General features: G+C 44.4%; 1 protein-coding gene across 1 annotated transcript; it reads right to left on the bottom strand.

The window, feature by feature from the left end:
* Positions 1-286: 286 nt before the first annotated feature.
* Positions 287-22,062, bottom strand: LOC126534906 (uncharacterized). Its single transcript, XM_055071981.2, has 5 exons — positions 21,931-22,062; positions 18,115-18,300; positions 6,423-6,632; positions 5,855-6,037; positions 287-494 (listed from the first exon to the last, which is right to left on the bottom strand). The coding sequence occupies exons 1-5, from the start codon at positions 21,989-21,991 to the stop codon at positions 460-462; spliced, it is 675 nt and encodes a 224-aa protein (XP_054927956.1). The 5' UTR covers positions 21,992-22,062; the 3' UTR covers positions 287-459.
* Between the last annotated feature and the right edge of the window lie 38,886 nt (positions 22,063-60,948).

Below are 60,948 nucleotides of genomic sequence, written 5' to 3'. Positions count from 1 at the left end.
TCGATGCAGGGCTGCTCGTTTCCAGAGCCGCACTTCAGTCACTCAATTGCTGTTGCAAAATAAAGCAAAATATAAATCGCCACTATAAATATCTTGTCAGTATCGAAGAGTCACCGCACTGTCATCTCACACAGGAGAACACGGGGAACATTTTCGGAAAATATTTGTTTGAATATTTGCCTCATACAAATATTCATTACATTAAGAATGCATAAATTTATTGTTTATTATGATAAGCGATATGGGCAGTCAGTTATAATAAAATATTTCAATAAATATTATAAAGGCACGGATAATTTATTTATTTCAGCGAGCTTGTGGTATCCTCAACGCGGAAATAAAAAAAAAGTCTTTTCTGTTCGGTCATTAGGTGCAGTACATTGGTTTAACACTTGGTACAAATCACGGTACCCTTCAAGTGAAGAGTGTACATTATAACTGCTTCCTTGTTGTGGATGTTCAGCTCTTAAAGTCGCATTGCTTTATCCTGGTTTCTGAAAAAAAACAACCGTAGGAGAGAGAGAACACTTGTTAGAGACGATAGACAAATTGACGCAGAAATCATCAAATATTATTGTCAAAGTGAGTGATAGCCATATTGAGTAACCTGCTGCATATCTCTATGCCGTCATTGAATTTCGAAACCTGAGGGGTACGTAACCAGACCCAATAACTGACAATATCGCTGCCAAAACCATCGTCGAATGATAGGAAGACACAGTACATCTTGTTATATGCACTGCATCATGTTGAAACTCCGTAGCAAAGCCTCCTAACCCTAATATTCTGGCTGCAACTTCGTTGAAGCGGCTACCCATCAAGCGGCTGTGCTATACTAGGAGATGTCTCTTGCGGGAGAGGCCCCATGCATCGCTTTCACGTATTTAAGGCTACATATAATTTTGTAGGGTCGGCAAATCAGTTCTGGGGCACATACCAATATCTTTCAACTTTAACTTTCACTTTACTGTGTGTTTCTCTCTTCTTCTTTTACATAGAAGAAAACAAAATGCAAGGAAAGGAACAAAAAGCTGCAGAACAGCTTCACAGGAGCACTTCGTCCTTCTTTAGCAATCGAATACAGTGAATACAACATAGATGAATGAATTACAGTGATAGAAACATTATCCAACATACCGACATATATAGTTAAGAAATACATTTAGCTGCCCATAATATAGGCTCTTCATGCACAATCTATGAACAATTATAGATATATGCGTCATCATTTGCGCTAACAAGTGTTTAATGTGGAATATTGACAATACCCAGTCGTGCAACCAAAATGCGTAACCAGAATTTGTTACCAGAAACCAGAATTGATAACCAGAAACGTTGTTACCGGAATTTCGATCATGTATAAGAATTTACCATGATTTTTTTACAATTGCTTTCAGTGCCCTATAATTGTGTTCAGCTATGTATGAGAAATATATAACAAGTGTATTATTTTCGCTATTTTTAATAGAATCGCCTCAAATGGTAATTAGTTCGTGAGGAAAGCACCACCCGCTAATTTTCCATCCTAAATTCGTATAACACTTCCGTTGATTCAATTACGCTGCACGAATATGTGAAAGCCGCAGGGCTAGACCAAAAAATATTTTCTTACTTTCGAAGACCAGGTTATATTCCTAAAAGTGTTCTACGGGCAACTGATTAAGAACGCGAAATATTTTGGGTGTGTCTGCATCAAAGCAAGTGTTAATAATATGTCGGACGGCTTTCTTTTTTACGTGCCATCCAGATCGAAAGAGAGAATTTATTGGAACGGCAGAAATGTTTGTCTGAGCTTGCAGGCTCTGTGTATTTGGAAAAGCAAAACCACGCTGCTGTGCAGTCGTGTCACCGCAAAGCTTGATGTAGGAACTCCACCTCCTTCTCCAACTGACGGGATGCTGTTGCATATACTTCCTTCTACCCTTATGCAGAATGCTTCGTATAAGAGCTTACTTGTTTCTTTTTTCCGCTGACGGAAGTGACGTTTCACTCCGAAACGGGGGCGTCGCTAGCACCTACGACAATGATCTGCCAAATGTCCAATACCCGCAATCGCTTCTTTGTTTCACTTGTGCTCTCTCAGCCTATCGTGGAAGCACAGGCCAGTCTCACCGACGTAGTATTTTCGCCAGGAAAGTGGAACACTATAAACCATGTAGTTTCGTAGAGCGGAAACACGGCCGGGAAGAAACGGAGTCAACAGGACAGACGCTCACTTACAACTGAAGTTTTATGAAAGGTTTCCATGAGAACGGAGGGGCACAGATGCGCAGTCAGAAGGCTGATACAAAGCTCGTGCATAATCACATGCAAAAACGGTAAAAAAATGCTGACGTGAAAAGAGATACCTAATTTCTTTATCGGTTAGGGCAACTCACGGGGCAATGACACACGTGGCAGGTTGTCGCTAGTCTCCATAATTTCTCCCGGCAGTCTGTAAGTAGACTTGTTTAAAATTGTCGCATTTCTGAATAGCGGAGTACAGCCGCAGACTTTGTTGTGTGAAGTTCGGTTCATACCACACGCAACAGTCTTTAAAGACGTTGAGTGCTCCCTGAGTCTGTTGTTTATACGTTGATCCGTTTGGCCGATGTAAGCTCCATTTTTTCTCATGCGTATTTCCGCTCAACGACACTACACAATTCCCCACTTGGCCCGACAGTCTACGCAACTATAAACCGCTTGAGCTCTTGAAGCGATGAAACGCGCAGCGTGCTTCTTGGAGCAAATGGCTCTAAGGTGCCTGTTATTTACGGCAGTCGCACATCTCTCTGAAATCTGCAAAATCAATATACACATTACTACAATAACTTTACAGATTACATATACAAGTACACAGAAAGCGCGTCCATGGGAAAATGTGAGAGAGAAGTCCGACTTAAGCGCAAGCCTAATAGATGACGCGTTCCAACAGTGAGAATAAAGTTTGTCAGTTGATTGCTTCAATGCTAATCGCAGTATTGTCGACAGTCTTGCTGGGGTGGATTCAAACGGAAGTTTTTTTTTCCACAGTGAGGCGGTTAAGTGAAGTTCTACAAAGCTTTCGTGCCGCGTTGTTTTTTTCACTAATAATTCCAAATCAAACAAGAATCCCTGAGCTCACATGAAAGCGTAATTATAAATAATTTTCAAATAATATTTGCCTTGTGTGCAAGTTAATCAAATAGACGCCAACTTATTCGCGCGGTTTTAGGCTGCAATCTACAATTTTCCTTTCTCATGCCAGGCTCTACCAGCCTTACGTAGGAAGTCAGCTAGGAGCTGCAGCGGTAAAAGCTGACGTGATGCTGCAACGCAGCTCTCGTGGAAGCCATCCTTAAGAAGACCCTGCAAACAGACGCCTAGTACTTTCATAAAGAGTGAGCACTTGTTTCCACTTAGTTAGTGAGCACTTATTTACGTCAACCCTCGCACACGACCAGAGGATCTCCCATATTGCAGGCAGTACAGTCAGCCTTGAAAACACCGCAACACTACGCAAAGTATCAGCCGCAATATCTACTGCAGCTATATAAAGTGAACACGGAATTGGTGGAGGCCGAGAAAGCTTTGGCTGGCCCGCCAACACTCTCGGGTGCTTTATTTTATTCATGCTTCTTGCTACAAGCCTGCTGGAGTAGCATAATATTGAGGTGCGTGTCCCCGGACACCCTGGTGACGCTGAAAACGGCAGGAGTGTGCGTCCATAACAGTGTGGACCCTTAATGGCTGGATGCACCCTGCTAGCGACACACGCGGCGCTCTCATTGCGTGGTGGAACGTTTGTCGAATAGGCTAGCCTGCAGGGTGAATAAGAGTTTGGTACAGCCATTCCTACCTTTTGTTGCACTCTGCCAAGGCATCGGGTACGCTTGTGCAAATAAAGAGGAATTTATCCAAGCATTTACTTCCTATTGTTATCCATGCGCGGGAAATATATTTTGCCTCTTTGGGTAATACTTGTCGCAGTGCCCGTGTGCCGACACGCCAAGGACGACGAAGTCCAAGAAGGCGCGAGCAGAGTAAGCTCGTGAGGAGACAAAATATAGAGTTGGTCTTAGCATTTTAACGTAGTAGCATCGGTTTCCAGCTCCGCCGCAGTGGTGACACCGGTCCACAGAACAACGCCTTGGAGAAGATTACACCGGGTACCCATACAGCACCGAGTAAGCCGAGACCCTGGCCCCCTCTTTCACTATGGTGCCCCGACGGGAAGAAACCTTCATGCGCTGCATCCTGGAACAACCGCAGTTCCCCGAATTCTGGCGTGGTAGACCTAGCATCTGATTTTTCAGACTGCAAGGGCGCTTCTAGCTCAATAGCATCACGCTGAAGCAAGACAAGAGCCAAATAAAGGTAGCTATGCTGCCGCCAGTTCTGCGCCGTAATGTGTCACCTCTAGGTCCACAGGCTTAACACTGCGGGCCTTCGGGCTAGCCCTACCAGAACCGCCAGCACCACGACACATTCCCACTGCCAACGAGCCACAACTCCAGATACTCTCGTTCACCACAGCGCGTGCTTAGTTGAGTACTACCCTAACGGCAACTACTCTCGGTCTGTCATTTGTACAACGCTTCGCACAAGCCTGTGGTCCTTCAACCGATTTTTGTTCAGCTACCCGTGTCTCCCCGACACCGTCTTCCAAAAACGCGAGTCAGCCAAAACTGCGCCCAGGCCACATCCTTACTCACCCCGCACTTCCAAAGTCTGCTGAGCTGCCGCAGTCAACCACGCTTCACCAGGGTGACATGCTTCGTAATCAGCCCATCACAGTTAAAGCCGACATTCATGGTGTTCCGCTTCAGCGCACAGAACTTGCAACACCAAAACGCAAGCCCTTTCAAGGTTGGGGCCCGGTCACACATGGCTTCGGTGACACTGAGACTCACTCGCTGTACATTGGCATGAGCGGCACAGCAGTAGTGGCCGCCCGCGATTCGTCGTGCCTGTCTTGTCATGTGAACGACTCACCGTCAAATCACGATGTCCACCCTGACAGTTGTAAAGACGACAACTAACAGACCCGAACCAATGTCCGCAGAGTGACTACGCTGACCATGATGTGAGACCCAAGGCTCGCCGGTCATGAGGGTCAGGCACGCTTCCCCACCATTGCCGTCTTTTCTTGTGTCTAGTTAATTACTCATTCTCAAGCCGAGTTTTCCACACCACCTCAGCAACAACATGGTGCCCGGTAATGTTTTAATGAACGTATCACGGTGACCATAGACCAAAAGTCAACTCCAGCACGGCGGAGTACGCCTCAAGTAGTCTCCAGCGTGCGCTTTCAGGACCCCTCTGCGGTCGTGTCCAGCAACCAGGTCAGCTACCATACTACGCGCATTGCGACTCAGTGACGCCGACGGTACCAGCGGTGCGCGAGCTACGTACCGGGCGCATTTAGCTCACGTCGCAATACTCGACCGCATTTCGAACGCATCTTTGGTTCCAGGCGTCTCTGTCACGGTGAGGTAAGCATTGGCGACGCAACAACTGCACTGACGGCACATCTCGAGAATATGCGTTCACCTGTTTCGCATACTTCGTCCCACGAGGCCGTACAACACCCATCCGCAGCGCCATTCTCAGCCATGACCACCAGAGTGCATTGTTTAAGCATCAGTAGATTTTCGCCGTTCATTCATGCTTCGACAGAAACAACTTGTAGTCGGATAATTATTGCTTTTGTCCATCGTAGCTGTACGAGTTCACTTAACACAACACTTCTCTAGTACCCAAAGACCACAACCTTGGTAAGCCGTATTGAAGCTCGTTTAATTTCTAATATACATAGCCTATGACATGCCGTTTTCTAATGACGAGAAATAAAATCGTCGGGCAAGCTGGATAAAAATGCTTCGCATAAACTTACTTTGGCAATTCTCCATGCACTCTTCACAGGATTCAAAGAATGAACTGCGCGTTGGGCACCACCCTTCTGGCACACGGCTACAGGTGTAGAAGCCGGGATTGTTATACCACATGTCGCTGTAATCATCGCATGAACCTTTTTTTGCTCTCACTACGCACTTTGCTCTTAATGAACCTTGCTTCGCTGGAATAAGGAAAAAAAAGTGTTATAGTGTCATTCTGCTGCGCCACAACACCAAGAATCATGATTTTCTTAAATATATGGGCCACTAAAAATGCCGATAAAATATCACCTCATATGTTCGCTCTACACGAATCACATATACATTTTGGATGCCGAGTATCAGAAGGTGAAGGCGAATTTGTTCCTTACTTGGCGCCTACGCTAATGTCTTGACAATCGTAATGAATGAGCAGGAAGGCTTTTCATTGGCCGTCCAAGTATATAACCTCTTTCCTAGCAGGGAATCATGCAAGCCTGCCTGACATGTTTGTGCTACGCTGACACTACGCTTAAGCATAATTTCAAATCGCACCAGTCAAAACAGGAAATACAGGTTCGCACTTACATTTAGATCCACTGACGGGTCTTTTATTTGGTTTCTTGGGTTTTTTCGTTTTCGACGTGTAGCTTCCCTTTGAACCAATTGTCTTCGCTGGCGATTCATCACCTCTGCCTCCTTTGACAGTGCCAATTGTCTTCGCTGGCGATTCACCACCTCTGCCTCCTTTGACAGTGCCGGTGCCCGTCTCGTTCTCTTCTGGTCCTGTGATTGCGTCTAGTACACCAATAGCAAACAATTTATTTATTTTTATGTTACAATACTGCCGCTCTCAGCCGAGAGCCTAACAGACGGGCACGAACACTGTCTTTTGCGTACACAAATACACGTGTGAGCTACACAAAGAATGAAAAAGCAACGATATTCAACAAAATACAAAATATAAGGTAGATAAGCTATACAAATAGAACACTAAACAACGCAGAATAAAATGAACAACAACCGGGGCACATCATAGACAAAACGAAAACATTAAATATTTGGGAACAAGCAAGTGTATATAATATATTTTCTAAGTACTGTCAGTTTAACATAAAAAGAATAGGGAACAAGCATTAGAAGTCGTTAATAAAATCTTGTGATGAGCTCCAGCTGTGAAACGAACAGGGATAAAGAGTTTGCCGCGGTTAATGACGAGTTAAGTTCATTCCATTCTCTGATTAACCGAGGAAAGAATGAGCACCTGAATGTGTCATTAGAAAAGGAATACTCGGTTAGCGTATGCTCGTGTTGATGCCGTGTTATTCTAGATTGCGAATATGAAATGTACTGGGTGATATCAATCTTATACTGGAATTTTAGTCGACCTTGTGCTCTCGTGGATAATGTGTTGAGGCTTGAGGAAGCTAAGAGACGTGAAGGTGAGTCAGTAGAACGATATTCGCTAAGAATGAACCTTGCGGCTTTTCTTTGTACGGCTTTAAGTTTAGTTATGTTAGTTGCTGTGTAAAGAAACCCCATTCTGTTAGCATATTCTAAAATAGGTCTCACAAATGTTTTGCAGGCCAGAAGCTTAATGTTCGTTGGAGTGATCGTTAGGCATCTTTTTAGATAAAATAGCTTTCGTAGTGCAGTAGTTGTAGTATTAGTTATGTGTGTTTCCCAATTGAGGTTTGATGTCAGCGTTATCCTTAAATATTTCTGTTGCTCAACCATCGAAAGAGGCGTGCCATTAACGATATAGGTGAAATGAGAGGGTTGCTTTTTTCTTGTTAATGCCATTGCCACTGATTTATTGACGTTAATAGACATTTGCCACTGGGAGCACCGCTCGGCTAGCATTGAAAGGGAACCAGAAAGATTGAGATGGTCGTTATGGCTGTTAATTTCTTTATATATTGCGCAATCATGCGCGAAGAGTTTGATTTTGTACGCTATATTATTGGTTATATCGTTAATAAAGATCACAAATAACAGCGGCCCGAGTACCGAGCCTTGTGGTACTCCAGATGTTACAGGAACAACATCAGATGGCATATGGTCAAACGTAACAAATTGTGAGCGGTGTGTTAGAAAAGCTGTTGTCCAAGCATAAACTCCTCCCTTCCCGATGGCTTGCTCCACTTTTGCAATTGGCTTAGTGTGACTCACGCAGTCAAAAGCTTTAGATAAGTCAAGTTAAATCATGTGAATTTGAGAAAGATTAGTAATACTAAGAGCAAGGTCATGAACTACCTCTTTTAGTTGAGTGATGGTTGATAAGCTAGATGGAAAACCGTGCTGGTGAGGCGATAGGATATTTTCGCATTCTAAAAACACTGTCATGTGGTTTGGAATGATGTGTTCTAGTATTTTGCATGAAGTGCTGGTGAGAGATATGGGTCTGAGATTGGCAACATTATTTTGCCTCCTTTCTTGTGGATCGGTATTATTTTAGCCTTTTTCCAGTCGTGTAGTAGATTAGTAGATGCTAGTGACTTAAGAAACATCTGTCCCAGATATCTACTGCACCACTCAGCATATTTTTTTAAGAATTCGTTTGGAATTTCGGCAGGGCCGTTTGCTTTCTTAGGGTCAATGTTGAGGAGAAGATTGTGGATTCCGGCGTCCGGTATTATTAAGGGATGAAGTACTGAGGTACAGGATAGTGGAAGAGGGGCAAGTGTACCATTAGTCTTCCGTGAAGACTGACTTGAAGAAATCGTTGTATTTAATTGCCGTTACACTTCCTTCTTCTTCAGTTAGTTTGGTGGTTGTCGGCTCGGTGCTGCGCAGATGCTTCCAGAATTTTTGTGGGCTATTTTCTCAATGCATGAACTACATTTGTGGGCTATTTATTTTCAGTGAATGAACTACAGTGTGAGCAAAGCTATGCCGCTCTCATACGTACCATGAGCAGCCAATCACTTAGTTTGCATAACAACGAGTGAAATGGACTGCTATCAGCTGCGTCCGTATACAGCCATAATCTGGAATGTGACAGCGGTATGGGCCAAGTGTAATAATATATTTGGCTACTAAAATCTAAATCAAGACACCCTCTTCGAAATTTGGGAGGTTGCATGTTATACGTATAGTGCTATCAAAATTAGGTGCAATTGATGTTTAATGAAACAGTTCAATATAATACAGACTTTGGTGTGTTTGTGGGGCGACTGTCTCTACTGAATAAAAATATGGTATTGGAAGCTTTATTATATGTGCTGTGCAAACCTTCGCATAAACAGCAGAGAAAGAAGAGCTTTCTTTCGCTACGTTTAGCAGCCAAGACCTAACATTCATAAATTCACTTTTTATTTAGCAACGTTAGAGCACGCCAATGTTAATCGGAAATGTGTACATTCTGGAGGGAGCTCACAGAAAATTAGCTGTAAAACTCATGGAAAAATTCGTATATAAAGCTTGCAGGCTCGTATAGTTTCTGGCCATTTCCACGGTGAAACCGAAATCGAACATACCAGCGATGCGCATTACCACGCCTTACAGTTGTCACGGGGTATACAGATGATCCCAATAAAGAATGGCGCCAGGCACGGAGACACAATCTCTCCAATGCTATTCACAGTGTGTTTACAGAAGATATTCAGAGACATGGATTGGGAAGAATTGGGGATAAGAGTTAATGGAGAATACCAGGCACGTACGCAGGATTTTGTTTCGGGGGGGGGGGGGGGGGCAACCCAAGGTAACTTTTGTATGCAAATGAGGTGGAGGGCACTTTTACTAGTACAAATGTGAATAATGCTCACCATTTGCCATAAAGCCGCGTAAAGCCGCGTAAAGCCGCCAAAGAGAATTGAAATAACTTGTATCTCACAGGTACGCCTGTGAGATACACTTCCTTACTTGGCAAACAAAGAACCACATCAAATGGACTCGCAAATGAAAGGTGCGCGGGACGAACCTTGCTCAGAACAAGTTAACGAGCGAGAGTGCAAAATAAAGATTTCTAGTAACGCTTTTTGAATTAGCCCTGGAAGAACTTCAGCTAAATGTATATTTGCGCAACAGTCACAGTTCTTTTGCAACCCTTGTTTACTGCTCTACCAAGTAGCAAGACCGAGTCGAGTCGTTATTTGGGAAGTTGTGTAACGAGGCGTGGTCACCAGTCCCGTACAGCCGCGTAGAGCGCAGGACGCTGCGGTTCTAGACGTACTGCGCCCACCGCGGAAGGTTATAACCTCCCCCCCCCCGCCTTTAGCACAGCAGGGAAGTGGCTACGTTAGGCGGCTCGATTGATAACTGATAGAAGCGTAATTCAAAACACACGGAATTATTCTCCAGTTCCGGCGGCGTTTTCTCTACTTCCTTTTTAAATAAGAAGATGTTGATCCATAAATATTTTCACAAACAATTTTCGCTTTCCCTCCCTGTTTGGCTGTTGCCTTGGCTTTCTCGCTCAGTAGGTCGCTTAATTTCTCATCTCCTTGCGACTCTTGCTTCCAGTTGCCAATTTTGCCCGAAACGTGCCGTACAAAAAGGGAATAACCACACCGGGTAACGGGTGACCGTTATATTGCTTATGGGTTTAAGGGTCATTGCAGGCTCTGCTAATGAACGCTTTTTCGCAACATTTTATTTTCCACCTTATCTAACTCATGTCGTGGATATATGGTTCCGAGGATCTGCCAGTGTCGCGGCGAGATGTCACTCGAGGAAATAATGAAGCAAAAGGTAAACGCAACTGGCGTTTTCTCCGGCCACAACTCATTCCACGAGCATACAGACCAGCTGACTAGGAACCGGATCCCTTTCCTGGCCCCTGGATTAGTATAAACAAAGAACATTGAACTAACGTAGCAACAGGGATCCGCGTGATCGCGGAATCGATGGTGACAGAAAAATTGTCATAAAAATTGTTACAGCGCAATCACATGCAACCACAAGTGAGAAGGACGGGACACAAGCGCTGCTTTCTCGCTGGCTTTGTGTCCAACGCTTGTGTCCCGTCCTTCTTACTTGTGGTTGCATGTGATTGCGCTGTAACAATTTTTATATCAAGTATGCACCAACTCGCCCAGAAAGAAGTTTTAAAGAAAAATTGTGTTGGGCATTATAAATAAATAAAAATATTTTAATTAAAACAATAAATAGATGGTGCAATAGATCGTGACAACTGAATTCATCTTGAGTTCATCGTGCAGGCACCGAATCGATGACAAAACTGGCCTCCACACCCCAGGAGATGCTGATAACTACCGCCCTCCAAAAGGAGTGAAAAAATTGACAAATATTCCACTCCGTGAAGATGGAATGGCAGCGAAAGCTGACGACAGTCAATGCTCTCAAACGAAAAGCAAATCCGCTGCCGGTCGAATCACATCCGCTGCCGGTGGGCCTGAATATAGTGATATATCGGGCCGACCCGCGGCGGAGTGAAGCAAGCGTTAAGCACGCCGCATACGTGGCTCCATCCCGAAGGTAGTGCAGGTAAAGCAGGCATCAAGAACTCCCCATACGTAGGCCGACCCCGAAGATATTCAAATACCGGGCTCAGCCGCGGCGGGGATGAAGCAGGCGTTAAGCGCTCTCCCCACGTGACTCCATCCCGAAGGTAGTGCAATGCGGGGCCGAGACGCGGTGCAGGTAAAGCAGGCATTAAGAAGTCCCCATACGTGGGCCGATCCCGAAGATATTGCAATACCGGGCCCACCCGCGGCGGGGGGTGAAGCAGGCGTTAAGCGCTCCCCACATGTGGATCCATCCCGAAGGTAGTGAAATCCCGGCCCGACCCGCGGTGGAGGTGAATAAGAACTCCCCATACGTAGGCCGATCCCGAAGATATTGCAATACCGGGCCCACCCGCGGCGGGGGTGAAGCAGGCGTTAAGCGCTCCCCACACGTGGGTCCATCCCGAAGTGCAATGCCTAGCCGACCCGCGGTGGAGGTGAAGCAGGCATTAAGAACTCTCCATACGTAGGCCGATGCCGGTGATATTGCAATACCGGGCCCACCCGTGGCGGGGGTGAAGCAGGCGTTAAGCGCTCCCCACAGGTGGATCCATCCCGAAGGTTGTGCAATGCCGGGCCGACCCGCGGTGGAGCTGAAGCAGGCATTAAGAACTCCCCATATGTCCCCATAACCCGAAGATACCGAAGGGCGCGTTATAGGTTCCCGAGTCCACAGGGGTATGTGCCATTGATCTTGGACCCTTTTGCACTATCACCAGGATCGGTCCACATCATGATTTTTTCTGTTAACGGATGCCGAAAAAAAACTACGGAACTTAGTCATACACTGCTTTCGCTGTAAAAGGCAGCAGTGTTGACCGCCGAGTAGATTGATTTGTGAAAGCTTTAGGAATATGCGTGAGGAGTGGTGCCTTGGGCGGATAAGGGGGGGGGGGGGAGGTATGCCGCTTAATTTCGGGGGGGGGGGGGGCGGGCCCCCCCGGCCCCCCCCCCCCCTTGGGTACGTGCCTGGAGAATACCTTAGTAACTTGTGATTCGCTGATGATATTGCGTTGCTCAGCAACTCAGGGGACCAATTGCAATGCATTCTCATTGACCTGGAGAGGGAAAGCAGAAGGATAGGTCTAAAAATTAATTTGCAGAAAACTAAAGTAATGCTTAACAGTCTCGGAAGAGAGCAGCAGTTTACTATAGGTAGCGAGGCACTGGAAGTGGTAAGGGAATACATCTACTTAGGGTAGGTAGTGACCGCGAATCCGGATCATGAGACTGAAATAATCAGAAGAATAAGAATGGGCAGGGGTGCGTTAGGCAGGCATTCTCAGATCATGAACAGCAGGTTGCCATTTTCCCTGAAGATAAAAGTGTATAACAGCTGTGTCTTCCCAGTACTCACCTACGGGGCAGGTACCTGGAGGCTTACGAAAAGGGTTCTACTTAAATTGAGGACGACGCAACGTGCTATGGAAACAAGAATGATGGGTGTAACGTTAACGGATAAGAAAAGAGCAGATTCGGTGAGGGAACGCGCTAATGACATCTTAGTTGAAATGAAAAAAAAAAAGAAAAAGAAATGGGCATAGGCAGGACATGTAATGAGAAGGGAAGATAACCGATGGTCTTTGAGGATTACGAAATGGATTCCCAGAAAAGGCAAGCGTAGCAGGGAGCGGCGGAATGTTAGGTTGGCGGATGAGATTAAGAGATTTGCAGGAACAAAATGGCCACAATTAGCACATGACTGGTGTAGTTGGAGAAGTATGGGAGAGCCTTTGCCCTGCAGTGAGCCTAACCAGGCTGATGATGATGATGATTATAATGATGATGATGACGATGACGATGATGAATATGATACACATAAGTCATGTGGTTGTGCCATGCGCTTGAGTCATGTAGTGGAGTCATGTGAAGGTTAGTCAGGTGATATGTTATATTCTGCGCAGCGGCGGTTGCAGCACCCTGTTGATCTACGTGAGGTGATTTTGGATAATGTTCAGTGCTTTGTTAGCGTTGTCGTCCAAAAAGTGAAAACGAAAATGATTTGTGGTGGTCGATAACTTAGTCACGTATGACTGTGCATCGTGGGCTCCTATTTTTTTTCGTCGAGGGCTGTTCGTCACGCCAAGGTTACACAGAATTGTGAGTATCCATGACGTGGATTTTACTGGGGAAATCACTTTAAGGCAAAGTAACGTACGCCCCTGAAGAACTGAGTTTAGGCATCTCATCCAAACTGAGCCGCAACCTTTTGCATGAGTGGGCCTTCGATAAGTTTTAACATCCGCTTTCTCATATTCTTTCTATTAGGTACAAACGTTAAATGAACTTTGGAGGCCTTATGCTGATAAATAAGATTTTCATTCAGAATTCCAGAGGAAGTTGCCTGCTGCGCGCAGTTGTTGCGGATCTTGTACAAAAAAAAAGACATTTCTAATCGTATCGGATCCTGTATTTTTATTCCTTAGAGGGAGTCGTCCCTGAAACATCCGCTATTACCATATCTTTGTACGTCATATGTACGAGCCTTTCTCGATGTACTGTATCTAAGGATATTGCGTCGTGATATGTAGCCTGATTATCAAGAACGAACTTACGCTAACGAAGACAGTTTTGTATATTCCACAATTTTGCTATATGAACCGAGCTAGCGATACAGATTGAGTGATTCTTGGGCAAGGTGTTTTTTTATTCTGTGTGCGCTGCCATGTGGACGTTAAGCGGGCGACACACATGCTGTCCCTATGTGAAAAAGCTGGCAAACAGCTGTGTGCGCGTCCTATAAATAGTGCACAAAAACACACGTAGTTGAACTGGCATGGTGATTTTTTTTTATGATTTTGCGTCATCGCCTTCCACCATCATTTTATGTCTGCGAGAAAAGTCGATCGCCGGCGGGTTCACAAGACAATGTTGTTTTCTACACGAAGAATGTAGCCGCGAGCTTTCGTGAGAAGGATGAGTAATATATTTTTGTCCAGCTGTTCCGCAAAAGCAAGTGCAGATATATTCAGGGGGACATTGCAGTCCGACGACTGTTGCAAATGTGCATTATTCTCTTCACGTCTTGCCGACAAAACTTGGGAAGACATTTCCAAGAGATATAGGAAACAGCGGGTTTGTGGCGTTCTAGTGCTGCTGCCGAAGAGAGACAACGCACGTTAGAGACATTCCACGCGGTTTGCAGTTTGCAGCCACCGTCTCTGTAGCAGACGACTGCAGAAGAATGCTGTATTTTTGTCAGTGATATACGCTTATGAAATAAAATGGTATGCAAGCGCCCATGTGCTCAATGCTTTCATTTAAATGCCAGTCACACCTCCTCAATGCCAGACTCCTCATACTTTATATGAAAATATGACTGTCTACACTACATTGCTAACATGACCCTACTACGGAGTTCCCATGATGCTATCCCTGGTAGCTATGGCGTGTACAGATGAAGCACCATCTTGCTTATGTTCGTATATGTCATTTGGAGCAAAACACGCCGAAACACGATCGCTTCTTTTTATCGCGTCCGTACTACAGCGTCGGATATTAAGTTCGTTATCCGCAGATGCACATCACGCTGGCCAATCATCGCAAGCTGCCAGAGGCTGACGATGTTTGTAAATGCATGGTCTAATAGGTCGCGCGTGTCAGCTTTAATCGCAGCACGAACCTAAACGCAAAAAAGTGGGCACAGCAAACGTAAATGTGGTATTCGCGATGGCTATACTAGTCAGGATTTGTCTTTTTACGAATGTTTGAGAAACAAGTTTTATATTCAAGTCAGGAAGAATGTTCAGCGACATACAGTGTAGGGCGAGATTTCGATTGTCCACCAATTGAATAGTCCCCTGCGCATTCGGGGCAGACGACAGTGACCTGCTTAGCAAGTCCGTGACCACGCGATTAGAGAAAATTAACAGCCGAACAATATTTATGTGCAACCCCTAATGAAGCTCAAGCTATTATCTGAACGTCAGGGAAACCTGATCAATTTGGCTGAACTCGTGGAGACGAGAAAACTACCTAGATAAATCGTATTTGGCCTCAGAATATTATCCCCTTAAGTCTTGAAGTCGATTTCACATCAAAGCAACTTAAGATCACTTGTTACCATTTATCTCTGACCACGATGACCATATACTGGTATGAATAAAACAGTGAAATAATAATTCATAAAAATTGAGAAGTATAATAAATAATTAATTAGTAATTCATTCGGTGAACTATCGACAGGTGAAAACTTGTTCCAGCGTATTAAAAACGCTGCTATGGGCTCTACATTAGGCTTGCTACTTTTCAGTGACAGTTTTAGCATCAAATTCAGCGTTTCAAAAATGATACGCTGGGCCTTGTGGGGTTTCTGATTGCCTGAAGTAAGTACGCCCCTTTCACAGTCGCAGATAATCGTACCTCGGGGTAGCTCCGTGGCTGTGGTGTTACAATGCTCAGGACGACGTTGCAAGGGTGATCACAGCGGCGGCGGCTGCATGCTAAGGAGGGTGCAGCAATGCAAACAAAGCTCACGTACCGTGCGCATTGTTTGCACGTTAACCGACTACCGATGGTCGAAAGGATCGGCGAGCTCCCACTACGGCATGCTTTATAATCTGTTCGTCGTGTTCCAAGGTAAATTGCAACAATTCTGCTAGTGATTTTTCATATTAATTAAGGGGTTTTACGTGGCAAAACCACTTTATGATTATGAGGCATGCCGTAGTGAAGGACTCCGGAAATTTCGACCACCTGGGGCTCTTTAACGTGCACTTAAGTCTCAGTACACGGGTGTTTTCGCCCCCATGAAAATACGGCTGCCGTCGCCGGGATTCGACCCCGCGCCCTCGTGCTCAGCAGCCCGACACCATAGCCACTGAGCAACCACGGCGGGTATTTCTGCTACTCCTACAATTCCTGCTTTTTAAACAAAATATTGCACGCTACACACACATTGTCAATTCCTCAAAAATATCAAAACGGTTTAGTGGTTTTTAAGATATGATCACCGCCCTTAATTTGTAAGTCTGTAACATTGACTTACGCCTGTCCCAGCTATCATTAACTAAATGCTTGGAATATGTTTTAGTGCAACCTTTTGGAGATATTTGTGATACTATATTTCAGTTTTCAACAACACATATCACCATTTATTGGAGTTATGAAAGCAATATGAGGACCTTGTTCGTATACATACAAGCACCGGGTAAAACAACAATATTGGGACCGAAAATAGCAACATGTAGGACCATGTAGCAGTATACCAATGTAACAATTGAGTTATGAATCATTTCAGCAATGTAATGGGAATTGGTGGTTAAATGTGCTCAAAAAGCTTGCTAAACAGATCTGCCTTTCTACTTGGGTCACATCAATTGTAATTTGCAATATTAGTTCTTTGATAGGTATGTTAATGCTGCGAAGATCTTCCACACAGATAAAAAATTCCTTGACAATTTAGGAATTAAATGCATTAGCGTTAAATCACCGCTTTTTCAGGTCCCGGATACGTAATTTAAACATGTTCACCCCTTTGCAAAGTGCTGATTAGGAGTTCCCACCTATGCCAAGTGACCAGCTTCTCACATCTCAGACAAATACACTTTTTTACCCTTTCGCGCATCTTATGTTGAAGTAATCATAAAAAATAAACGTCTAATTTATTCAGAATCTACGAAAAACGTTTAAGCGTCCCTATAGATGGACATGGAAATCCGAATGCCTGAACCACTAAACTCTAAAAGCCATTTCCCGTATACAATAGGACTCCTTATTTCCGCTGATATTCTACGGTGTTTCAGTAAAAATGGAAAACAATAATTCAAATTTTGAAGGCAGCCGCAATGAGGCTACGTTAACCTTTCTCATAATATTACCACTTCAGTGCATTACGCGTCGATATTCTGACCTTAATTTTCTGAAGCCCTATTCCTGCCTCTGCGTACCAGGTGCTAAATAATGCACACTGTACTGGTCACTGTATCATTTAACGTAGCCTTAGCTTGACAATAACCCCGCCATGATTACTATGTACACCAGTGCAACATTTGGCTACGAATGATATTGAGCATTTTCTATATGTGGGTATAAGTGATCGCTTCTCTGTATATTCCATATTATTTGCGTACTCTACTACGTTAAGCACACTTCTTAATCTCCTTCACGTCCCTTTATCTATGTATTGCAAATTTGCCGCGAGAACAGAAAAGCCGCACGGTCAACATTTAGCCTAGAATTGTAAGATTCTGAATTTTTGGCTAGAAATTTTTAAATAAGCGTCTCATGTTCGCGACATATCCGCATTTGCTGCACTCTATACAGACTGCACGTTGTTGTGCTGGCAGGGAATTTTATAAGGTGTGGCGCACGTTTTTCGTGACATACTGGAACGATTGTAATGAATGATCACGTGGGGTATAATAGGTATAATGTGGTACATACATGTGGTCAATGTGTATAATGAATGGCCACATGTGTTTGCATGTTAGGGTGAGATGACACTGTAAAAGGTATGTTGGCCCGATGAGGCTGCAGAATTATTTCAATAAGTGCTATAGCAGTCATAAAAAAGGAACTCATTCGGACACAAATGTGATATCTTACTCGCACTTAAGTGAGTATTTAGTGAATGCGAAGCCTATCATCTACCAATGTTATGCGACGGGAAAAATGGCGCTGGGCTGTATTTACAGGAACAGACTAAATCATCGATACCTCATAATTCAGCCTTTGAACATGCACCTACCGTTACAAACACTGCCCCAAGAAAAATAACTGACATACAGTAACAGATAGTCAAGTTCCAGTTCGTAAGAAACAATGCCTTACAGACCACACCTTGCACAGATAATTGAAACCCGGCTTACTCGCGCAAGTCGTTTTGCATGTTGTTTCGTCGTCAAAGATGTTTTCATTCCTCGGACAGTCGCCGTACTTGAAATTTTCGCATTTTTTTTCCTTTTTATTATAAAACCACTTGTCAGTCGGACTATCGCAATCTTCAACATCACTGGGCATCGATGAACATTTTAGAGATATTGACACTGTTTCACCTGTAATGGAACAAGATGTTTATGAGTTGATTACTTAACAGCACAGCTGACCGATATGCACTTCTTCTTTACCGTTAGGCAGGAACACTTTGTTCAATATATTTGAAATGCCTGATCACTGCGCACTCGTACACCATCGGAAAGGTAGCCAATACCCAGCCGTCTACCGTGAATTTGTTTTTCTTGCTTCAGGGCAGGCGGACTAGCATATAAACTTTCTTAATAGTCGGATTGTTTCTAGATTATTATGAAATAAAATGGTTACTCTTTCCTGCGCCCTTGAGTCTCTCTATGTAACCAACCACTTTGAGGTCTTCATTTGTATTCGATCCACCTGCTGGTAATCCAGACCATCACTAATACTTTTTTCCTAATTATTTAAGTGTAGCTACTACGCTTGTTCTATTTGTTGGCCTTTTACAGTGCTTGATATAGCAGAATAATTGGCAATTGGCACATTTTAGAGTCCTAAGTGGACAAGTCCCTAGCACACCAATACTCTTACTACGTTATTTCCCTGGAATGAGAGAGATAAGCAGAGAAATAATTTTTATAAAAGTTTTCTTGAAATTGCTGCCATAAGTTGCCATATGCTATCTCTAATACGCCTCTCATTTATCATTTATCCCAAACAGGACTAAAACAATATTAAATTTGGCCTGTTCAAAAAGTATGTTGCGCCTTGTTATGCTCTTAGGAAGGATATTATTATTTCAAGGCCCAACGACTTGTGTCAAGACAGCACCCATCTACTGTCCTAGAAATAAAAAAAAAGATATCAAAAAGTCCCAGTTTCGCCGGAAAGGCGATTGGGGTAGCATATTAGTGAACAGCTATACAAAGTGAAGTAGTTTTATTGGCCTGTTTAAACTTGTAAAAGTGGGCGTACTAAACAAATTAACCAGCATGACGTCATGCGCGCACAAGCAAACCTGAACACACCTCACTCGATGTCCGCGGAAACTCGCTGTCAAGACGCTGAGGTGAGGAAGCGTGGCCGCAGCAGTGAGCAAATCGACCTTCGTGCTGCGTCTCACATCAATGCGAACTATGCCGCGAAAACACAGCGCCCGGCAGACTCTGTCGCCGTCGCAGATGACCTTCAAGATACCACGGCCAAGGCGAGCTTGCGCGGCCGTCCGACCCACCTGGACGCGCCCTCCTCCCTACCCTCCCCCGGAGCGTTGCGCGCGACGGAAAACGGCGCGCCTTCTACCCGCTATCCTGCCTTGCGGGTGCGATACTGATCTCCGAGCTCCAGCTCACCATTGCAGGCTTTCTCTCGCATATACCGCATACGGCACGCGATGACTACGTTATGGCCCTTGTACTTTATACAGAACCTCACGGCGACGCCAATGGCCACGGCAACGTCGATGGCAGGACTGTGCCTCGACTGCCCATATAATTGCTATCACAGTCAAACATATGAACTCATCATTGTTGTTGGTTCAGTCGAATGTAATATCTGTGAGATGCTCGCAAGCTATCGTTGTCGCGTCGGGATTGCAAGATTAGTCTAAAGGGAAAGCAATGTGCGTATGGAAATGCTGCAGTAAAAAAGTGATAACTGTGGTGTGACTGTCGCTGCAAGATTACGAGCATTGTGCCACTGACAGAATGCAAAACAACTGCACAGCAATTCCAACAAGCACAGCGTATTGTGGACGCACATTGCTAAGCATCAGGGGTACATGGTGTAACGACGCAATTAAAAGCACTAGCGAGCTGCATATGCGGAATAAAGAGGTGTTCATGAATGTATCTTTTTTTTAGACACACGTGTGAGTAATATAATCGAGTAAGTGCAGGTTCAACGGAAAGGAGACGACGACGCTCGCTACTCACACTTTATTGCTAAGCGCTCATATCTTCCTTCATTTTTTGCAAGATGTGAATTTTAGAAATACTTTAAACAATACTGATCAATAGATGCAACCGCTTTCCGAAGAGAATGTAGGCTCGTGGAGGCGATGTTCAGGGGAAGTGCGCGTAAACGACTTTGGTCTTATAAAAGTAGTTACAGCTACCAGCAGCGCCTCCTGGCTTGTGGCAAGAAAAGAATATATGAAGTAGGCGCGCCCACTTTGCTGTGTTGCCATAAGTGACCGTAGGACATTAGGCTAAAATAGCCGCTAGTTTGGCGTCTCATAAAAAATTTTCGCTTCTGGACTTCCTATTCCCTTTGCGTGAACAAGCACAGGAGGGTTGCCACGGAGCAGTGCATGTACCTTTGCGATTCTGCAAGCTATGCACGTACGTCTGCGGATTCGTTGCAAACGTACGTATATTCCTGTTCTCTGCTGCCAGTCCCCAAAGGGCCACCTATACATAGTATAACATACATACGCACACATCAAAGCTAAGAGAAACGGAAGGGTCGCTAAACAAAGAAAAAAGAAAGTGAGGCACGAGAATTCGCGCGACGGCATGACAACTGTACTGCCACATGCGGTTGCGTGTGCATTACATGCGCTGTTCTAGTCCTAGGTTGTTAACCGGATAACATTATACCGTCCTCAGGAAGATCTTCTGTAGCGTCGACGACACATTACACGACACGTTACAGTGTCGACACGTTACAGTGACGGCACGTTACCGTGTCGCAAGCAATTTTTACACACGGTTGATCATACCTCACCTCTTGTTGGACGTCTACGTACATTGATAGCACATTTTGAATGGCCTGGGCGGTACAAAGCTCGCGTAATCGGGTTAAGATGACCTGTGGTGCTTACACTCAACGGTAGCATTTTAAGTACCATTACACGTAGCATTGCGCGTATTGGTGATCCTTATATAGCCTTCCTTTGAGGCAGTCGTAAAGCTGCCTTTCTTAGGCTATCATCTACGACTAGCCCAGATGGCATTACTTATGCTCTTCGGCGCACGCAAGAAAGGATGTCGCCGCACAAGTCGTAGGGCACTACAGGAACATTGGCTCTGTGGTTGCGCATTAAAGATTGCCTGTATAAGAAGCCTCTGACAAGGCAAATCTAACGCAGCCTACAAGCACCGTGTCAAGGAAGAGCCTATCCGGCATTTGAAAGGATAAGTGAGGGGATGAATTGTTCAGTCTGGTCGTTGCCGCGACACCAAATGAGACTTGGCTACTGGCCCCGATAAAACCCGTTTTATGCTCGGCATCTAAGCGCCAGGTTTTACTTGCGCTTTCGAAAGCCTGCGAATAATTTTGTTCTTGCCAGATTTGCGCACAGTTGTCAATTAAGTAATTATTGCAGCAGCAGGCTACACGAGCAAGAGTCCCAGCCCCCTTTGATTAGTTTATTTTTCCAAAATCACACCAGGAACCGTTGCAAAAAGTGGAGCTTTTTCGTAAAACCCGATCGACAGTAGGAAATGCACAGTTGCAGCTGTCAGTCAAGCCTGACCATTTCTTTAGAGCAGTTATTTGCTTAAAGCGCCAGCTCATAATCAAAGTAAACATGCTGCAAAATGGGAACGTTGCAGCTTTCACAGTAGTATGTGGCAAATGTATTTATCTTAAGGTATTGCCCTTGCACTGAGTTGAAATGGCGATAATCTTTTTTTATATTTACACGATGAATTTAGAATAAAGAAAACGTTAGATAGCAAAGGCATATGCGACATGTTATTATTTGCGCTTACCATCCCTTGGTGTGAAGCAAACGATACAGTATGTAAGGAGAGTAAACAGCAACATCGCCATGGCTGGAGAATTGTCTAAAACACCCCTCTCTTGGAAGACGCAGCTGTCGTTACTGGAAGATGTTTTTCTATTACCTCTGCGTACCGTGAGACACTTGCCTTTATTGCACATGTAGTATCTTGTGCAATCCCAAGCAAAGATATCTGCTTTGCGAGGGAATATTCTTACAGCAGGTGCAATGGTGACACCTTGTCACTATTGTAATCAATGTGATCTCGCATTCGACACAAAGAAAGAATCAGTGTTCTATAGCAGGATCCCCTTGCTATTCTGTGTTGAGGCCTCTCGGTGGCGTGTTGGCGCAGAATCATGGCAAGCTAAGATGGAAATTCTTCGAGCAAGCATTGCGAAAACCAGGAAGCAAGAAGTGTGACAAACGGCTACAAGCTGTGTCATTTGGCTGGGCATGATGTGGGAGATTCTTGACATGGTAGAATGAAAACTGCAGGAGATTGAGTTGTGTAGTACCTTGGAGTGGGGAAGTTTACATGGTTTTAAAGGGAAAAGCTTGTGTAGCATCGGTGAAGCTGCTTTACCGCTGAGCAACACAGACCTGCGAAGGCGGCACACAAAATAAACAAAATATAGGAGGATTCGTGTGTCCTCGGTTCGTTTTCATTCGTTTGTCATGCGTTTGTCATGCGTTTTCGTCTATTTTATTGAGTCCATTTTTAAGTAAGCTGACAGAAGTTTATCTTGGGGAACCTCCTCGCGCAACGTATCCTGACCAGAGCATCTGGCTGCTGTGCTGAGGGACGTGGTTTGGAAAGCCACCATCAAACGTATGCTTTTTAATCAGAACTTGTACTCGCCTGACAACCAATAACGGCGACAAAACGCCAAGCTGCCGGGGAAATAGGGAATAAAGGTTTCCTCTAAAGTGCCGGCTCGTATCATTTTAAGGGCTCAGCTGGCTTGTTTATTTGAGGCTACACTCTGACAACGTATGCACCGCTCCATGCTCTCTGTCGTTTTTCTTTTCTTTTTGGCATGGTGTCTGGCGTTCAGGCTTCGCCACGCAAGCCGCCACCTACACCAATTGTGTTACGACAAATTCAGCACACGCGCTCTGCCGAAGAAGCTCCTGTCAGTGTTCGGTATTGCATGCTTATCCATTTCGACGGAGCCTACCAGTAAGAACAAGCCATGCCTTCTGCGAAACTAGGAGAGGTACAACAACATCTGTGCAGTCTAACGTCAAGGCAGAAAATTTTCTTTGGCCGTGGGCGTCTGCCGGCGAAAGCATCTGCTGCATTATGGATTGCGGTTGTAGTGCCAAGGCATAGAATATGTTGGGCTTTCAGTGTTCACGCGCCAGACGTCATCACAACTTTTATAGAATCCTCGCTCACCGGAAAGCGCACTGCCAGCCCACATTGGCGGAGCGGGCGCGAGTTCGTGCTGCCCGCGCATTTGTGATACGAATGCGAGTGCATGGTGTAGCTGTAATTATGTAACTGGTTCTGGCTGGCACATTTTAAGGCATGTGGTACGCGGCAATATAACCGTCGGTGTGTACGGTATTGACCATGCTACCCGATTCTCTGCGCCTTCAGGTGAAGGGTGGTGTTGCCAAAGGCAAGAACGGCTCACTGGACGGAAACCGTACAGTTGCTGTGTACTGGTATCAACCGGGGCAATGAATAAAAAGGTGCCGAGGTAAATGGCGTGAGCTCTATAGCAGCCGAATTGGCGTTGGCCGCCAAACCGCTTCTTCGTTCAATTTTTTTTATAGCGTCAGTATTACTAGTGTCAAAGTGTTAAACAGTGTGCGAAATATGAGAAGTTGGTCACTTGGATTATATATATATATATATATGTGTGTGTGTGTGTGTGTGTGTGTGTGTGTGTGTGTGTGTGTGTGTGTGTGTGTGTGTGTGTGTGATCGAAAATAAGGGAAAGAAAGAGGCTAATCTATTTTTTTTTTAAATCGCGACGATGTTAAACGCACATGCAATGAATCCAAGAAAAATCGCAAATTACTAAGCTATTCTCCATTAATTTTTATCCCCAATTCTTCCCAATCCAGGTCTCTGAATACCTCCTGTAAACACGCTGTAAATAGCATTGGAGAGATCGTATCTCCCTGCCTGACGCCTTTCTTTATTGGGATTTTGTTGCTTTCTTTATGGAGGACTACGGTGGCTGTGGAGCCGCCATAGATATCTTTCAGTATTTTTACATACGGCTCATCTACGCCCTCATTCCGTAATGCCTCCATGACTGCTGAGGTTTCGACAGAATCAAACGCTTTCTCGTAATCAATGAAAGCTATATATAAGGGTTGGTTATATTCCGCACATTTCTCTATCACCTGATTGCTAGTGTGAATATGATCTATTGTTGAGTAGCCTTTACGGAATCCTGCCTGGTCCTTTGCTTGACAGAAGTCTAAGGTGTTCCTGATTCTATTTGCGATTACCTTAGTAAATATTTTGTGGGCAATGGACAGTAAGCTGATCGGTCTATAATTTTTCAAGTCTTTGGCGTCCCCTTTATTATGGATTAGGATTATGTTAGCGTTCTTCTAAGATTCCGGTACGCACGAGGTCATGAGGCATTGCGTATACAGGGTGGCCAGTTTCTCTAGAACAATCTGCCCACAATCCTTCAACAAATCTGCTGTTACCTGATCCTCCCCAGCTGCCTTCCCTCTTTGCATATCTCCCAAGGCTTTCTTTAAAGGGTTGCCAGATTCTCTAGAACAATCTGCCCACAATCCTTCAACAAATCTGCTGTTACCTGATCCTCCCCAGCTACCTTCCCTCTTTGCATATCTCCCAAGGCTTTCTTTACTTCTTCCGGCGTTACCTATGGGACTTCCAATTTCTCTAGACTATTTTGTCTTCCATTATCGTCGTGGGTACCACTGGTACTGTATAAATCTCTATAGAACTCCTCAGCCACTTGAACTATCTCATCCATATTAGTAATGATGTACGCGTTAAGAGACAAAGCCGGCAATATCTGATTCTTGCCAATTCCTACTTTCTTCTTCACTGTTTTTAGGCTTCCGCCGTTCCTGAGAGCATGTTCAATTCTATCCATATTATACTTCCTTACGTCAGCTGTCTTACGCTCGTTGATTAATTCGAAAGTTCTGCCTCCTAACTTCAGTGAGCCCTATTATATCCCATTTACTGCCCTCTAATTCCTCCAATAGCACTGCTAGACTCGCCTTTTTTTTTTTTGATCCGGTGGAAAATTGCCGGCACCGGGATTCGAACCACGGACCTCTTGCACGCGAGGCGGATGTTCTACCTCTACGCCACCGCGCCATCGACTACACATGCGAGCTCCTAATGGACTACCTAAAGGTTCTCTCGTTCTTTCTTCCGTTCTCGCTTCATTTCTGTGCTTCTGGCTTTCTTCCTGTTGTTGTCCTTTTTTCTTTGTTCGTCCTTTGATTCGTTCTTTCGCCCTTCCTTTTGTTTCTTCACTCATATTCAGCCATTGCATCATTCCTTGTTCACGCGGGTATGAGCGGCTCCTGATGATGACATTTTTTGATTCACTGGACTAAGCTTCGATTGTTTAGGGTATGAGCCGATGCAACGAGTCACTTAAGCTTTTCGCTTAATAGTGAAGAAAAGGGCAAATGAACGTGGAAGAAATGATCTGAGTCTAAAAACCGCGAAAAAATATCGCTGGGCTCTTTGTCGACGTTGCGCACTTGGCAGTGCAGCGCATGCGTAATGCGCATGTTGCGAACTCGCCCCCCACCGGCGTTAAGTTATTTTCATCCACTTTCATTTTCTGCTTTCCCCATTATTTCAAGGACTTCAAGCGTAGCTAGGTACGCATCAACTTTCTTTGCTGGCTTCATTGCCTGTTGATTTTAGAACCAGTTGTTGGCTTTGAGGCAACAGCCAATGGCTGTTGTCCGCAAAGTAATGAGACTGCCCGACACGCAGCGCTCCAGTCGCCAGTAGCGCTCTCTCCGGAGCCGGGATTTAGGGCGGGGGATCGTAACGCCCCGTAACGATCCTAAGTAACGCCCCGGGCGGCAGTCGCATCGGAGGTCTGACACAATGGGGATCTGAGGTAGCGTAAAAAGCTGTTCTCGAGTTTTTTTCACGGCAGAGCAGCGGTATGGGATTAAATTTTGCTTCCGCCTGGACAAAACCGCCTCCTAGACGCTTGCCTTGGTTAAGGAAGCTTACAAAGAATAAATCCTGTCAAGGTCCCAAATTTTCCAGTTGTTCAGTGAGTTGGAGAATAGGCGAGAGACCGTGGAAGGCATAAAATCATCTGGACTTCCTTCAACGAGTACTATGGACGAAAACATGCGCAAAACAATAGCTCATAATATAATTTCTAAAAATTTGGACATGCAGGAGGTCTGTTTAAAAGTGGTGCCAAAAGTGTTGAGGGATGAACAAAACCAATGACGAGTTAATGTTACCCGTCAGATGTAGGTGCAGATAGAAAGTAAACGGGACTTCTTAGATGGCATAATAATCGGCGACGGATCATAGGTGTTCTAGCACGACCCCGAAACCAAGCGTCAGCATTCGGAGTGACACACCGCGAACTTCCACGCTCCAAGAAAGCGAGAATGGCGAAGTCCAAAGTAAAGAAACTGTTCATTCTTTCGTTTGAGAAGAGTGGGGTGGTCCACAAAGAATTTGTACCTCCGAGACACACCGTCAATGCCATGTTCTACAAAAAAGTTTTTCAGCGCCTTCGCAGAGCCATCAAACGGAAACTACAGGAGATTGCCGATCGCTGCAAGCTCTACCAAGACAGTGCTCCACCCCGCACCGCTTTTTTTGTAACTGCCTACCTGGGCTTGATAGCGGTTGGAATATTGCCGCAGCCACCATACAGCCTCGATTTGAGCCCGCAAGAACGTTTCCTTTTCCCAAAGCTCAAAAAAAAGCCTCAAAAGTCACCGTTTCCGCGATGTTCCTGCGAAGTCTGTGAAAGAGGTTACCGCAGCTGACTTCCAGCGGGCCTTTGCAACGTCGGAATCGCGTTGGCAGCAGTGCATAGATGCCTAATGAGACGATTCTGAACAACTTTAACATGATGTACTGATTGGACCAATACATTCTTGTTGCCAGATCCAGTATCCTTACATTACAAACAAATCCTGTATATATATATACACCAGAAACAAAGCAGTTCTGGGTCCGGGTAAATATTCACAGTGAAGCAGACGCGCGTATGAAGCGGTTTATTGACGTTTCGGCCGGAGTCCGGCCTTGATCAGAATCATATATATATATATATATATATATATATATATATATATGCCAAAACGGTTTATTTTGCACTTTCCGTACTAAAATGTACAAGGGAGTTCAAACTTAATATTTACACAGCGACAGCGAGTGGTGCCACAACAACATGGATTGTTCGCAAAGAAGCAAATCGGTGCTTCATTACGCGGGCTCTTCTGATCTTTGTCAGCTGCGGAAAAAGCCGCGACTCCCGCCTGATCGTCATCTTACATTCTTGACATTACACACGAGCCGTTTTATCACGTCGGTTCTGGCTTACTTTAGCCCGTTTCCACTGCGTCTTAGGAAACAGGTGGGTCGCCGTCGCTGCAGACTATGCGACGGGATCAGCGATAGCACGAGCACTTCCCACCAGTTGCGCGACTTTGGAAACTGCTCACTCGATGACATCATTATCCAGCTCGGGACACCTCAGCAACCCCTATCTGACTGGTGCAGACAGTTTCTTTCCACACTAATCGAGGACATTCTGCGGTCTTGCTCCCCGCAACACAGACTGACCACGGCCTACCGCCCACATACGAATTCCTTGACGGAGCGAATGAACCGAACGGTTAACGACATGCTGGCAGTGCATGGGTCCACCGACCATAAACATTATGACACTGCATTGACTTTTGTGACATTACAGGATAAGACGTCAAAACATGAGATCGCTCGTTATTCGCCTTCCTCTTACTCGGCAGAAATGCTACCTTACCCATTCAAACGTTTGTGCCTTCTTCCGCGTGCCTCCTTACAGCGTATGCTCGAGAGGATTTTGTGGGTGCCGTCCATATACGTCAAGTTACCCGCGCTGGATTCAGCGAGTCACACATGCACCAGCCACCTCGGTTCTGTAGCCATCACAGGACTACCCACTCTTCCTCTAGATCTCCTGTCCTCCACTGGACCCCAGCGCACCATGTTGCGTCTGCTAAAAAGCTGCTGTTCCGGGACACTGACCGATATTGCGTGCGCTGCCGAGTGACTGACCCAACGTACGAAATTGCTCCATTGTCTTCGTGCTCATCGGTTCGGTCTGCTTCTTACCACCACCAGTTGCACTTCGCTACTCGTTGAGTCACCACGTTGGTCGAGTCAGTTCCAGAACACTTTGGAATGTAGTGAACGTGGTCTAAGTCATGGACCCGGTACCTCAAAAGAAGTATGATGTAATGCTGTGCATTTATCTCGCATATAGCACTAAATCGCCGCTTTATTTCATTATGAAAATACAAGCATCTCGAGGAATCATTCGGCATACATTACGCCGTAATTATTTTTACTGACAGAGTGAAAATGAAGAACTTGCTAGAACACAAGGTGACGTTCAGAAAAATTTCATTTCACAACCTACCAATAAAAATATGCGCACAGACACCTAAGTATGAGCGTGTGTATTGAGCTTTCATTATTTCATTTTATTCACGGAGAGTTTGAAACAGCTCAGCGAAGTTGACTGAAACACCTTTTCCCAAGCCGGAAAAATGGAAAATCCGTTGCTAAGTCTGTGCTCGTTGCTACAAGACAAATACGAATGAGCTCAGCAACGCTACGTATACACAATGCCCACGCAAACTATCTCCAAGTGGTTGCTGCTTAACACGCCGCGTGCTCTTGACTGATGTCTACATTTATTTTTCGCACTTTCAGTCGCCATTAAATCACTTGGTGTTTCTTTGCTTTAGGCCTTCGTATTGTGTCACCGCGCTTGTGCGCCAACCCGTGCGCTTGCAGAGTGCTTAATTATTTCACTGTGCTTGCAGCCTATCGAGTGGAGGCCTCACATTACACGCACAAAAGTATGCTGAAATTAAGGAGTGCGCAGGGCGTGAACGAAAAGAAGCACGCGCAACCCTTTCTTGGTCAAAAAGTTTATTACGTGCTGCTGCGAATTAAAGAAAGCAAGGCACGGAATCAGGGTCTGGACCCGTGTAACGCAAGAATTTTCTGATCTGGTTTCATTCCAACCAGATGCCGCCAAATTTAAGTAATCACTGACGCATGCATTGGTTGGGGACCCGCAGGGTTGATTTAAAAGTGCAATAAAGCACTATCCACGTTTATGGCAGGTAAATGTTGTGTGCTTTCAAAGCGAATGGCATTGTGTGCCTTGACTGGCTGTTCTGCTATGTAGGAAAAAAGAGAAAAGGATCTATGCAAGGGCACAGGAGGTTAACCAGAGGTACTTCCGGTTGGCTACCCTGCACGGGAGGAAGGTTGAAAGGGGATAAAAAGAGAAAGAGAGTGGAAGGGCGAGATAGAGAGAAAGCGAGACGAGCACGAACGAACCGCCTACACTACTAAGCGGAAAGCGGCGGCGTTCTTAAAGTCCATCGTTTAACCCCGTAGACCGCAGGAACCGCAGGCTGACAATAGGCTATAGGAGCGCACAGTGAATAGAGGGAGTGTCTGCAGGGTCCGGCTATCGCTGTGAATAGAGATAACTAAGTGGAGAGGGTGTTGCAACATCTGCAATTGATCGTCTCCCCCTTGCTTAGCTTGCGGTGGCTGGTAGGAATTTGCGGTGTCGTGCAGTGGAGAGGTAAAAGGTGTCGCTTAAGATAGGTCCTCGGCTAAAAAGAGCTGAGAGAGCAGTGTCCTATGCGTACCAAAAAAAAAGGCTCGACAATGTTACACTACCACGTAATTTCTTTTCTTCATTTTGGGCAAAGAAATTCACTCTCTGTGGCATGTCTGAGTAGCAAGTTATAGAGTAATTAGTAGGCAGCCATCTTTTATCCTTTTCCGTACGGGACACTTCTCCAGGTATTCTGAAAAATTTCTGTTTCGTTAGGTAGTATAATGCATTTTCAGTGCGTGCACGTCACATCGGCGTTGTGAGGTTTTGAGGTTTCACGAGATCGCGTGGCACACAGGTGAAATGGTCGCAGGCAGAAAAAATATTTGGCAACAGCTCAGTCGTAATAGCGAAAACGGCGCAAGAAACAAAAACAAAAGCATTTGTTGGCCATAATCAGTGCGTAGACGTCCTGATGAGATAGGAAGTTTTTTCAGTTGTGTTAATGTCGCGTGACAGACGGGCGCTGCGGGCGTTGGCCAAACATTTTGGCCAATTTGGTGGTGGTGGGGGGGATATGGGGAGAGCAGGAATATAACAGAGGTAGTTCTCTATATGTGGTGCTCCGACATTGTACAGTTCGGTCCAGTTTGCCCTCTGTTTTCATAGGATTGCCTGTGTGACCTGACTTACACAATTTCGTCTCTCTCCCACCACTTGAGAACACAGTGCGAATAGAGGAACAACACTTCTCTTGAGTTGCATGCAACGCCATCTGTCATTTAGGTTAACCGAAAAACGGAAAATACCAGAGCTTCGCTTTTTCATATGCGATGTTCTTTCTAGGGGATTCAACAAAGCAGGCGAATTTTGTTGCAATGCAAGGTGGTTTTAGCGGCATATATGACGCTAAAATTCGAGGGTGTATGAGTTATCCTTTTAGCAAATTTAGCTTAAGGTTCAAGAGCACGTGGCTGCAAAATAGGCTCGGCGCAGACTTTATTTCTAAAGCAGGACGTTTTTTCGGATTGTGGTCCGGATTATTACCAAGAGTGGAAAAGCTTCCTGGCACGGCTAAGTTGATACGTAAGAGGGCATAGAAATTCACTTTTCGTTATTCACTGAACGATTGAGGTAGTTGTTGCATTTCAAAGCCCTGAATGGCGGCGTCGCCGATTATCGACATACCTCAGGACACGCAGCCGCTTCGCAACTTAGCCATTGCCAAGATGGCCGACACGACTAGTCTTCTCAGATCCTTAATAGCTTCCATTTCGTTTAAATTAGTTGGTTATACTGTGTAGGCGGCGACGTTGGCAGGAACGTCATGCCAATTGCTCTTTTGTTGATTTTGTTTTCAGTGGAGCAACTACAACCTTTCAAAGTGCGCCTCCCTGGAAGCTGCCCGATAGCGAATACCATTAACGGAACAGGTGGTACGCGTTAACTGCCACCCCTTGCTTGTTTTTTTTAATTAAACTGAAAGAATGTGAGCGAATATGAGTATGCGCTTGTGAGTGTGTGCGCATGAGGAATTCGTTGGCAAGTAGGATCGCACAATGAACTGTATTTATGGAAGCGGCTATCACACTGCAAGTCGGCTGGCAGTTAGAGAAGAGGCGAGGCGATGCCCTCCGATTCAAACGACGGGAGGTATTTGCGCGTCTCAAGCTTATTCGCTTCACGCATCGTGGGTGACTTCAAAACCAGGCTGATGTTCATACCGCAGGTGGTTTACATAGCGAAATGGGACGAACGCAGTAAAGTTGTTAAGTGGCAGGGGATGCGCTGTGAAACGATTGCGCAGTTTGCTACGTCTTATTCCTCGCGGTGTCAAACAACCGAAACTAGCTATTTACCCTCTGCATGTCCACCATCTTTCTTTCCCCTTTGCGTGGGAGCGATCGCCATATCGAGCAACCCATTCTACAAGAAGATGAGTGATTGACGCCTACCTGACAAAGTAATCTATATGGCAGGTTCAATGGCGATTAGAGGCATTGTAATCGTGCCGTGCTGGGCAATAATCAAGGAGAGTAGAAAACATACCTGTTTTGAGTAGTTTTCAAAGGTCCATGCTGTGTTTTAAAAGTCTCCGGTCCCCTTCCCGGGCTGCGTCCTTGAACTTGACAGATTTGTCCCGTTCTTCGTTGTGAATTCATCCGATTATATATTGGTGATCTCCACCTTCTGACATTGCAGAGCACTTTTGCCGTCGTTTGCCTCAAACGTAAAAAAGGAAAAAAGCTTTCTTTCTCATCATGTTGTGACTTGCACTGAAGTTTGCTTTCCTATAGTGCTTTCTTTCTTTAAGACCGTTTATAGTCCATGAAGGTGACCTTGAGTAGAACTTTTACCGTTTTACTGAGCTGCGCCATATAAGACAATGAAAAAGCAGAGGAAGGGGCTCATAAGGGCCCCAACCCAAAATTTCACGAAAGATATTTTATGAAAAACTGAGGCAGCGGAATTGTCAAAGGAGTGTGTTGGTAAAGAGATGAAAAAAAGGTAATATCAGCTTCCTTTGGACACTAAGAATTTCTGAACTGTACTCACCCTGAACTTCATTCAAGGCTTCCAAGTCAACTACTCCGTGAATCAGACATGCTCTACGAAAGGATACAGCTAAGTGTGGCGTACGCAAACAATACCCATCTACCATTTTGGTCAAACTACAAAGTCCTGTCGCGATTACCGTGGTTCTGTGGAGTAGGTCAAACATAACCTACTAGACGGTACAACGTACGCTGATGGAAGTAAAAGGCACGTACTCGAAAATATCGCAACAATCTGTCAAGGCCTTTTGACTGCATGGTAGAGCCTGCAGTCAAAGGGCCTGCTCAATGCCATTTCTTCCTCTTAATCACAACTAGAATATCAGTAATATATCAGTTTCCTTTCTATTCTGCACCGCTGTCTTTCTCTGAGGTTTATGCGGGATATTTTACGTGTCATACCTCGTCGCATGGTAGTTAGCATTTATATTAGCATGAGAGTTTCTGGCCAAAAAAGTATACTTGTAGAATGAAATGATTCTGTAATTTATAGTTTAGTGAAAACCGTTAAACTGCTAGACATTACTTATTAACACCTGCAGCATGCGCTCCAACGTATGCTTGAGCTTATAGAAGAAATGCTGGATTTTGATTTTCTCGTGATTCTCCGGTTGCAATGTGACTAATTGACCTAGTAGAAAGCTTTATTGCACCGATTCAGGAGGCTCATTGTCAAGAAACAATTTTTTTTTTTTTTTTTGCTGTGCTATTGGATCTTAGTTTTCTTTCTATGATTCTCCAGGCGCTCTCATGAAGCTTGTCGACTAAGTGCTTGAATCATCTTTTGCATGTCGTCTCCAACGTTGCTGAATAAGACAATTCTGTCAGCAAAACGAAGGATTCTGCCATCTTCAACCTTAGTACTCAGAGCTACGTTTTCCAGTGAAACAGCTTGGATTCTTTTAACCCTGCATAGGATAGGACAATAGAGTTGAACTTCTAGTGTAATGCTATTCGTAATCCATATTTAACCACTACTGTGTGGAGTGTTAGGTAGCTCTGGACAATTTACATGCGTGCTAATACGTTTGCAAGTACTTCTTCTATACCTTGATAACGGCATGACTGCACAAGAGCTTGTACCTCTACTAGATCGAACGCCTTTTCTGAATATGCGAAATCTTTAGAGAGCTTTATTAAAGTTCACAAATTTCTCAGTTTCATTATAGGTAACATGAGTATTGATACATTGCTCAATATTCAATCATCAAGTCGTGCTGTTCCTGGGATTGATAATTGAAGTATTGGGATGATTCTATACGAATAGGGTGAATTTTATTTCGTGAATAGGCGTTGATCTTATTGAAACATTGAAGCTCTCCTCATGCAGAAACTGCAGTAATATTTTAGTGAACGTGTTATGTTTGCAGAATACTAAAACCCATTTAATGAAGTTAATATCTTGAATACTTTAGAGATCCATTTGGGAGAGTACTGTGGTGTTGGCACACTGATAAGTTGCTGATATACTAAACGTCACGTTGAAAATAGGCTGTCGAAAAGTAGAAGATCGCAAACTGCAGCGTCCCCACCATTTTTAGAATCTCGACTGTTGTTGCATGTATTCATTATGCCTTTCCTATAAACACGACTGGCATAACCCTGCCTAATTCATCCTTAACTTAAGATAAAACTTCTTTTCTTTTCATTTTTCGAATACGTGCAATCGTTTTTATGGAGTTGTTTTGGGCATATTTCACTACAGAAATTTGGCGCTGTCTTTGTTTGTTACTGGAATTGCTGATGACGTCGCTTTACTTTTTTTTTCTTTTTTACTGCTATGATATGCTTGTCATGCCAACTTTCCTTCTTATTGCATATTTTTTGCTCGGTTGTTTCTCTTCTGTACTTTTTTACCGGTGTTATCACATAGAAGGTAACTTATTTTCCTCTTGTCAGTGGTTTGATTAGATTTGACAGTTCATGATGTTCAATCTGACTAATCAGTTGTGCAGAACTCCGCAATGTGGCAAAGGAAAGTTCATGAAAGAGAAAATGTATCATCCAGAATGCGCCACGAAGCTACAAATTGTACCAATACGATTCTCTCAGACCGAATTTTTCGCATTTCAAGATAACTTTGTCCTCGTCCGAGGAGTTAACGTGGTACCACATAATCGCCTGGGTGGAGGAGTGTCTCTTTACCTTCTGAGGTAACCGGCAGGCTAGAAGATCAAAGCAAGCGGGCTAACCCTTTGGCAAGAGAAAGAACAGGGACACTGATTGCGGTAAATAGGTTTACTGAATCCTTCAAGATGGACAAAGGCTCATGAAACAGGAACTTGTCCCTAACGCGACTTAAATACGGAGCTACAAAGGAAATGAATGCTCTAAATTTGAAGAAAAAAAAGCTTCACTGTTGAAGAAAAGTTCACCCTGGTCCAGGGTTTGAACCTCGTGCTAACGCCTTTATGAGTCCGTCACTCAACATTCTGAGCAAGAGTGGAGGCTATCAGTTTGGAGCGAGAGGGTGAACAATCAACTCGAATCACTGAGACGGTGCAGGAGGCAAGCAAGTTCGTGAACATTCTTATACCTTAGGCGCTTCTGCAGCACAGATTTTTTTTCGCTGAACTCCTGCTTCTTTTATTATTGCAGTTCAAGAGCAGCGCTTTAGCTGCGACATCTCATGGCCCCAGAAACAACGTCGCAGTTAGCGATGATGTCACTCCACGACAAAAAAAGGTATGCGCAATAAACTGCCGCTCGTGAATCATGCGCAGATATTTGATATGTTCACAGAACAATGCTTTCCCATACCAAGTGCGGACACATGCATATATATATATATATATATATATATATATATATATATATATATATATATATATATATATATATATATATATAGTAGGTAACGAGGAATTCTTTAGGCTACCTTTCAAAGTACAGAACTTGAACGGTGTTACAATGTAAACAGAACAAGTATTTCATTTCAACAGTTTCGACCGGTGGACCGATCTTCATCAGGGTTTGCAAGAAAATGGCAGTAGGGCGGTGATAGTGAAGGTACCAGATCGGGTGCCCGGTCATTCTCAGATACATCAAACCGAAAGGGATGGTTATGACAGTGATTGACTTCCACTCGGCGCTTTGGCAGATTTACAGCTGCCATACCGGCAAATATTCAGGGCAAGATGAAGGCGGAGTCCCCTGTATGTAGGCCAAGGAGGTCAGTGAAAAAAAGAAAAAAGGAAGAGAAAAAGAGAAAAAGGAAAAAAAATAGGTGGAGGGAGACATAAGTCGGACAGTGGAAGGGGGCGGCGAGTAGTGGCAACTAGGTTCCCGTTGACACGAGGCAAAGAGGGAGAAAACGGACGCTGCGCAGAACCAGTGCGCATGCCGCCGTTGTAGCGGGAGAGAGGGCAAGTTGAATTTGGCGGCCGGGGCACAATAGAGAAGGGGCGCAGAAGGAAGACAGAAGAGCGGCAACTTGAGGAAAGTAACACAGTGTCACAGTACACATATACAAGGCATGGCCCGTTCCGGCAACTGTGTGGTCCAGATCAGGGGCGAGAAAAATATATAATTCCAAAAAGATTGTATCCATGGGATTCGCAAAGCAAGTGCGTACCTGGGCTTAGGTTTAGGCAGCCGAGTTAAGGAGCCTCCTTGTGGTCCAGTTTTTGAACGTTTAACCGACAACTGACATCAAGTCAGCTCGTGGGGATTCCCTGATGGGGTAATAGGTCACTCAGAATGACTACTTGAGTGGCAGTGTGGAGGAAACTGGATTTAATCGTTTTCCACTCGTCCCCTTGAGACGCATGCAGAGGGAGGAGCCAGAAGTGGCCAGCGTCTCAATTTTAGAGTAGAGAACATGTATTCGCGCTTGCTATGCACTCACACGGCATATCCCGGAGGCACGTCAGCCGCCCCGGACTCTCAATAATTTCTTTAGCGTAAGTTCCAAACTCATGGATAAAAAAGATTCTCTTTGCTCGCGTACACGGGTGTGTTGGAAAGCAGACTGCAAGAGCACAACGCTCACGCGTTCAAAGGAGTGATCAGGCAGTCGGACTTGCCTGGAGAAGGGTAAATTTCAGGGACTTTTCACATGCGCGCGGTGACTTGAACCGCAGGCGAAAAGGGGTCTCTCTTTGTCCGATATATTCCTGCTTACACACTTCACATCGAACTTTGTACACGACGTTACTGGAGTCACAGTCAAGATTTTCATTAATTTTTTATGCGTACGACGAGTTCGATGCCTCAGCCGTGTCTTTTTTGTCATGTGACGACATACTTTGCAACGAGGTTTTCCACACGGTCGACAGCCCTTAGTCATGTTTAGCTTCTGTGTCCTCGCCCTAACAAATCCCTAAATTTTTTTCTTCTATATACAACCGGAGGCGGCCGCTTCAATATAGCAGTGAGTGGGATGCTCTGTTTCATGATGTTGAAATGGCAGTTGAGAATGGCATTCACCCGCGGAGCACCGGTAGTGTATGTGAGGACCAAGTTCGGATCTGATTGGGTATTGGTATTGCTCACCCTTTCTCCCATTATATGTGTTCGATGTAAGCTGCAGACGTGTTAGATGGCATTGTCTGATATTTTTTAGGATATTTTTGGCGTATAAAAGCATATTTCCGTTCTTCCGCTTGTCGCTCAATGTGTGCCGATTCGGAACGGATTCTTCTCTTTCTGTGGGGATGGGAGTAGGGGATGCTTGTTTTGCAGTGACGGGAGGGGGGGGGGGGGGGGGGCTACTATAGAAATGCAGATATTTCTGATGATCTGTCGGCTTTTTTATAGGCACGTGGAAATGCGACCGCCACTCAGTGACAAAGTGACGTCGCTTCGCATACTGGTGCTGCGCAGCGACTGTTTTCCCCTGCCAGTAGTAGTGGTGCCGAAGTCGCTCATGCGTCTTGAAAACGCCCGCGTGGCGACACTGAGGGTCCGAGTGGAAAGAGAAGCAGATCTCTGATCTCAAGGCAACCACGTACGTCCCTCTGGTGCATAGTTGCATAGGTAGAGGAGTTGATCACGGATCCAAAAATGAGGAACTTGGCGCTGAAGTGTTCGAGAGGCTGGAACTGTTGAGATATCTGAGAGATGTTCGAAAAGGGATGCAATCCAGGGGCCACTGTGTTGCTCGGCATCGATAGCGTCAAAGTCAAGAGACGACAACAGGCGCATACAGGGAGACTCACAAGAGCCCTCTGTGTGTCAAGAGCGTCAGCATCGGAATTCTTCCACCCGGAGCAATACACAACGCGTATGTCGTACTCCTGAATTCGCAGAGACCAGCGAGCGAGGTGAAGAGACGGGTATGTTGAATTCGAAAAGCAACAGAGCGCATGAAGGTCGATCACTACGTCAAAAAAGCGGCCATATAAATAAGGGCGAAATGTCCAAGCGCCCAGTCAATGGCCAAGCACTCGTCTTCCGTGACGCTGTAATTGCCTCCGCCTTGGTCAGCGTGCGGCTTGCGTAAGCCACAACGTATTTCTCCTGACCAGCATGACGCTGTTCGAAAACAGCATGCCACTTGCGTCGGTATGTACTTCAGTAGGAGCTTTAGGATCAAAGTGGCGAAGAATAGGTGGCATGGTGAGAAGACGGCGCTAGGTGGTGAATGCATGGTCGCAGGCAGGGGACCAGGATGAGAGGTATTTGGCGCCACGAAGCACTTGCGTGAGGGGTGATAGTATCGATGCAAAATTTGGAACGAAACGCCCGAAATAAGAGTATAAGCCTATGAAACTGCGAAATTCTTCCACTGTAGTGGGCTTACGAAACGCACAAAAGGCCCGCAATTTCTTGGGATCTGGAAGAATGCCATGCTTGGACACAACGTGGCCGAAGGTTGTCAACTTGCGTGCGGCAAAGCGACCTTTCTTGAGATTAAGCTGCATACCGGCGTTGGTTAAGGAACTGAGCACGTGCTGAAGGTGGCGGAGGTGTGTTGCGAAATCAGGGGCCAACACCACGATGTCCTCAAGGTAACATAGACATATCTTCCATTTAAGGCCGCGCAAAACGTTATCGATCATCCTTACGGATTTAGCCAGCGCGTTGCAAACTCCAAAGGGCATGACGGTGAACTCATATAGGTCATCTCGTGTAACAAAAGCAGTTTTTGGAAGATCAGCCTCCGCCATCGGGACCAGCTAATAGCCTGACCGCAAGATCACCCAGAAAAGTATACGAGACCTCTCTTTACGAACTAAAATATGAATGCATTAATTTTCATCACCCATCATGCATTCCAGCAAGCGAACCATACGTGGAGTACAACAGTACTTTAGAAACAAGGATGTTTCGGTTGAAAGCTAAATTTTCAGGACAGCAAAAGGCAGCCCATTATGCCTCGGAGGGGGGGAAGGTGGGGCACCCAGGGCTCCCGCCTCTTTGAATCTGACGGTGACTAGATGTGAGAGCTCGTTTAAAATTATTATAATTTTGGTTCATCGAGGGTAAGAAGTCTCACTTTATGAGTAATTGAAGTAGAAAAAAATATTTGCTTTCAGTTGCATGTAGTCACTGTGTCATGCGAATTCGGGATCTGACGAAGGCTGGAATTTTCCTTTGGCTGTTTTTTTTAAAAGACAACACAGTCCAATGAAGCACTAAGCTACAAGTTAAATCTGTACACTTTCTTTGAAGTTTTACTGATTTCGAAAACATTTATTAGCAAAGTTTTGCTTGTAGTTTTGGCCTAGCTTGAATGCATACGTGGGTTGCTGGGCTGAATTAGCACTGTTACGCTTTAGCGCTACTGGAGTTGCTGAGGAGTTAACAATTAAAGAAAGTTTTTCTTTTAGGATTCGACGTACTTGTGTGCTGTGGTTCGTGTTGACAGATGTGTTTGTGAAGGACGTTTGATACCCTCTAGTGGATCATAGGGTATTACGCTATGTGCTATAACAACATCTGTTCGCCTTGCCTACTCAAAGGAAATAAAATATAGGTGTATAATTAATTTTCTGTGTGAAATGGTGAAAAAATACACTTTCCAAATTACCAGTTATGCTCAAGTGCATAAAGAAGCACCCAGTCTCCTTTGCAAGCAAGCTATGACTGCTGTTTAGCACTTTATCTTTTTCAATACCACTTACTCTACTTAGGAGAACAAAAAGCCACAACGTTTTAGTAAAGTAAAACATATCATATTTACCTACGTTTAGCTATGTCTAGATCCTTTGTCTGATCACAATGGGAAGCTTTGCGGCTGTTATAATGACAGCACAGAGCCATATGCAACCCATGTTTTATCATTATATATCTTGTTAAAGGATAAGAGCTTGAAGAATACCGTACTGCCTTTGCAGGAAACAGGGCTTTTCGTGCTTCACATCCCATAATTTTTTAGAATCACCAGCTATCGTTCGAGGCATCGATCAGATAATCCAAATGCTGGCAGTACATTTTTTAACTAGAGCACCTTCTCTGTGGAGTAATCAGCGTCATTATTTTGTGACTAGTGAAAACAACAAACCAGTTTAAATGAAATCAATATTACGTGGCCTCTTAAATGTTACAAGCTTTCTCAAATGATATGGTCTGCAGGATCAGAGGCTAGTTTATGTGCTGAAGAAGGGTTACGCATTGTGCAATTTTCATGGTGGGGTAATTGGCATAGTCGTTGCCGGTTTCCTCATAGCGACTTTTCTAGAAAACACCTGATGTGCCTCGATTTTGCCTTTTTCTCATCTTATGTGCTTTTCTCATTTTGAAGTTAGGTTTCAGGCATACAACTCATTGTTTTTGCCTGAGGCCAATACTTAGGGCATCTCCTGAATTGCATTTTTGTACACTGTTCCACATTGTCCTTTCTACCACATCTGTAAGCATCGACACAATTTTTCTGCACACTTAGGCTTATAAAGAAAGCTGAAAATAAGATGAAATTTTACAAAGCAACACTTTGGAAAAAAGACCTTATTTAGCATTAATTTTTTTCTTCTAACTTTTATGAGAAAGTAAAGACTACAATATTTCTCAACAGAGGTTGAAATGTTTTTTATATGAGTGTTCTACGAATAATCAGCCATTGCAGCGATTGTGAATTGAGTTGTTGGTAGTAAAGCAATAGTCAAGTGCAATGGCTACAAATCTCTATTGTATGAATTTCGTTGACAGCCCGAACAAGTGTGAAGAGGAACGCATACGTTTAGTAACCTACTAAATGCACTTACCTAGGTGCTTACCGGATTGTTTCAGCCACGAAGGTAGACGAGGTCTGTTCCATACGTTCAAGCAACGAATCAGCAAAAGAGTTTGTGACGGTATGGAGGTGCTGCTTTGTAGTTCTGCCAATTTGAGATTACCTCGTTCACTTTCCGTTGAAGTTGGACTGCTCAATAAGAAATGAGAATTTCATGCTAGCATTTTTTTACTGGCAAACAAAACAAAGCTATTTAGTTTCTTCTAAAATAGAGCAATAATTTGTGAGAAATTTATGAAATTTCATGACATGCCCATAGAAAGCGTTGTCAAGGGGGTTTGAACATCGCTTTCGGGACAGCCGTGAAATTGTCATTGGCCAATGTAACTACGTCTTGGATTACTTGATGCTTAGGTTTGCTGTACATTCTTGTTTTTTGCCCGTGGCTTTGAAGGCGAAATAAAAAAAAAACACAAACACAGTGAAGTGCCAGTGGTGTTTCAGTGTGTCTTTATTGCTCTTTCTTCATGTTCTAAACCATGCGCCATCAGAAGGATGGGTTATTGTGTAAATTATGATTTATTACACGTTCTAGAAGTTTCCAACCCAGACCGTGATTATAGAGTGCTTTTCTAAGAAAACTCTTATATTCTAAGAAAAAGAATCAAGATATTAAGCAGGGCAGAATCTTTCTGCCATACATTTCTTAGGAGTCATTGAACATGAAATATTCTGAGATACTGCTGGTGGGGTAAAGCACTAGAGAATCTCAAAAGAATGCCACGAAGCCCACTGTTTGTACAAAATTCACACAAGTCTATATATACCGCTGCATGGACCCTAATGTTTTCGAATATGATGCTATTTAATGTGAAGCGCGGCTTTTCACGTCGTCTCTGCACCATTAACTAACTTATTAAATCCACTCCGGATAATATCCATGCTCTCGACATAAGTGCACAAATCAACCCAATATTTACAGAATTATCAGGAGTGCTCGACACTGTTACACACCCTAAACCCTTGAAAAACATACACTAATTAAGTGGATAGCTTTTTTTCTCACTAACCTGTGTCTAGTCGAACTGCACTGGTACTATCAGATAATGAAGTTGGGAAAACGGGTCTTAGCTGACAGCAGCGTTGTATTTGCGCAACATTTTGTGAACACCGAACGCCTACTGATGATTAAGCAAGCGAGCATCAGTACATGTTCTGCCTGAACTACATGGCAAAAAATTGCTGGCTGTACCGTAATCAAGAGTAGATGTAAGGATGAAATAGCGAACAGCAAAACAGATTACTTGGTGATGGTACTAGCCACAATCATAAAATGGGTGTTGCACAAGTTTGCAACGGCGCATATAGGCGCTGACTAGGTAGAAAAGAAAAACGGTGGAAGGAGACGCGATCAGCCGTCTCAGCAAATCTCGATTCTTGCTCCGTGATCTCGACGAAAGAGGTCACGTGTGGTGCCACCACTGAGCAAAGCGCTGGATTCAGGGCAAAGCAGAGCTACCAGACGCGTACGGCGCCATGCCACACAGCAGCTCGGCGTGCGCAGTAGATTCGTAGCAAGTTCCATTCCCCAGAACTGAATTGTATTGCGGCTTGTATCTGCCTTTTGAAAGTCGCTATTGAAAATGATGATAAATCCTTCAGCGTAATAGAAGCTACAGCTTGAGTGATATTGCGAACAAGCATTAGGAAGAACTCGGAAGCAATAATTTTTGGAACTTGCATGGGAGTGACCAGCGTAAGGAATGCGGTTCTTTACGAACGCTGGGGGAACTCGTTTTGTTCTCGCACCCTGCCCGGCTGTTCTCGTTTCAGTGTCCGAATAACGGCTCTTGTTTCTGGCTCAAGGTCACTTGAAGGTCGCCGACAAAGGGAACTAAAAGTATTTCGTGCTTAAAAAGATATTCGATCATAGACGCGTGACAAGCTGCGCATAGCACGCTTAGATGATGTCCACTACTCATTGTTGAAGTGATCATGACATTAAGACTCAGCTTCTCATTACGACAGCGATGACAGAAAATTTCGAAAGAACGGGTGATCATCCAGTTAATCGGAAAGGGCGCTTTGGAGTGCGTGATGCTGACGCCAGTCTGATAGTGTACCTGGCGTAGCGGACGAGCAGACGTGCTAACAGAAGAATGTGGCATCTCTCACCTACGATCAGTTGGAAGTTCCAGTAAAAAAGGAAGATGTGTGTCTTTGATATAGATGGGTCAACATCTCTAGAACACTGTTCTTATACACTGTTATTTCTGACATTACGATCCATTGCTATCAAGCCATGCCCACAAACTGCGTTTGTACCGTCTATTTAAAGAACGAGTCACGACAGTTTTGTAGCAAGGCTTCAACCCCATTTCCGAAGTCTTCCTGTCCCTTCTGACTGTGGTGAGCGCTGACAAGGTGCTTGCGGCGTGTAGTTTTATTGAAATTGCCACGTAAGTACGCATTGCGATCTTATATTAATGAACGATAATCTTGCTTAGTTTATACTGGATTACTTTATAATTTTACCGTAGATTTTTATGCATTTGTTGTTCAAAATTGAACGATTCCTTCCTACGAATCTTGTTCCCTGAAATTTTACTATGATATACAGCAATCTGCACATGAAACTAAGTTTTATTGGTCGAGCCGGAGTATTTCCACGAATCCAAGAAAACAGCGAAATAATACAACGTTCCAAATTTATTCATAATGTACAATTTATTTGAAACTTGCACTTTATTTTTTCGCAATACGTAGCAAATTGCGGAATAAGTCACGGCGTCCAAGCCTCTTGTCGTCTTGTGCCGTAGGTTCATTTCTGGTACTCGCAGTTGTTGTGCCTGCCCACTATAGTATTTGTAATTTAAAAAGAGAAAACGGTTGAATCATGAATATTTTTTTCTTAGTCTGCAACAGGGGGGCACAATATTCGAAAAGAGGTGCGTATAATCTATGAAAAATTTCATTTATGAAAATAAGAGAAAATGTTATATTAAGATTTGTTGTTTTAGAGACAACACTGCAGGAGAAGTTCGTGTTTTTTGCTCTAAAATTTGCAGCTTCAAAGTGAACTCCGCCATTTTTCCGATATGAGGTAGGTCCTTACACCTATAGTCAATGTTAGCCCACTTTGTCTTTTATAACTTTGCAATACGATACCACACGTGTGGTGTGGTATACCGTTGGCTGATCAAGACTTATGCTAGTAAACATAACATCTACGGCCTCCAGTGCAGTAAGCTTTCATAGACTACGACGCTCTCATAAAGAAGAAAGAATAAACGTTGGAAAAGCATTTGGCGACTTTTACATGCCACGACTGCGCTCTAATTATGAGACATGTCACGGAGGGGAACTGTGACATATTTTGCTCACCTAGTGTTTCTTACTGCACGGCACACGGGCGTTATTGCACTTTGCCTCCAGAGAAATGCGACCGCTGCTGCCGTGATTTCATTTGCCGCTCACTGGCAAAGCAAGGCAATACTAGAGGCAGTACGACACGATAGCGCGTAACCTTAAATCTAGTATAGAAGCATAGACTGTTGTGCCAGTTGGTGCATCACGTGGTGTCGTTGAGCGGAAATACGGCCGAGAAGAAACGGAGTGGACTAATGGCGGATTGGCGTCTCTCATGCGCATTCCGTTTGTTCCAGCCCGTATTTCCGCTCCACGAAACTACAAAATCTAATATAACATAGCGTGAAGTCTAATGCGAGTTATCTGCCTATAGCCTGGTGCTCGTGCTGGGAAGGTGTTTCGCGTTTACCGTCCTGCTCGGTGAAAGAGACCGAGCAGGAAGTAAAAGGAGTTTCATGCAGTGAAAAGTACAATTATCGCGGCACGTGTACTGCTTGTCCGCGAGTCGTACACGAATGTTTCCTGGTATGTTCATCGTGGCCGACATGAGTCAAGGCTACTGCATGAAACGTAACCAGGAGACCACTTCTCAGGCAACAGGCATATTTTACAGAGAAAGCAGATACTGGCGACCTCCTGTCCTTTGGGGCATCATCACCTTGATGGCTCGGTCCGATGGGTGCGCCTTAATTGATGGATATCCTCGTATACACATAGATCTTTACTGGCTAAAGAATTTTAGTGACTGTTAAAAGTTAGCAATTCGTAATGGCATCTATTTAACTTCATGAACCTTAATGAGGACTGTCGGCACCTCTACATGCACGATCAACTGTTGTTCGCACAATTGCCTTTCATAAGCTGCCGCAAATTTTCCTCTGCATTGAAGTTTATATTCCGAACGTCGTAATATACAAACCTGTCATGGCTTGTCATGCAAACCTGCCAATAAGGGGGGGGTGTGGTGACATTTTCCTTAAAGGATGACAACACGAAGTTTGTTTTTCAGCGCCCCCTAGAAAAAAGCTTCGTGTCATGTTTGCCGAAACGATGAAATACCGCAATGCTTTATGTTACCTCCCTATGGTAGCTAGGGTTGAAGCTTGCGCGAGTCGGTAACGTTGCATCGCTAAGGCGTTCACGGCGCACATATGCGCAGGAAGAGGTAAAGGGAGTGAAAGAGCACCCTTTCACTTTGTATGTTAGTTTTCATAAATATGTGTGGTCGTGAACAACATCAATATGGCTGTTAGCCAGGTGCGCGATGTTCTTAATGTTATCATGTTCTTGTGACCGTGAACAACCACAGTGGCACAAAGCAAATCACGAAGCTAACTGTTTATTGGGTGAACATATGCCCAAATAAACAACCAACACTAAGTAAAATGTGGTGGCGAGCACATTCGTCGATTGTCGTAATCTTATCGGCGCGTCACACGCGTCGACGAGTTATACTCGTACTTGGCTGTCCAGCTTTCTAGCGTAATCGCTGGTGCGCGTGGAAGTTACAGATTGTACAACACCATTCACCTGACGCATGCTATCTGATTCAAAAGGCTTCAGTGACACCACAGACAATACATTAGACGGCTGCAATGATCTAGAATTTTCGAATACATGCAGAGGCGTCTTGATGCGAGCCATCACGTGTAATATTTGTTAGCCTGTGAAAAGCATTCACCAGATAAAGGTGAAACGTACACGGGTCAATATATATCTTGAAACGTTAAACGTACACAGCATTGTTGACATGTTGAGCTTCACCACAAACTCGTTGATGCTAGCCTTATTCAGTATTAGCCGTATTAGAAATGCGAACTGCATCTTCACCGCCTTCCTGCGCTTGAGGGCATAATTCGTTTAAAATTATTTATGGGCTGTAGTCCGAATATTACGCATACAAATATTCAGTGTCTTCCGCATTTACTGGAAACAGGTTTGAAGCAACGCTTAGCTTCTTGTACGATATATCTATACGCCGAGCTTCGTTATGCTAGTGACATGATAGCTAAAATGTCAACGCCGACGCAGGAAACAACGCATGCTACTCAGAAAACGTGCTAAGGCGTGAGCACTAAATCCGCCGTGTTTCTTGTTTTTTCACTTATGCTACCAGCCGCGTTAGACCAGTGGCGATGGCGTTGGGTTGTTAGGCTCGAGGGTGCAGTTTCGACTCTGGCAGCAGTAGCCCCGTTGTAATGAGGGAAAACGCAAAAAAGGGCTCTTGTAGTGAGATTTACGTGCGCGTTAAACCATTCCGAGTGGTCAGAATATTCCGCACTTCGTCACCACGGAGTAGATTCTAGTCAAACTGTGTTTTTAAGGCGAGAGACCTCAGAACATATTTTAAGTAGTCGGGCTCGTCCTTTATATGCCTCACAAAGTGTCGCGATCAAATAAATTGCTGGTCTGATTGCTTTCAAGTGCCCTAGAACATGATTTATTGACAGATAACATAAGGGAGATATTTTTGAACGTTTATGAAGTATAGCGCATAGCAAGCTCGAGGGCACAGGGATTAACGACGCACAGAGAACACTATGCGTCTGTCAGCCCGCCATAGTCCATGTCTTATTGTCCTGCTATACTTTTTGCAAACAAAATGGCTGACACACAAGACCGCAACAGTCTCGTCTCAGGGACCCGAACTGAGAGGCACACACAGCAGGGGAGGATTGTAGCAGCGCAGCAGTGGATCATTGCAAGTGGGGCGTGGGTTTTCCAGCATACGTTCGCATAAATTTTCCTTGTGCTCTTTGAGCGAACTAGCGATGGAATTGGCATTATACGAAACACTGTGCGGGGAGCCTACCATGTTAAACACGCGACCCTGAGAGCACCAAGACGTAGGCGGCTGTTTCACGACCTACGTGCCACGCATGTCATGATATACATGTCATCACTGACAATCTATGTTCGTCATACACAATTGTCATAAGCCAATGGCGGTACATGGCATGTTTACGAAACGACGAAGACAGCAGTATGACGTAGGCGACTAGGTATTAGATAGAGACTGTAAAACTGGCAAATGGTCGCCCAGAAATGCTTCGCATTTAAAACAACATCGGTGATGTACTTGTCAGTATGACGTCAGACGTGTTTTGCCTTGTGTATTGGGGTTTTCCAGAGGTTGGGCGCAGTTCGAAGTCTGTGTTTCCAGCTTGTTCTAGTAGCGGAAAATCTAGTCAAATATTGCTGGCTTCGCAATTTCTTATAAAATTTGGAGGGCGCGTATACTAAGACTCCACCACAGCACTCACGGCAGACGCTGAAATTACAAACATCAGAGCTTCATTTTGCTCCCACCCTGGTGCGCATCACGGGTAGTGCTTCTCCCCAGAACCGAAAAGATGGCGCCCCATCAAGTGAAGTTGAATGATTGAATAAAGTCCACGCCATGGCCATAGAGTTTCATCGAATTGAGATTATAATCGTGGCGAGACAGTGAACCGTGGTTTCGCTGGTCGCGGTGCGAGGTCTTATGTTTTTTTTTTTGTTCCCTCTTTTTCTTTCGCCCTGATTCAGCTTTTATCGTACGTGATGCTCTACGCTGGGGCTTGTAGCATCACCAGAATATTGGATAAATGGATCGCGGCGAGTTTTGCGTTCAGTCGAGTTGATTAAGTCGTACTTTTAGACTCACATCGCCGATTAGAAAATATTTTACTAGCTACAGAACACGTCACGTTGGCACATTGAACTCCTCCTGAAAAAAGAAATTAACCTCACTGACGCCCAGTCCACTCCTTTGACTTGCGGACACTAGCAATTTTCGTAAAAATATCTGTGAGGGGGGCTCATTCACGCAATATTTCTGAGCTTCAACTCTATCGGTCACTGTCAACACGCCTCATAAGCTCCACAAGAGCTAGTGTTGCCTACACGAAACGCGCAAGAAATTTTGCGCAGTTTTGGTACCGAGTAAAAGGTTGCTAGCCCAATAGCCATGGCGTCGAAATTCGCAGCTCGTTTTCGGAGGGAGCAATTCCTTTCGCGACGGCCGCATTCTGGAGCGAGTGTTCTGGAGCGAGAGCAAAAGTGTTCCAGCACCGTGCGACGGGTGCACGTTAAACTATCACCGACGGTGATCAGATTTCATCCGGGGTCCCCACTATGGCGTGCCTCATAATTAGGCTGTGTTCACGTGTACGACCCGAGAATTTAATTACGTAAATTTTGCGCTTAACTTGGGCGATACCGTTAAATATTATGCGCCTATGGCGCGATAGCAAGTGATCTTCGGTTGTGCGCATGGGTGAAGTCAAGTGTGCATGCGTCGCTCGTTTTGCAGGAAGGAATCACGCTAATGCTAACAAAATCCAAGCACTGAAAAACATCTATTGAAAGCGTCTCCAGCAGCATTCGCTTGCATATCGCGAGCTGCCAGCATGAGCTGGAAATGTCACTCGAGCATAGTGACATCGTCTCATAGCTGTTTTGCTTATGTGATTGAATCGAGAAAAATTTCCAGCGGGAGTCTGGCTTCATTTTATACAAGCTCTACTCCGACCTCAAGAAATGTGCTCATGTACAGTGCACGCCCATATATATATATATATATATATATATATATATATATATATATATATATATATATATATATATATATATCATGTATAGTCTTTTACTGTCAACATCCAAGGCTCGTGAAATTTTCTCTTCTATGTTCCAATAGGCTGCGGAGTGCACTTCGGTAAATACGGTATCTCAATTTACTTAGCCCACGACGCTCCAGTTTGTGATCAGCAGAAATGAAACCAACGACAGCAGAGTAAAAAAAATTCAGCTAGACTTACTTCGGCATTTGTCAAAGCACTCATCACAGCTTTCGAAGAATCTGCCAACGGTTGGGCACATTCCTTCCGTCACACGGGAGCAAGTGTAGAAAGCTCCATCGTGATACCACTTGTCATTATTGTCCTGGCACTTCCCTTTTCGTGGTCTCGCTCCGCAGTGTCCCCTGCCCAAGGTTGCTTTAGCTGAAATAAGGAGAAATTATTATGACGTGTTTACAAAGCTCTGCGTTAGCGAGAAGTAACATTTTCTGCTAGTTTTTGCCAGTAAGAGCTCTGTAGACATATTGATATATGCATATTGCGTGTTTTTTGTGGCCCACGCACGCGGGCGCCCCGACGAGGACAACGAAGGCTCTCTGGCTCTCGAGCTCTCGGCTGAACTGGCCAGCGCTGCAGTTACCCTTTGTAAATATACTTTGGAAATAGTCTCTAGTCTCAATCGTTCGTTCACGTAACATTTGGTGGAGGGTGCCGTTCCCCGTCATCGCCACGGAGTTCCGCAGCGGCCGCACTGTCCGCTTTCCGCAATGGCTCCCGGAGACGACACCTCCTCTCCATGTCCTCCTGTGACCCCAGCTATCATGCTCAGACGGACATGTCCACACCATGTGGACCAGATTTGCTGCCTCCATCACAGAATTTGCACTTTGACCTGAACACTCCTCGATGCCACTTGCTGTAGAGTATGGGGTTTGAAAAAAACCCCGTCTGTAATTTCCTCCACATAACCTCATCTTTCTTACTGAGCGTTCTGTCCGCTCCCGGGTAAATTTGTCGATTTAGTCTGTAGTGTGTTATGATTTCCTGGTATGCACGCATATCCTCTCTTCTGTTCATAGTTTCGGTGGTTTGGGAGCTTCCGGGGGTCGACCGGTAAGTGAGACCTCGGGCGACCGAATGAGCCTCCTCGTTCCCTCTAAGTCCCTGGTGAGCTGCTGCCCAAACGAGCAGAACAAGCTGCCTGGGTCCTCCTTCCCTGTTTAAGAGGAAGCTTTAGCTCGGGCCCAACTCCGACGCGGCCTATTCAAATACATGTAAAAACGCAAAAACGTTTTTCTGCGATAACCCCTGGACCGATTTTGATGAAATTTGTTGCTTTTGAGAGAGAAAGTTAAATTCTTGTGACTGTTGGAAGCGAAATTTCGATTTAGGGCTTGAATTTTGTTAAAGAGATTTACAAAATTTCAGAAGTTTGAAGAAAATAGAAGCACGAAGTTTACAAACTAATAGCTCTGCATCAAGAACAGATATCGCGGTTCTGTAAACGGCATCCATTAGATCATTCAAAGCGGACAAATTGCATATGTCATTTTACATCTTACCTGAGTTTGTTACGTTGTTTACGAGGGTTCTGCAAAAGTTGTAATTACATATTAATAAATTTTTTGAGATTCATGTATAAGATGTCAAATTTGTCCGCTTTAGATGTGCTATTAGGTACAATTCACAGAATTGCGATATCACCTATTCTTGCTGAGTTACAGAGTTGTAAACTTGATAGTTTCGTTTCCTGAAAATTTGCAATTTTCGCCAATTTTTAATAAAAAACTGACGACCTAAATCGAAAATGCGAAACCAACAGTCACTAGATTTTAAGTTTTTCTTTTAAATGCAACAAACCCCGTCAAATTTGGTGCTGTGGTTGCCGAGAAAAACGAATTCTCTTTTTACATGTATTTAGATAGGAGCACCCGAGCTAAAGCTTCCTCTTAAGCGAGGCATTGGCCATGCGCCTGAAGCCCTCGCCTGTCTTCTCTACAACTTCCCGAAAGAGAAGTGAGCGTCATTCTTGAGACATGCAGGGTAGGAGAGCACCAGTGGTTCGTAGAAAGGTTTGAGCCCCTGCACATGCACCATGTCGGGTCCGCAGCATGATAAGTCAGCGGATGGTGTGAGTGGCTTGAAGAGGTAGGGACCATGGTACTTGACTAAGAGTTTAGGGAAAAGACCGGGAGTAGTCGTAGGTGTCACGAAGCAGACTAAGGAGGCCGGCTGATATGCTAACGTGGGGCGGTTGTCATCGCGACGGTAGTTATGCTGCATTTGGTTTTCAGTCGTGAAAGAGCGCCCGAGCCGGCGTCAATATTCTACGTATCTGGAGACCAGACAGTGGCGTGCACTCGCATTGTTCAGGTCTGTAAGTGAGAAGCGTGTCAAATGTGCAAGAATGCTCACGACCATACACGAGGAAGAATTGCAAGAAACCTGTCGTGGCCGCTGAGACGGGGTTTTATTCCCAAAGTGCGGTTGAATCGCTCAGTCATGCCGTCAGCCGGCGGGTGATTCTTGAAGCGCTCAAATGTATGCTAAGCACTCTTCTATGACGCAGTAATTATATTCGGCATTCAGTAGTGCCCTGCTGAAGTAGGTCCCATACGGTAAAACGAAGTGCTAGCTGGTGTACTCGGACGCCTGTACATGAATAGCATATCGCCCAAAGTGCGGTTGAATCGCTCAGTTATGCCATTAGTCTGCGGGTAATCGGAAGTAGTGGGGCGATGGACAGTACGGCATGTAGTAAGAGGCATATTATCGACATCGGGAAAGAGTACACGCCCTCTGTAACTCAGAAGTTCCTGCGGCACACTATGGCGAAGGACGAAGTATGGCAACAAGGACCCAACGTCGCTGGATGTGGTGGTTGGTAGAGCAGCTGGTTCGGCATGACGCGTAATGGATGTACGGGAACAACAATCCAGTGACTCCCATTAGGTGTGCAGGATAGAGGGCCATAGAGGTTGTTGTCGACGCGGTCCAATCGCCGAGAGCGGCACAGAACCGGCTGCAAAGCACAACAATGGCGAGCAGGAGGCTGGCGACGTTGGCATGCAGAACATGAACGAATGTAGTCCTGGCGAAAAAGGACGCCCCACCTCAAAAAATGTGCAAGCGGAGCCTGGCGAACGATCTGAAACGACCAGCGCGGGCGCATTATGAGTCTGCGTGGAAAGCACATCACTTGTCTACGCGGAGGTGACGAGGGACGACGAACAACCTCTTGCGACAGATGGAAGCATAGTTGCGGCGATAAAGTAGGCCATCCAATACCGCATGGTGAGAACCTTGACGGCGGAGAGCAACGTGATGGCTAATCGACAGGATGTCAGATAGACATTCGAAAACAGGTGCAATCCACGGACGTTTCCGCTACTCTTAAGGCATATTGATAAGCTCTTCTGACGAAAAGATCGATTCTGTTACAGAAAGGCAAGTCTGGTCAATTGACCTGGGGGAGCGAGAGAGACATTCGGCGTTTGTGTGTTTACGGCCAGACTCACAGACAACGCCTATGTTGAAGCCTTGTAACCGGATAGTCCAGCGGGCAAGGCGGCCTGATAGGTGTTTCAATGTCGATAGCCAAGATGGATCGTGATTGTCGGTAACGACATCGAAGGGGCAATCGTGCAGGTATAGTCGAAATTTTTCAAGCTCTCAAATGTATGCTAAGCACTCTTTTATGACGGAGTAATTATATTCGGCCTTCGGTAGTGCCCTGCTGACGTAGGCTACTACGTTTTCGCCGTATCCACTATTGCGCTGCCAGAGCACAGCACCAAGTGCTACACCCCTGGCATCCATGTGGGCTTCTGTGGAATCCACGGGGTCGAAATCATAGAATCATCGAATAATTGCAGAACCGCGCAATTCATTTTATTTACTCTAATTACTCACGTCATGCCAGCATTACAGCATTAAAGAAAGGCGCAGGACTGCAAGAACGATGTCACCACCGAAAAGCTGCACGTTTATCGCTTTTTCATAAGCTGTATCATCCCTCAACACTTCATAAAGACGTTTTTTTCGTTTGCCTTCTTCCATCTTTGACGGACACGACCATCCGTTTAAGTTTCAGCGCTTACCATGTCGTGCATTTAACTGCGCACATTCTTTTATACCACGCACCGTAACTGACTGGAAAGCTCTGCCTCCACGTGTGGCTAGTGTCACTGATCCCGATAAGTTTTCCAGTTTGTTGTCTGCCTTAACATGATGCATATATTTATCTCATGTTTTAACTGTTTCTTTTTGTATTTCTTTTAATGTAGATCTTGCTGTTTCATTTCATTTTATGTTGTTTGGAAGATGTACAATTGGTATAATTTCTGACTACTGCCTTCTTCATATTATTGTTTCTTTTCTCATTCTTCGTGCTTGTCGGAATTAACGATATTTGGTACTTATAGTCTAATGTCACGTGATCTGTGCTTAATTTTTTTCATTGAATTTGTGGTGTATTGTTTTTTTTTTTACGAATTGCCTTTACCCCTACCCCCCACCCTATGTGATGCCATCAGCTGTGAGGGCCGTTAGGGGTGTTTGGAAAACTTAAAGACAACATGTCATATCATGTAAAGAAAAATTCCAGCGAACTGAACGCTTTTGGGAAATATAAACAATAAATGCGCTATAAAAGAATTGGTGGTGAAGTTCTTATTTTTTATGTCTTGTCATTTGTTATACTTTGTGTTCAGAAAAAGCCGAAGCCACCACTCTCTGATATCAAGCTGTTAACTAGATTCAATCTACAGATTTCGAGCTATTAGTTTATATGGATTAACATGATGTAGGTGATGCATTCGTCCATTTGCTCCCTAATAGCTCAAGGACAGACAACCAGAATGAGGACACAGACAAGCGAATAATAATAAACTACCCATAGAGCAGTACAAATAATTTCATTTGTTTATACCGTCGAATATTGGCCTTCTTTCCTAATACCGCCTGCCAATTCCATATTGTTTTCACGTCGCCGTCATTCATTTGGAAGTCAGCTGATAACGAGGGCACGCCAAATACCATTGTGTGCTGGCCATAACATATGTGGTATTTGTAAACTAATTTTAACATCCATTCGCTTCAGCTGCGGATTCTGGAGGTGAAGTAAAAATTTGGTACCACAGAATTGCAGCTGAATGTAACGTTCTAATAACTTGAAAGCGTCTTTTGATGTACATATTGAAACTCTGGTCGCCAAAGCAGTCCTCATATGATGATGTAAATCGGCGGTGTGGCATCATTTCAGGTTAGTGCCCCGTTTTGTTGGTTTGCGCATGTTCTCCACGTCCTTACCGGCAGCCATGATGAAAATAATATCACGGTGCTAGAAAGCCTCGTGACTCAATTTATGCCATCGACAAGTTTTAGGCTTGATTTCCTAACACGGTATAAATACAGCATGAAGGAATTTTGCATTTCACGGACCCAATATTAGGAAGCATACTACAACGCAGCTTACTTATTTATTTATTTATTTATTTATATATTTATTTGAGCAATACTGCTAGCCTGGAAAGGCTGAGAGGAGGACTGTGGTACAAGATGCATAAATACATATTACAGACAATGCATGTTTTGCATACCGTCTCTTGCGCATAATAGATATGTATATATATATATATAACATTCCCGTAGCCCCCTCACTCGCTGCTTTGTGTCCTACACTAACAATTTGCTGAGTTTTTTTGTAAGGTAATATATATACCAGGAGTGGTTTTGTGTACAAATACAGGGTTTAAGTCACATCGGAAAACAAAAGGTAAAACATACGTATACAATGCAGCAAAAGAAATGTTTACATATAGACAAAAAGAAAACAAAAGAACAGGTGTCTGCTGCCTAATTAAATTGCTGATAAATGGGCCTTCAGGGTTGAAACGAAAGCAGCCGAAGACAAGCGTTCCACAAGCTAAGCTGGAAGCATGTTCCTTTTTGGCACCGCTTGCGGGGAGAATAAATTTTAAAGATATCGGTTCGACAACGAAATTCTAACGATTTCTTGGAGTGGTGAGAGCCTGTGGTTCGTTTAGTCATAGATTAAATAAAGTCATCCTTCGTCATTCCTATTTTAATCTGATTAACTAGATACAGGTACTATAACGGATCAGCATGACACCGAGACGGTGACGATTCCAGCTCAACATTTTTCACCAAAGGACTGGCAGAGGCACGCAAGCTGTAGGAATCGTAGACAAATCTGACCGATTTTCTTTGAATACTTTCTAATTGAACAAAATTTTATTGTGTGTACGGGTCCCACACTAACGACGCATATTCTATGATTGGTCGGATGAATGTTTTATATGTCATCAGTGTAATTCCTTGTGGCGCCTGTCGCAATGTTCGTCTAATTACCCAAGTTTGCTTACAGCTTTTTTGTTGATATAACTAATATGCTCGTTGCACCGAAGATCCCAGGTAAATGTGACGTCTGAATACTTATAATGTTTTACTTCAAATAATAAGTTACCATTTAAACAGTAGCTAAATATTAAATGTAAACACTTTGTATTGATTCTCATAAGAAATGTTTTTCCGGGGTAATTCTCACTTCCAAGGTCCCTAATCATTCTTCTATGAGATGAAAAGCTTGATTGAATTGGACTTCGTCGTGAGGATTATCAATCCTGTCGTAAATTATGCAATCACCTGCAGATAGCTTAATTTTGACGGACACTTCATTAACAATGTCATTAAGAACTACAAAAAAAAATAGTGGTCCCAGGGTCGACCCTTGTGGAACGCCCGACCACACAGTTACAAGTGCCCAGCAGACATCTTCTATTGATGCACAATGTTTCCGAGAGTACAAGTAGTCGTCTACCCATGACACTAACCTATCATTTTTAATATAGCCGTAACTTTCAACAAAAGTTTAAATGCGGAACACAGTCAAAGTCAACGTTACTAGACTAGCTTCAGTTTTAAAACTCGGCGCCGTTGCGCGGAACCGCCACCCTCCCGCGCCTTCGTGGCGCTGCATTCGCGCCCTGCTTCACTTCCTCACTAGCCGGCTACGCGGGCGGGCCGGACTAAGCACGCGGTGCAGCGTTGGTGTATTTATTCTGTGGTTCGTTGTTGACAGCGAATTTCAGCAAGCATGTCATCCGTGGAACTGTAGCCTCCGCTGTGTTTCTTAAGAGTATCAGCAGACGATGCCGACGTGCTGCGTACCTGGCTGCATAGGCCGCTACCGGAACGATGTCGACAGTTCGGCGCATCACTTTTCCTGTGCTCACAGCAATGCGACGCTTCGCTCGGCGTGAAACAGAGCGATTCCTCGTGCCGATCGGGAACTTCCTGCGAAATCCACGGCACGCGCTCGTGCCACTGCTCCTGCGTTCGTCGTCGTCTTCCACGGCTGGCTGCGTGGCCGTTCATCTTTCCAGCTTAGAATTTCACTTCACTTCTGTCGTCATAATGGGGAGACCGCGTTTACGGGGGTATGAGCCATTGCTTAAGGGAGTATGAAGGAAGGAAGGAAATCAACTTTATTCAGGTCCTGCAGGCCACGAGAGCTTTGGGCTCTCATGGAGTGGGCGTCTCCCACGACGGAACCGGGAGGTTGAGCTTCCTGGCGGCGTCGTGGACGTGCTGGACGGATCAGAGTTGGGGAGCGAGTTCTTCGCTCCGGATTGCTTTTTCAAACTTGCGCTTGTCAGGTTCAGAGTTTATGTGAGCTTGCGAGCACGGCCAGAGTAAATGATATACGTTAAGGGATGTACCGCAATTGGTGCAATAAGACTTGTAGAGCTGAGGCATGTAATGGTGTACATTAAAGAACCCTCGGGATTAACCTAGTGATAAACACAGGGGCCGCACGTTTCAGCTTTGCCGATTAAGCATCTTCACAGAATGAAAAATCCCCCTTTTTTTGTTTGTATGTACAAAGACCGCTTCATCTGTTTTTTGTGGCGCTTCTTTGGCGTGGTGAGAAGCTTCAGTGGGGATGAAGATCATCCTACAATCACGCACTTTGGCCAGATATTCAGGCTCGTGAGCCTAAACTGCGCGAAACGTTAAGACGACAGGAAGAAACACACGGCATTTAGAAACGCAGCTTCTGCGCTTCGCTGTACGCGTTTCTTCCTTTCGTGCAGTTTACCCTTCTTTCAGTATTAACCAAGTGGCGCGATAAATCTTATCGCTGTAGGAGGATACCGCTTTCTCGTGGTATCACTATTTCGGACAAGGAAGAGCGCCAGCGAGCGTGAAACACGCGCAAACTGCCCGTGCACACGAGCTCAAGTCTGTGACGAGGCGTCTGCAGTGGAGCCCGATCGAACAGCGCTGCCCTCTGGCGGCTGTCAAAGAAGTGGCGACAGCGGCTGTAAGCGCGCGGGGGGGGGGGGGGGGGGAGTTTTACAACTGAAGCTAGTCTAGTAACGTTGAGTCAAAGTATAGTCGTAACATAACTTGCAACATGCTTCCCACAAATATTATGCTAATAATAAATAATAAATAAAGGATTTGCTAGTTTCACTACAATGCACCATCCCTAGGACGCCTCCAAGAACACAAAGCCGTTAGGCGTAATATCTAAGAGACTTTATAAGCTTTCGTTTTTTATATAGCGGTGAGCAGGAGGCAACTACAGGGCTTCACGTGTGAGTCCTCCACTTCTTGTTCTCACGTTTTACTATAGGTTTTCTGTTCGCTGAGGATTTGTAAATGTTGGAAGGTAAAAACGGGTATTACCAATAAGCGTAGGCGCAAGCTTGTATTTGTGTGACTGGAAGTTCATCTCCTCAGCATATATATAAGGCAGGAATATAATTTTGCTGTTTCTTGTTCGGAAGATAATATACTTTGCAGCAAGCCAATTAAATTGTTGTTTTCCTCTTTTCGAAGAGACTACATATATCCTGGTCATATAACGTTATTTTCGAAACAAAATGCACATACATTTTGTTGAAACACTAGTTTTTTTTTATAATTGGGATGCCAGACCGTTTGGCGCGTACTTAATACGAGACTGAGCCTGAAAGGTGGAATAGATTTGGTCGTTAGCAATTGCTCCTGGACACGTTGACGATTTCTGTGTAAACAGTTATCTTAAATAGTGTCGGCACGCAGGAAGCTACCGTAAAGAAAGCAAATACGGATTCGGTGTACTTGGCGCAATAGAGGTGGTACTAGAAGATGGAAAATTTGCCTCTATGATTGTAATAGCAAGTCATGTTTAGCGACAACCAGTCACGTCTAGGCCAACCTTTGTAGAATTTCCTTATCATTGAGCATTCCCGATGAAATTCTTTGTGAGCGCGGAAGGCATGAACGCGTACTGCCAAAGATGAATAATGAGACTTCATAACTTGCGACAAAAATGGTAGAACGCTCGGGATCTCTTGACAGAGTATCGGCCGTGAGTAGGAGTTTGTGCGGGGTACATTGGACCGTGAACAGATAGAGCCAGAGCCCGACGAGAATTTTTTCAACTCGAGGAGGCATGAGGTCTAGATCACTCGAGGCAGGCAGCTTGAATAATGACAGGAGGTCGGTCTAAAGCTTGAACTCATCGAACTTCTGGACAGCTCATGAAACGACCAGCGCCTCTTCTTCGATTTGGGATAAGTCAATGATCACGAGCTGAATGCTACCGCTCCTCGTTCCCTAGTCGCTTGGTTCAGCTAAAGGACAAAACCCTGCCCATTGGAGCTGACACTGGCGGACACTTACGGTTCGAATTCTCAGTTGTAGCTGGCCACGCATGAGCTTGAGGCACCCACTTTATTCCGAGAGATAACCCTTCCTCGAGCAGTATCCCATGTCCAAACGGTATCGCCGTCCAAAAGAATCATAGAGGCAGCCTGTGGCGGAACAATTTGGCAAAAAGCGTCCAACATGGTTAAGTTTCAACAAGAAACGTCTCACACCTGTAAAATCTCCTGGAGGTTGAATATTTGGGACAGGAGTGACTTCGACAGTGTCGGATGCGATCCCACTGGAGTTGACAACTACCAGGAAACTGACCGATGATTTATTTTATTTATTTATACATGCTGCAGCCCCTCTATGGGGCTATTGCAGGAGTGAGAAAGAAGTAAAGGGAGAAGAAGTCAAGAACCGAGCAAACAATAACATATTAAAAATTCACAAGAAATAAGACAGATGACAAATCAAACTCAAAATAACAGCAACACTGGGAGCCAGTACAAAAACTAGGATGAGTGAATACACTGTAACAACAAGAAAATACACAAAATCAGGTGTAGTTAACTTTTAAGAGGAACTCGTTTAATGGCAGTGACCTAATTGTTCCGGGAATTAAGTTCCAGAATTCAGCAGCACGTGGTAAAAAGCTCTATTAAATTTAGTCGATCGAGCAAAGCAAGGCTCAATATTAAGGCTATGGTGACTCCTACTTGACTGAGGAATGTCTGAAGGAATATATATCTGATGTGAGACACGATAAGAAAAATTGGCAATGCCATGCAGAAACTTCAATGGCTCACTGTGACGGCGTATTGATAAAGGAGTTAGGTTCAAAGAAGATAAGGCATGAGAGGGTGAAAAAAAGTGATCATAGCGACGATATATGAACCTAATAGACTTTCGTTGTATCCTCTCAATGGAGTTAATGTCGCACTGCTTATGAGGGTTCCAGACAGGTGAAGCATAATCTAGGATGGGGCGAATTAAATTTTTATACATTAGTAACTTAGTTTCCTTTGGAGAATTGTTGAAATTGCGCCTCAAATACCCGAGCTTCCAGATTGCTTTAGTTCCAATGAAATTAATGTGTTTTGACCAGGACATGTTGGTAGTAAATATAACGACAAGATACTTGTATTCCAAGACCCTGTGCAAGGATAAGTCATTGAAAGTGTAATTGATCAATTAAGGACAGGCGCTATTAGAAAATGACATTATCAAAGTTTGAGTAAAACTTATTTTCATTTGCCAAGTGTTGCACCAGGTACAGAAGCTGACAAATGAGGAATTAGTTCAATATGATCTTCTGGTGTGTTGATGACGGGATACAAAACACAGTCGTCCGCATAAAGGCGTATGTGTGAAGTGAAGTTTCGAGGTAAGTCATTAATGTATAGTAAATATAGTAAAGGACCAAGAACCGACCCTTGGGGTACACCACATTACACGTCAACAGAAGAATTAGTTCAATTATAACATACGAAATGTGACCAATGAGAAAGGAAACTGGCAATCTAGCCAACGAAGTGCGAATTTTTCAAGATCATGTTAAGGTTTGTTAAGAGATTAGAATGCAGTAAAGTATCGAAAGCCTTGGAAAAATCTATAAATATAGTGTCGACCTGGGTGCCGATATCAAGGGTGCAGAGAATGTCGTGTGAGAATTCAACTAGTTGTGTTAAGGTGCTGAAACCTTTCCTAAAACCGTGCTGAAAGTTAGAAAGCATGTTATTAGATTCGAGAAATTCCAATATATGTTTGTTAATTATGTGCTCCAGCATCCTACATAAATATGATGTTAATGAAATAGGTCTATATTTAGATAAGAGCTGTTTATTACGAGATTTGGATAATGGATGTACTTTGGCCAGCTTCCATTAATATAGAACAATGCTGGTATTGAGGGACTTTTGAAAGATGATGGCTAGGTAGCGAGCAGACAACGATAAATAATGAAAGAGAAATGAATTGGGTATAGCATCAGGACCGGTCGATTTTCTAGTGTCTAACTGTAGTATTAGGTTCAGTACACCATGCTCATTAATCAGTAATCCGGGTTGCTACTTTAGGAGGGTCAAAGGACGGAACTGCGTGAGTATCTGATGAAAACACGGATTTAAAGTAAGCAATAAAAGCATCAGCTTATATTAACGGATCATTAGTTGTTTCATCAATGATGATTAAAGATGCCGATGTAGGCTCTGTTGGCAAGACAGAACGCCAAAATTTGCGAGCATAAATTTTTAGAAGATTTCCTAACTGGACATTGAAAAAACGATCTTTTGCCGATTTCGTAATTACTCGCAGTTCTTCCTTTACCCTTCGAAACTTGATAACACAAGCAGGGTCTGATAAACGCTTCACGTGCCTGAGGCGTCCAGCGCAGCCTGATACGTGAAGGATATCACGTGTCATCCAGGGTATCTTGAGGTTCTTTTTCTTTGTTTTTAGCGGAACAAAACGTTGCATGCAGTCACTGACAATAGTTCGTTGATGTCACACACGTGACTAATTGTGTGAAATGCATCGAAAGAAGAAGCAAGAAAATCGGTGATAGAAATATCGTAAGCGCGAGCGCAATCAGGAAACATGGTGAAAGTCGACAGTGGCGCGAAAGCAGGACAGCTAATAGTAACTGCCACAGCCTTGTGGTGCGAAATTCCATCAACAATCTATTTCAAAACCACACTGATAAATATTTGAGCCGAGAAAGACCAAGTCAAGCAGTGAGTCGCCTCTTGTTGCTTAGTTAACAATTTGCTCTAGATCGAAGAACAAGGAAATGTTCAGCAATTCTTGGCAGATGGATGTATCCCGACAAGAAAACGTAAATTATGGCCAATGGATACCTGTAGCGTTGAAATCGTCCATCAAAATAACATTAGCCAGTTTGAATGTTTGTATGTTCAAATAATCATCAAGCATGCGCAATACATC

Source organism: Dermacentor andersoni, chromosome 7, assembly GCF_023375885.2.
Source record: "Dermacentor andersoni chromosome 7, qqDerAnde1_hic_scaffold, whole genome shotgun sequence".
NCBI classification, from domain to species: domain Eukaryota; kingdom Metazoa; phylum Arthropoda; class Arachnida; order Ixodida; family Ixodidae; genus Dermacentor; species Dermacentor andersoni.
This window is presented reverse-complemented; position numbering and strand designations above follow the sequence as displayed.

Bases quoted from the DNA above. Each gene is read 5' to 3' on its own strand.
- LOC126534906 (XM_055071981.2), bottom strand. From the start codon at position 21,991: ATGGCGATGTTGCTGTTTACTCTCCTTACATACTGTATCGTTTGCTTC. The intron at 18,301-21,930 runs GTAAGCGCAAAT...GTTCCATTACAG, and splicing joins TTGCTTCACACCAAGGGATG to GTGAAACAGTGTCAATATCT. The intron at 495-5,854 runs GTAAGTTTATGC...GTTTTTTTTCAG, and splicing joins GTGCATGGAGAATTGCCAAA to AAACCAGGATAAAGCAATGC.